We start from the raw sequence: 72,089 nt of genomic DNA on the forward strand, positions 1-72,089 counted from the left end.
TACGCCTGAATAACATACTTTGACAAAAATGGATTAATACTTGTCATATGGCTGTTTTACTAATGATCTATTTAAATTTAAGTGAGGCCTTGAACCGATATGTGTATGTAGTAATGGATGCTGAACAAAGGTGGAATATTGTCTGCATGCAAAAAAGGGAATGCTCGTGCAAACGATTTCAAGTGGATGAGATTCCTTGTCCACATGTTATGGCATTATTGGACTAAACACACATGGAAGCACCCAATTATTATTCTGCCTATTACACCAAGGAATACTTCAAGAAGACATATGAAATGCCAGTTAATCCACTTCCAGATGAAACTACATGGGATCTTCCAACAGAGGTGTTAGATAATGTGGTCCTACCACCGATAGTGAAGGGCAAACCAGGAAGACCGACGAAGTCGTGACACAAAGGACTTTATGAATATCTATATACTGAAACAGTTACCAGTGGACTGTGTGGAAAACAAGTACACAGCAGAAGAACATGCAGGAATCTCAAGACAACTAGTAGATATTGCTACAGTGATTTAGTATCTTGTAACATTTTTCCTTGTGAATGTTACAATTAGATTATTGGAAAAATAATGAGATTTGCAATCAGATTCTCTCTGATGTATGAATAAAGATGTTACTTTTTGTCGTAATGAAAGTATTGGTAGAAGTTTTATTCCAAATACTATTATGGATGTCACTATACAAAAAAATATATACAAAAGAGACTGTCACTATGCAAAAAATATACAAAAATAGACAGTCACTATATAATTTATATATAATATTTTGTTCCTATACAAAAAAAATACAAAATAAACTATCGCTATACAAAAAATATACAAAATAGATGTCCCTATACAAAAAATATACAAAAAAAGTCTGTCACTATATAAAAATATACAAAATAGAATTTATATATTTATAAAAAAAAAATAGACAGTCACTATTGTATATACAATTTACATACAATAGATTGTGACTATACCAAAATATACAGAACAGATATCACTATACAATATAAATTGTCGATATACAAAACATATACAAAATAAATGTCACTATACAAAATATATACAAAAGGACTGTTACTATACAAAAATTATACAAAATAGACTGTCGCTATACAGTTTAGTTGCCCCTAAAACTTCCTATAACAACTTATCAACACCAGCTAAATTTGCAAAACCTATCGAAACAGATTAAAACTGTATAAATTAAAATTAAAATTGTAGAAAAGTCACAACTACACAAAATCTGAAACTTTCATAATTTCACTATTAACTGAAAACAAACAAGAAGTAATTAAAAGTAATATTCAACAATAGCATTTCAAACATATTGTTCAAAAACATCCCAAACAAAAAGCATAAAACGTGATATAAGTATGCAACTGTATCCAATCATACGACAATATCAGAACCAAACTACTTCATCTTGCCCTTTAACTTGCCCTTTTTCTTGATATCCTTCAAAGTCTCGTCATTACCAACAACATGCAACTTGATCTTTTTCTTGATATCCTTCAAAGTCTTGTCATCACAAACGGCATGCGTCTTGCTCTTTTTCTTGTTATCCTTCAAATCCTTGTCATCAACAACCGAATGCGACTTGCTCTTTTTTTTTGTTATCTTTTTTTGTCTGATCCTTCAATCCACTAGTAGACTCGTCATCACTAGTTGCATGTCCTCTTTGTTTATTCACTCCATAATCCCATAGCAATATAACATATCGTTTTTGTATCCCATCGATATCAATAGCTTTAGGAATATTGTTGCCTTGAATGATGTACTTAGCAAATGTAGCAATATAACACCACAGTCACTGCATACAAGGTCGCACATAAACATTGAATAAGTTAGTATAATATCCAAATAGGAATTCATGTACAAAAATGAATAAGAATCAGAAATATTCAATAATAATTTACGTGTTATCTTATGTTGGCAACCCATCAACGACATGAATCTCAAAAGGATCAATGGCGGAGATTTTCATAGGATTCTCCTTTGTGTCCCAAAAACCAATACGATGAAGAAAATATGGGAAAAACACTGAGTATAGCTCATTGATCTCCGAACTGCACTATTCTGCCGCGCGACAATCTCGCCAATATCCAGTGCCACTTATTAGATAGATTTATAGGGAAAATGACTTCATCAAAAGTAGACCAAGGAACATTACATCTTAAAAAATAGCTAAGTATATACTCAGCAATTGCATCTGTTTCAGTAATCAAATTCATGTCTCTGTTTTTCTCCAAAAACTCCTTGTACAAATTCGAAATCAAGCAGTTAAACCAACAGTCGGTAGTTGTGAATCTTACTGGAATATCAACACCGTACTTTCCTTTCTTTCTCAAATAGTAAAAAATAACATCAATATGCTAAAATATAAAGAATAAACACACATAGTTAGAAAATTACAATATGAGAAAACTAAAATGTATATCACTTGTTTATATTTTACAGTTAAAGCGTTGACTAACTGAATCACACAAGGGTAGGCAGAGATATGCAAATGTGAAGAACCATTTTTTTCTCCAATATCATCAACTCCAAATTCAAAGATTTTATTTAGCTTATTGCTAATCTCTGTATAAATACCGTCCCTGATGAATCACGATAAAAAGATATGGTTCATAACACGAAACATGAAAAATAAACAAGAAAAAAAGAAAAAGAAAGAACTGAAACATAAAACTTACGGTGCATTAGTCCTTAAGCCTCTATTGATGAAAGTGTTCCAATTACACAATATTATGAAATCAACAGGATTGTCAACATTTCCCTGAAAAGGATACTTTATAGTCAAGATGGGCTTCTTTGACTTAGTTGGCTTATTTTGAACAACTTGGATAGTGCCACCAAAGTCAAATGTGTTCACGAATGGTGACTTCATGACCCCTTCTGGTTTCCTTTTTCTAGGGATAATTTCATGTGTGTCATGATCAACAACAACTATACGATCTTCCTGCATAGTAGCAATATTTTTCTCCATTCCTAAACAATCACTATGTATAATATTTTGCTTGAAATACTTTTGGGTGATTGCAGTTATTTAAGCCTCAACATCACTACTCCAGCTATTGTCCTCACCAACTTCCTCTTCCTCACAACTATTTTTACCAAACACTTGTACAGAATCCTCCACCAAACTCCCCATATTAGCAGTATTTTTGTCACAAAACTTCTGGGTGATTGCAGTGATTTCGGGCTCGGCATCCTCAATCCAGGCTTTGTCATCACCTACTCCTTCACTACTTTTATCAGCTTTTATAAAATCATTCACCACACCCTCCATAACATCAACAGTTTGCTATAGACTTACCTGAGTGTCAACATTTTTCTTTACAACTTCCTCACTGCTAATATTTTTCTCCATAACTTCCTCACTAACAAAATTATTCTCTACAACTTTCTTATCGCTAAAATAATCTTTATGAATATCACCAGTATCATGATGGCCATGACTATTATAATGGTCATCATCTTTTCTATTACCATGTTCAGAAAAAATATACAAAAAGTTGTAAAATTATAGTAACAGGTAAAAATAACAAATAAGCATAGTCAAGAGAATACCTTTGAAGCGTCGTGTTCACCTATAGCTTTAAAAACCTTTTCAAATGAGGAAATCATTAACTGCTCCAAAGATGAAACCTTGTCGTTACCTATAAAAGAAAAAATGAAACCGAATATCAATTAAATTTTCAGAACTGCTCAAAGCCAAAATAGAAATGTATCGTGTTGATTTCACTTCTCAGAAGTTTCAGCTCTTTCTCGCTTGAACTCAAGTTATTGGGATGTGGACCCGGATTCTCATTGTTGATAGGTTGTGATTCCAGCTTATTCTTGGAGTGCTTCTTAGCATTTTTTTAGGTCGAGTGTTGAAATCATCAACATCATCTCTTTGATTAACTTCATCCACGACTCCAGATTCGATATGCATCTCATTTTTATCTTCATACACCAGGATAAAATCATGCAATTCAAGCCTTCTTTATTCAACATTTGTTGGGGCAATGTTACCAAACACCAACTACAAATAAATAAATAAAACTTAGCAATCATGAAATTTAAAAAAAATAAAAGACAATCAATATATTACTTGTAGAAACTACACATCATACAATTAATTGATATAATGTATCAGAAATGTATAATTTATGTATCAGAAGTAGATTCATATGTATTTCTACAAAATATCGTAAACTAAACAAAAATATTTTTTACCTGCTCCTGACTTAAAAGAAAAAATTCTTTCCTCAACCTCTTGAAGGTCACCTTCTTCTTTATAGTCCAATTTAGTATGCGTGGCATAAGATCTCCAATCCGGTAAGCGAGGTTTTTGCGAGTATAGGGGCAACATTCATAAAACCAACACTTGAATGTCAAAGGCAAACCACCATATCGGTACATCTCTCTCCTGCTACGAACCTTATCCTTCATTGACTCCAACTTAGCATTAAATATTACTTTTCCCTAAGGAAAAGTCAATTCAACCAATAGAAAATCATTCTTTGTTATCAAATCATCATTCGTAATAGAAAATAGGAAACTGTGAATGAAATACAACACTAGAATCTTTAATACGTCCTCATCAGATTTCTACATCTTGTTTAAGAAATAGTCATTTAACAATTTCTTGGACACTTTCGACATGCTTGGAAAGTACAATTCCATCAACCGACTCGACTGGACAGATTCATAATCCTTATTGGGATCACCATTACACTTTAAACCTGTGATAATACAAAACTTTGCAAGCAAAAGCTGTAACGACCCGACCGGTCTGGATGTGCAGACCCGTTAATTATTTTGGAAGATGGTGGGAGCTTGTCCTACAAGAATATTGTATAAGTGTGACATGTAGTCACTTGATTAATTAGAAATTTAAACCAAGTATGAGGATTTTGGTAATATCATCCATTTGAGAATTTATGCCTGGAGGGCACTCTGTTTATTGGGTTATGGACCTGTGAAAGATTATTGGCCTAGCTTGGCACGATCAGGATCGACTTGAGGTCGGTTGATAGGTTTAAATGTGGAAGTGAGCCTTACGTCAGGCCAGTTGTGTTTATTTCAGCAATGCGCTCTTTATGGAAGGATAGTCGCGGTCTTATTTCGTGGTCAGTTAATTCATGTAAAGATATATTGCACCATATGAGTTGTGAGACGGCTTGGTAAATTCCTTATGTGTTGAGGTTCCGCTCAACGGTGATGTTATATGAGCAGGATGAGACTTAGATCATGTATCGCACCTCAGTTGTGCTTGAGTTTGTAGCCTATAGCGCTATATGTTTCCTTGGGAATGATATTATGCACCTTAGTGTGTTTATGACCGATATTCGGTATTTTGATGTGATGAGCTATTCAGCTCGACGTATATCTCCTATGTGAGTTCTATATGTGGATCGGGTGACACACCGCCATGGGTATATTGTTTGGATCGGGATGCACGCCGCAACAGTGTGATGTTCAGTTCAGTGCCCATATTTTCTTTTGTGTGTTCTGTTTCCCTGTTTTCTGAGGAAGTCTATGTTAGTGTGCGAGTTGAGTAGTTCCTTCTAGAGTTCGCCTTCCTTTTGTATCGCGTTCGAATTGATAGCATACTGGCACATTGTGGCGTCTTGTGGGATTTTTGATTATGTCTGAGGTGGCTTATTGCCTGAGCAGTTCGTACTGGGTGAGACGAGGTTACTAGATTTGGGGTCAGTGCAAACTGATTATATGAAGTATATTATAGAGCAAAGATCATTCTTTGGTTTGGGACAAGGTAATGGAACTTGTCAGGAGTGTAGATCCAATGAATTGTTGATTCAGCAGTTGGTTGTGAATTTCGGCACATCTCTTCAGTCGTATCGGTGTTAAAAAAAATATAAAAAAAAAGAAGAAAAACTAGAGCAAGACCTGTGTAGATCATGAGATGCAATGGGAGCATCAGATTCGTGGAATTTCGACCATTATGTTTAAAGAATGTTATTGTGGTTCTATGAGTAAGTGATGCAAAGTGTGAATTCAGCAAAGTTATGCAGTCATGTTTGGGTACAACGTGTGGAGATTGATATGGTGGTCGTATGATGGAAACAGGCTTGGCAGGGAAATTCAGGATGTTGGAATTGGGCCTAATGGCTTATTTGCTTGAATAAATAAGTATATCTACAGAATTATCGAGCTAATGTGCTCAACGGAGTAGTGGTAGCATGGGAAGGTGCATGATGTGTTAAACAAGTGATTTTGGACTACTTCAGTGTAGTTCTCAGCACGTTCGAGGACGAACGTATGTTTAAGTGGGGGAGATTGTAACGACCCGACCGGTCGTTTTGAGCTCCGACGCGTCATTCAGCAGTTTGAGGCCATGAGCGGCTTCATCTCAGGTATATTGACTTGTGTGTACGGTCAGAATTAAAATTCAGGAAGTTTGGAGTCAAATCTAAATGGAAATTCTCATTTTGAAAGCTTAAAATTGAAGAAATGAACTAGGATTAGAATTTTGAGTAAACGACCTCGGAATTGAGATCTGAAAGTTCCAGCATGTTCGTATGATGATTTCGGACTTGGGCGTGTGTCCGGATTTGGTTTTGGATAACCCGTGAGCATTTCGGCGTATATTGTGGAAGTTAGTATTTTAGAAGAATTTCATAAATTTGGGTTGGAAGGCATTTCAGAGTTATAGATGTGTGTTTGGGATTCCGAGTCTGGGAATAGCTCCGTATGGTGATTCTGGAGTTGGGAGCGCGATCGGAAGTGAATTCGGATGTCCGGAGGTCATTTTGAAGTCATTTGGCTAAATATAGAAATTTGAAGGTTTTTGAGAAAATTCGACCGGAAGTGGAAATTTTGATATCGGGGTCGGAATGCGATTCCGAAAGTTGGTGCAAGTCCGTAATGTCGAATATAACTTGTGTGCAAAATTTGAAGTCATTCGGACTAGTTTTGGTAAGGTTTGAGACACTTAGTCTCTTTTAAGGAAGCTTAAGTTGGAAAAGTCAACCGGATATTGACTTATGTGTTAGAGGGCTCGAAATGTAAATTTTATGGTTCGGATAGCTTCGTTAGGTGATTTGGGACTTAGGAGTGTGTACGGAATATTTTTGTGATGACCGGTGTAGAATTAAGCTTGAATTGGCGAAGTTAGTATTTTGGCGAATTCCGGTTGATAGGTGAGATTTTGATCCGGGAGTCGGAATGGAATTCCGAGAATTGCTGTAGCTTTTTTATGTCATTTGTGATGTGTGTGCAAAATTTCAGGTCATTCGGACATCGTTTGGTCGGGTTTTTGATCAAAAGTGTATTTTCGAAAGTTTTTGGAAACTTAGGCTTGAATTCGATGATGATTTGATGTTTTGATGTTATTTTGGGTGTTTCGAAGGTTGGGACAAGTTTGATTGATATTGTGGGACATGTTTATATAATTGGTTAAGGTCCCGAGGGCCTCGGGTGGATTTCGGAAGGTTAACGGAATGAAATTCGGACCAAAAAGAAAAGAAAAAGCTGCAGAAATTTCTGCTGCAATTTTCTGATTCGGGGAGCCTACTTTAGAAGCTCATATCTCGGGATATATAAAGAGTTATATGGTGTACAACCTATCAAATTAAATATCTTCGAGTCTAGTTTCTAAATCTTCAATCCGTTTGTCATTTGGATACATTTAAAAGACGTTATGGGTGTTTAAACAGAAGGTGTCCGACAAGGAAATTTTTTAATAGGATGTACAACTTGTATAGCACAAGTGCAAGGTACAACTCGACGAAGCACGGGCAGATTCTTTTAAACACGGATTTGGCTTATTTCTTTCATTTCTTTCATTTGGCTTGGATTATTTTGGAGAGAATTTCAAGGGGGATTTCATCAAGCATCAAAGGTGAGTTGTTTCTACTTATTTCCAAGTTAAATACATGGATTAGAGCTGAAAACTCAAGTAAATTATGGACAAAAATGGTGGTTTAGGGCTTGAAACTTAAGAGAATTAAATGGTGATTTGAGGGGTCAAATGAACTCCGATTTTTGTGAATTTGGTATGTATAGACTCGTGGAGAGATAAGGGTCGTATTGATGTAAAAATTTCTGAATTTTGAGACGTGGGCCCGGGGCTCGGGTTTTGCTAATTTCGGGATTTTCGACATTTTTTGAGTCTTTACGATTGGGTTATATTCCCTTAGCCTATTGTAACGTATTTGTTGTGGTTTTGACTAGATTTGACGCGCGAAGAGGTCGATTCAAGAGGAAAGGGCATTGCGGACTAGTCTACGGCCGGTTAGAGGTGAGTAATAGATGTAAATGTTGTTCTGAGGGTTTGAAACCCCGGACTTTCACATCGTAACGCTATATTGAGGCGTGACACGCACTCCATGGCGAGTGCGGGGTCGGATACTATTGGGGATTGTGACTTGGTCCATCCCGTGTGATGTTTATACTATACTGGTGATTGATACACATACTTCATTGATATTACTGGGCTTGATGCCATGTTTGGGGCCTTGTGCCGATTTGTAAAATCCTTCGAGGATTGATATTACTGCTTAGCATGATTTGCATATCATTTAATTTCAGTCCAAGGTTTTAAATGTTGTTTTGCAAACTCAGCCATAATTCTAAGTGTTGAAAACTTAAATGATATTTTTAAATGTATTCCGGGCTGGGAACTTCTGTTTTGTAAATGCCCAAGGGGCTTATTATATTATTTTCTGGACTGATTATAAAGTGACTTGAAACAGTGGTAACAATGACACTGTGTGATATACTTGAAACAGTGGTAACAATGACACTGTGTGATATACTTGAAACAGTGGTAACAATGACACTGTGTGATATACTTGAAATAGTGGTAACAATGACACTGGATGATATACTTGAACAGTGGTAACAATGGCACTGTATGATATAAATTGGTCAGGTAACAATGGCTGACCGGTCAGGTAACAATGACTGACCAAGATATTGCGCTTGGGCTGTAGGAGCCCCTCCGGAGTCTGTACACACCCCCAGTGAGCGCCGTCGACGATAAATAAATATGGATGGCTCGGGCTGCACGCCGCAGTGGGTACTGGAATGTACCATCATATGCATTGCATTGCATTCATGCATTTGTTCATTATTTGTCGTTGTGATATTTCTGGAGATATTTATCTGCTTTTGCTGGTGCTATCTGATCCTTGAGTGTTGGGGCCCGAGTGGCTGACCAGGAACGAAGATATTGCCCGAGGGGCGGGTTTCTGTGCATAGTGACACCGATGGCTGGAATTATTTTGCAACTGTTAAAAGATTATTTTCAAAAGAGGTTTAAAACTTAGTCAGATATTTTATAAAGGATTTTCATGGAATTACTGTTTTCAAAAAGGGTTGTACCGTCTTAGATAGCATGATGAAGTGTTCTTACGTGATTTCTTATCGCTCAGTTATTATTTACTCTTATTACCACTGAGTTGGAAGTACTCACTTTACTCCCTGCACCTCGCGTGCAGTTGCAGGTACTGTTCACCCGGTAGCGGGTTATTAGCGGACTGAAGGTATACTATTGTAGCTGAGCAAGGTGACCGTCAGCGTTCACGACACCGTATTTCTTCATTGATTCTAAATTCCATTCTGTATATTGCTGGTCTTGTATTAGTATTTAGATCTTTAGATGCTCGTGGCTTGTGACACCCCGATTTCGGGCTGAGTCGGGATGGTTTCCATTATTCTATCATGTTTACTTCGCACTTGTGATTATATTATCTGCGAATTAGACTTATTCCTGCTAAGTAATTATAAAGAGATGTATTGTTTTGTTGTTGGCTGGCCTTGTCCCCACGAGAGGCGCCATCACGACCGGGTTGGGATTTTGGGTCGTGACAAAAGCGCAACTTGGTGCTATTCACTTTAATCCATAACTCATTATCTTTAGTGACACTACTTCCCTAAGCAATAGTGAATGGATAAGTTGGTTCTGTATAAAAAATTTGGGCAAATCCACAAAATAACCAAAACATGTTCTTCTAAACATCTCAATCTGCTGATCATCCAAACTATCTTTCAAATATTTTACTATACTGCAGTTTGTATGCACACTGATATGAGTACTATAATGATCACCCAAAGGAACATTGTAATCCCAAAGCCGCAGACAACACAAAAATATAAATATATATAAGCTTCATAACAATCACAAATACGCACTTTAAACTTTACTTGTATACTATGTGAATAGATGATGCACTTTATATACAAATTGCACATTGCTTATTGACTTGATACAAATTATATACAATATGAAAAAGAATGATATATTTTATATACAAATCTTGAACATAACTGCTATATTGGATAAATTTTATACATACTAAAATAAACTAAGCGTACACAAGTCAGAGTTATATCATTAGAAAATACCTTCAAATAAGATGAGCTAGAACATTTTTTATCAACATAAACTTTTTTTTTTATGGAACATCATCCCCATCCCTTTTAGTCTTCCTTTCAGAACCTTTACCCTTATCCTTCACAACATCCTTTCCCACCATTTTGATCTTTCTTTTTGAACTTGTGCCTTTTTCAACAACTATACGTTGAGCAGTTTGTGACCTCGTTACTCTATCGCTGGGAGTGCCAATATGTCAACGAGTCCTTCTATTAACAAGGGTACTTTGCATTCCTTCAATAGGGGTATTTTGCATTGCTTCAACAGATTTAGGGGTTGCATGCCCCAAACCGCACCCAAATTCTGGTAAATCTTCAAAATCGTCATCATCATTCCTAATGAAACTAGGGTTATATTTCACTAATTTACCCGCTAATTTCATAGAATTTGGAGATGCCCTCAACTTCTTATTTTTCTTGAAAGTCTTCTTTTCCTCCATTATAGAGTCGACTATGAATAAAATAGGAAAACCTACTGAAATTTTGACTTATATCGTGAGCAAGAGTAAAAATGGAGAAGCTGTGTTTGAGAAGAAAGGTGTTTTGAGAGAGCTGAGTGCAATAGGAAAAAATTGAGTGAGTTAAAAGGCGTGGGTGGGTTATGGATTATGGGATACTAGATGTAATACAGTTAGGCCAGAGGGACATTTCGGGTCCATGGGGGAAAACATGGGCTATTAAAGTTTTGAAGGTCTATACAGTATACAGGGTAGTTTTCTCTTACCTTTTCCTATCCGAAGCAGGACAAATAATCTGAGAAAATTGCGCAGGAGCGCCGGGCCATGCGTCGTCCCATGCGGGGCGCTAGTGGGAAAGTTCAGAGAGCAAGTTCTGATGGGCAGCAGCAATTTGCACTACCGCACCTCCCCATGCAGTGCGACAGTGAAGATTTTATAGAGCAATTTGTTTCCTTCGCATATTGACATCCAGACTTGCCTCCCGACCCCCGAACGCAATCCCGGTTTAATCCCTTGGGCTTTTACTTAGACTTCAAAGCTCTAACTTGTTCAATTTAGCTCCTGAATATCTTTTTAACTCGAAATCTCTTCCTACAAGGCATAAAAACACATAATAAGTACAATACATCAATATTTAAGCTCAAACACAAGTAAAATACAGTAATGAGAGTGCAAACTATGACTAAAACACGAGATTCTAGCCTATCATCACTTACCATTATTGAGAACGAAACATTTGCAACAAAATGTTCTCAGGTAAGTCAGCTTGAGTTTCCTCCTATGTGATGACCCAAAAGGTCATCACTTGTTTTTAAAATGAATTCTGTGTTGCGAGGCTTTAAAAACCTCTTTTAGCATTGCCTCGATATACGTGCATAGTTCGATCACGAAGCCGGAAAGCCTAAATGTAAAAATCTATGAAAAATGATAAATTTTGACTATAAAATGAATTAATTTGACTTCGGTCAACGTTTTAGGTAAACGGACCCGGACCCATAATTTGACGATCCCAGAGGGTCCGTAGGAAAATATGGGACTTGGGTGTATGTCCGGAATCTAATCCCGAGGTCCCAAGCCCGAGAAATGATTTGAAAGAAATTATTTTCTGAAATTGTTTATAAGGTTTGGAAATGAATTTTGATTAGAACATGTTGGTATCGGGCCCGTATTTTTGTTCTGACGCCCGATTCAGGTCTTATATATGATTTAAGATAATTCTGTGAAGTTTGGTAAGAAACGGAATCCATTTGACGTGATTCAGACCTTAAATGCAAATTTGATGTTTAAAGAAGTTTTGAGAAATGTCATTGATCTTGAGGTTTAATTCGATGTTCATGATGTTATTTTGGTGATTTGAGTACACGAATAAGTCTGTATAATGTTTTAAGGTTGTGTGTATATTTTGTTTGGAGCCCCGAGGGCTCGGGTGAGTTTTGGATAGGCCACGTGGTGAAATTTTGGACTTAAGGAATTGCAGGCCTGCAGGCTTCGCAATTCCCAAACCCATGTTCGCAATTCCCAAGCTTCACATTTCCCAGCCCATGTTTGCAATTCCCAAGCCAGCAGAGGTCGGGGTTCATAATTCTCATATCAAAGACCTGCAACTTTTATACTTAGACGATTTTAAACCCATTTTTTCATATTCTCTCAAAACATAAACACACTTAGGCAATTTTTCAAGGATTTCTTCTTCTCCAAATCAATTGTAAGTCGTTTTTAACTAACTTCCTTCAATTCTTAACATCTTTTAACATGATTTCAACTTCAAATCAATGATTTTCGTGGGGGAAATTGGGTGTTTTAGGTAGAACCTAGTTTTTTGAAAATTGGGGATTTGAACCTCGATTTGAGGTACGATTTCAAAATAAATTATATATTTGGGTTCGTGGAGGAATGGGTAATCGGGTTTTGGTTCGAACCTCGGGTTTTGACCATGTGGGCCCGGGGGAAATTTTTGACTTTTTGGGAAAAACTTTGGGAAATTTATTTTCATGCATTCAAATTGATTCATTTAGCATTTATTGACGTAAGTAAGTAACTTGTGACTAGATACGAGCGAACTGGCGGTGGAATCAATGGGTAAAGCTGTAATTGAATCTTGAGTTGTGTTCGTAGCATCGATGTAAGTGTTTGATCTAACCTTAGCTTGAGGGATTAGGAGTTGTGTCCTATTTGCTATTTGCATCTTGTTGAGTACGACGTATAGGCATGGTGACGAGTATCTATACGTTGGTGTCAAGCATGACCGTGAGTCTTATATTGTGATTTCCAAGACTTCGTTGTATTATTCATGCCTTGGTGAAGATTTCTATTTGTTGTGTAAAGTTGTGGAAAGAATTGTGACTTATGAACATTGAGGAGTGTTGGCTCCAGTTGTATAACGAATTGTGAAAGTATAAGTGATAATTGAAACTCTAAAGCATTGGTTCGAGTTGTGTAGTAAAAGTGAGAAAGAGAAGAGATCATTATGTTGCCCCCTTGCCGGGCTATTGTTGAGTTGTGGTTCCCTTGCATTGTGTTCTTAATTGATATTACGGATGCTTAGGTTGATGATTCTTTGTGTTAGATGTTGTAACAAGTTTAGTTATAGCTGAGGTAGTTAGGTGTTGTAACAAGTTTGGTTATAGCTGAGGTAGTTAGATGTTGTAACAAGTTTAGTTATAGTTGAGGTAGTTAGGTATCATAACAAGTTTGGTTATAGCTGGGTAGTTAGGTGTAGTAACAAGTTTAGTTATAGCTGAGGTAGTTATATTTTGTAACAAATTTGGTTATCGTTGTTTCTCCCTTGCCGGGATATTGTTGAAATATCATTGTTTCCTTGTTGGGATGTTTGTTGATATTATTGTTCCCTTGCCGGGATTCCTTGTGATTGTTGTTGGCTTGTACGTGGGAACAGGTGGTACGCCTACCACAAGATATAATAAAATGGGAGCGGGTGGTACACCTACCACAAGATATAATGAAATAGGAGCGGGTGGTATGCCTACCACGAGATATAATAAAATGGGAGTGGGTGGTATGCCTACCACAAGATACACTAAAATGGGAGAGGGTGGTACGCCTACCACAAGATACACTGAAATAGGAGCGGGTGGTACGCCTACCACGAGATATAATGAAATGGGAGCGGGTGGTACGCCTACCACGAGATATAATAAAATGGGAGCGGGTGACACGCCTGCTACAAGATACATAAAATTGGATCAGGTTGCATGCCTGCAACAAGATGTGAAAAGAAAGTGTGATCTGCCTTTGTTTTCCTTATTCTTGCTAGTGGTTGGATTTTGATTCCTTTATAGTTCTCTTGATATTCTGTTTTTACCTGATATTCCCATAAGCATGTTTCCCCCTCCCATCTTTACTTGTTTATTCCTGCTTTACTTTCCGATGTATATTATATAACTGCACAAGTTTATTTGGTGGTCTGATCCTAGCCTCGTCACTACTTCGCCGAGGTTAGGCTAGACACTTACCAGCACATAGGGTCGGTTGTGCTGATCCTACACTCTACACTCTTTTGTGCAGACCCCAGTGTTGTGGACTTCGGACCGTAGTGGGATTGTTGATTCTTGATCATTAGGCGACCCGAGGTAGTCCTGCAGGTGTCCGCAGGCCTTCCCATCTCCTTCTATCTACTATTCATGTTTCTTTCACGCATTTCTAGAGACAATGTTGTATTTATTTCTTCAGACCCTTTATTTGTAGTATTCTTAGATTGTCTGTGAAACTGTGACACCAGTTCTAGGTAGTTGAGACTCAAACAGTTGTACTAGATATTTATGTTCAGATAGTTTGTTGTTTTTCTTCCGATTATGTCAATTCCGTTGTTCAAGTGCTATTACTTCGAAATTGTTAATGAATATAAAATGGATAAAAAGGTAAATTGTGCAATTAATTGGCTTGCCTAGCTCGTATTAGTAGGCACCATCACGACTCCCGAGGGTAGAAAATTCGGGTTGTGATATCCTATTTAGCAATTCATATAGGGTCTTGTTTAAGAGAGACCTAATCATGCACCTGTTTATCAAATAGCAGGCAATGTTCACCGCCTCAGCCCAAAAGCTCTTTGGTACACCACTGTCAATTAGCATCGTCCTTGCCATGTCTTCAAGAGTCCTATTTTTCCTCTTCATAATGCCATTTTATTGGGATGTTCTGGGAGCCGAAAAATTATAACTTATATCATTTTCAGCATAGAATTCATCAAGTTTTGCATTATCGAATTCTGTACCATGATCAGATCTTATGCTTACAACATTGTGGCTCATTTTTTCTTGAATATGCTTTACAAAAGCAGTAAAGACTGGAAACGTTTCATCCTTGGTTATGAGAAACAAGGTCCATGTGAATTTGGAGTAGTCATCTATAATGACAAAAATGTATTTCTTTTCTCCTCTGCTGGGCACCCTCACAGGTCCACGCAAATCCATATGGAGAAGATCTAGTGGCCTTGAGGTGCTTACTTCCTTTTTTGGCTTGAAGGAGGACCTGGCTTGCTTTCCTTTCATATATGCATCACACACTTTGTGATCCTTGAATCTTGACTTTGTTAGCCCACGGAACGGGTCCTTCTTAACTAGCTTGTTCAGCAAGGAGAAACTTGCATGTCCCAATCTTTTGTGCCATAGTTCAGCATCATCATCAACAATACTCAAACATGTAAGGTCCCTACTATTTAAGGACTCAAAGTCAGTTACGTAGATGTTTTTGAATCTTTTTGCCATCAAAACTACTTCACCAGTCACAAGATTGGTGTTAGTGCATGACTTTGATAAGAACTCCACTTTATTTCCTTTGTCGCAGATTTGAGAGACACTCAACATGCTATTTTTGAGGCCATTCACATAATACACATTCTCAATTGAGTGAGTGAGTGTCTTCCCAACTCTTCCAACTTCCAGAATGTATCCTTTTTTTCTATTGCCAAAGGACACATTCCCACCTTGTAGGGCTTTGAGTGAAAGGAAATCATTAGTACTTCTAGTCATATGTTTAGAGCAGCCACTATCCATATACCATCTTTGGGTGCTTCCTTTCACTACTCTCTACACAAGGGAATCACAGATTAGACTAAGGGACCCAAACTAGTAAGGAAAAAGGCGAATTAAACTCCTTCTTGTCCAAACAGTCCTCATACATTTTTTATTGTAGGGACCAAGTTCCTTAGCAGTAGGTACTTTTTCAACAAAAACTTTATCTTTCTGTTGGGACTGAATCTAGCTTTACAGGAGTTTTTTAAAATGGCATGTGTTACCATGGTGGGTTCAAAGCCAATTATCAGGGACAATAACATATTTGCTATGCGGGTTGTAAGAATCCTTTTCTTTTTGGAACCTAATTCCCTGCATGTTCCCCCGTTACTTTTATATATGAAGGTGATTATATCATAGGACCAGATCCACTTTAGGAATTTATCTAGGTCATTTTAACCCTGCTTAGATCCTCCTGAAGTTGTCTCTTTCTTTCAAGTTCAGCAGATAAACTAAATTTTACCATTTTCAGCTCATTTTCAGGTTTAAGGTGTGCCTTACTCGCCGCTTCCTTACCTTTTTAACCGTTTCTAGAACTGTTTTTCCTTTTTAATTCCTCTATCGTTTCCTTTAGATCCAAAACTACTACCAACAAGTCATCTCTCTCATGCTCTACCTTTTAAATTTTCTCAGTTAGAACATTCTTTTCATTCTTTAAATCCTCAATGGTTTCTTTTAAATCAACAACTACTACTAGTAAATCATCTCTCTGTTCTACCTCTCTTAATTTCACAATTAAAATATTTTTATCATTGATAAGGTTATGATAAACATCAATCAGAATATTTTCTAAGGATACAAGTTTCTTTAAAGAGTAATACTTCAAATTTCTTTGAATGTCTAGAAAGTTTACCTCATCATCATCATCATCATCATCATCATCATCATCATCATCATCATCATCTTCATCCTCATCAGATTTTGCCATCAGGGAAAAGATAGGGTCATATTCAGCTGCTTTGCTTTCAACGAGACCATCATAGAGGTGTCGCCTTATTCATCATATCCCTCAGATTAATTAGAGGAATCTCCCCATGCAGTAGGAGCTTGTTTCACAATATTGGCAGCGACATCTTTTCTCTTAAATTTCATGTTAGGAACCTAGTTCCTCTTGGCCGTCTTGTATGTGTTGTGCTTGTACTGATCTTGCTTGTAGAGAGGACAATATTTTATGAAATGTTATGGCTTCGCGCATTTGTGACAACAATCATAGCCCTTTGGTTTGCTAGAACTGTCCTTTTTCGGAATAGCCCCATTTCTGCGAACCATTTTCTGAAACTTTCTTGTCAAATAGGCCATAGCAGCATCATCACCACTTGTCACTGTTGTCTGCCTTGAGAACCAGGTTCTTCTCCTTTTTGGGTTCTCTTCTTTCATGGTGCTTCTTCTTCTTCATTTCGTAGGTCTTCAGATTTCTAATGAGTTCGTCAATCGTCAGCTTTTTCAGATCTTTTGCCTCCGTGATAACAATGACTTTACTCTCCCAAGAATCAGGTAATATACTGAGTATTTTCCTAACTAATTTGTTCCTTGGAATGATCTCTCCTAGAGAATGGAGCTCATTGATGATGGAAGTGAATCGAGTATGCATGTCTTGAATGGACTCATGATTCTTCCTCTTGAAGAGTTCATCTCAGTAGTGAGCATGTCGATCTTTGATTGCTTGACTTGGGTTGTTCCTTCATGTGCAGTTTGGAGAGCTTCCTAAATCTCTTAGGCAGATTGACAAACTGATATTCTATTATACTCATCTAGTCCAATACCACAGACAAGGATCTTCTTTGCTCGAAAGTTTTTCTCTATAGCTTTGCGGTCTGCATCATTGTATCTCCTTCCTTGTCTTTGGGACTGTCACTGCTATATTGCCAATGGTCTTCATAGGGATGAAGGGTCCATCACAAATGACATCCTAAAGTTCTGAATCTTCAACCATGATAAAATCATGCATTCTTGTCTTCTACTAGCCGTAGTATTGTCCATTGAATCTTGATGGTCTATAGGTTGATTGACCTTTTTCAAAATTTGGTGGAGCAGCCATGCGGATCCTTTCTAGGTGTTAGGCTTATAGAATGAACCTGCTCTGACACCAATTGATGTAAACTAAGAGATCCACCAAACTGAATAAATAATCGAGTTCTCTATCAATTCCCACGGAACACACACACATATCAGTAAGTAAATGACACAACAATATTTTACGTGGAAAACTCCCAGCTCACGGTATTAAAAACCACGACCTACACTCGTAGGATTTTAGCTTCACTAACCGAGCAACTTTAGATTTCAACCTATTGTAACCTAAGAATTAAACTCTTAATCCCTCGCCTACTTGCAATAACTCTATTGAAAATCTCTTTTTAACAACTCTGTTACAAAGCCACCATTTTGACTAACTCTAGCCAAACACAAACACATAGTTTATGATTTACAAATGATATCCTACAAGATGCTTCTAACTAAGCTGAGTAGGAACTACAAGTGAATAACAATAACAAAGATACAACAATGCTAAGGTCGCACGATGAACTCGGTATTGGGATCTGGTCCTTTTCTTTGAAGTTACTTTGTTCTTCTAGCCTTGGAGTCAATGAAGGCGACAACACACTTGAAGAGACTTAATGATTTAGGTTTTGCAAGTGTGTGCTTTCCCTTGACTCATGTTGGTAATATATAAGTGAGGTCATTGGGGTGATGTAAGCAAGTATTTGGTACACAACATGCTACATTGTTGCGTTTGCAGGCAACAACTAGAAACTTTAATAGCTGTAAGGAGTTAACTTGTACTGTGATCGGAGGAACTGATAGCCATCTGTTCTTTCTGCCGTTTTTTTGACCGATATGATTGGAACTTATGCCAGATATATGACTTGTTGTACTGAGCACTTTAAGGTTATGTATCAGGTTTCCTATCTGGTTCTCATTGAAGTTTGTTAAATTATCAAAATACAAAGGCACATAACTTATCAGTTCTCTTTTTATGGAGTGTGGTTTATTAATTAGAAAGTCCCTATTTCAAAGAAGTTGTAAAACAGAATTTGTCCATAAAAGGTAATATATTTCTATTATTATGTGTAAATTGAGTTTATGGGCTAACAATCATAATTAATTTTTCCAATTTGGCTACGTATGAGAATTCCTCCTTATTTCAAAAAAAGATGGGCAAACTAATGTAGCAATGTTAAGCTAGACACAATCGATTATGTTTGATCTTGGTGTTTAACCAAAAAGTAGAATTTCGGTCAAAGCTTTATTTTAGAAGAACTCGGGTTACTGATAATCAATATATAAAATGAATAAAAGAAATTGGCTTCGATAATAATAAGATGAACAGAAATAAACAAAGTAATTCAGTACTTTTCAGTGATCTTTTATTATGTGTTTACAAATGATCAGTCTTCTCCTTTTTATAGTTATTTCTAAGATATACATTTTGCCTTTGTCATAATAACAATTAAAGCCATTTAATGCTACGTTACAATGGTAATCATTGTAATTCAATACAGATTCTCTAACGTTTTCAGTATTTAATGCTTATTAAATACTGTATCTGTACTCTATTGTGCTGTCGGAATCATTCTCCTTAATTTTTGGATTTAAATAGGTACGAGCATCGAGTCTTTTGAATATCTGCTCGTACCTCTGCTTGTGCCTCTGCTCGTATCTGTTGCGACTCGTGCCTCTTTGCTAATCATCATTCTTTGACCAGCCTTCGTGTCATGACACATCATCTTTCAATCACTTCAATATATATAAACTCAATTTTTCCAATATAGATAGTCCCCCCACTTGCCATTTATTCATCAATTGAATATTTGGGAAGTGGATTTTAAAGCGGGAATATTTGTCGCCATTAATGCTATTTTAGAATCGACGCTTCAATTGTCACTTCCATTTAATGCTTATTATACATGACATCTTTTTATTGGTTCTGCGACTTTGCAGCACTTTTACAGCTTCACCAATTACGAAGCGACAATTCTCATTATGTCCTTTCCATCATTGCACCTTTTCCTTTGACGGTTGCTTCTTATTATAAATATAATTTTCACCTTTGTCTTTCTCACATAAAGTTCTCTGAATATTCAATTCTTAAATTCTTGTTTGCTTCTTCCTCGTACTATCATGTCTTCATCAAACCCTAACCCTAGAAGAGACCCTATAGTTGATAACTTTCCCCTTTCCCCTAGTAGGAGCAGAAGAGGAGGTAGACTACGTAATTTAGGGTCTTCATCCATACGTGGTTCTTCTCTTCCTTCATCTAGTTCCAGTCCTTCTTCTAGAACCAGAGGTTCTTTTTCTCAAAGGTCTTCTTCTAGAGGTAATGAACCCTCTGAACCTCTTCGTGAACCTTCAGTAGAGGAAATAGTTCCTGCGAAACTATTTTTCTACAATGATAGAGAATCCCTTAGAAACCAAGTGTCCTCTTTGGATCGTGCTGATATTTATACAACTTAGATCACTAAAGGTTTGATTTCTTTAGTTCGTAAAGACTGCCATTGGAGTCATGACTTACCTATTATAATTCCCAATGTGAATCAAAGGATCACCTCCTATTTAATTGGGTTTTCTTTTGTTTATATATACCCTTTCACATTAGGTTTCAAACCTGCTATTGACCCTGTTATCCTTGAATTCTGTCGTTTTTTCAACGTCTGTTTAGGTCAAATTGGCCCCATAGTGTGGAGGGCTGTTGCCTATTTGAGGCATTTGACTAAAATGGTCGGTGTGCCTTTCACTTTTGCCCATTTTATTCACCTTTACTCTCCCAGACTCTTTCGCCAAAGTGTTTTTACTTTAGTAGCAAGGAGCAAAAGAGTTCTGGTCAGTCCAAAAGATGACAGAGACCGTGGCTGGTACGCCAGGTTTGTTGCTGCCCCCACTGTTGGTTTAGTGGGTGATGAAAATATTCCCTTCCCTGAGAAGTGGAATTTTGAACGTGATCTTTCTTTTTAATAACTTTCTCGTACTTTTTTTCTTCAATTTTGATGATCATTATCCTAATTTTCCTTTTCTTTTCCAGCAACCATGGGAATTGTTGATGAAATTCCCAATTTCTGTGGTTGGGTAGGAAAATTGTTGAATACAGCCCCAATGGAGGGTAGATCTTGGAAAGCTCTCTCCCAACGGTTTGGTTGGAAAGTGAAAACTCATGGTAAGAGTTTTTATTTATTTATTGCTTCCTCCAGAACTTATTTTAATCCTTCTTTTTATCAGGATTTGACGTTCGAGGTACTAGTGCTAAGGCGGTCGTAGCTTCTCGAGTTTCTTTAGAAAGGGCCCAAGAGATAATTTTGGGCTCTTTATCGAAAAGAAAATCTGTTGTTGGCCAAGATTCTGAGGAAGAAGAAGATGGGGGTTCCTTGGTAAAAAGGCCACGAGCTCGTAGACGAATCATTTCTGATGATGAAGCCTTTCCCCTCGTTCTATTCCTCTTACCAAGTATGTTGAAGCCCCGGTGATGATTCTTAATGATGTTGTTCCCGCTGATGCTCATGATTCAGTTGAGCAATTTTTTAACCGCGGGTTTGGAAGTGTAAACTTAGATCCGATTTCTGATGAAGCATCCCTTGCTTCTTTTTCTACTCCCGTTCCTGTGATACCTCATTTGCCAATCGTGGCTGTTGTTGTTCCTCCCCAGGCTGTTTTGACTGCTTCTACAGTTCCTCCTTCGACTACTCATCCTTCAACTGTTCATTACACTGAGGTTGGTTCCTCAAGTAGAAGTGAAGCCATGAGGCAAGTTACTATTGAAGTTCCTGCTTAGGTCAACCTTTTGAGGAAATCAGGTCGAGCTGACGTGCGGTTGAAGCCATTGATTGGTCCAGTTGAAAGAGCTAAACTTGATGGCCACAGTTCCCTGACTTTGATGAACGATATAGTGCATGCTTCCTTAAAGGTATCCTTTTTTTCAAACTTTACTTTACCTTTTTTCTATTTTCAGTGTTCTCATCTTCCCCCCCCTTATTTTTTAGGTCATTCTAATTGGCACAGAGATGATGAAGAGGGTTTCCCTCTCAGAGCAATAAGTGCGTGACTACCAAATGGAGGCGGATAATTGGAAGGAACAGTTTGAAAGTCTTCAAATCGACATGGAAATATTAGAAGAAAGTAAATGTACCTTAGAGCAGTAGGTAAGGGCTTTGACTTCAGAGTTGGCGGTTGAAAAGGCTTCATCAAATCAAGCAGGTAAAGAAAAGAATCGTCTCGAAACCTCTTTTTCTGAGCAACTCTCCAAGGCAAGTAAAGAGATCAGAGAGTTGAAGGATCTCTTAGATAAGAAGGAAGCATATGCTGGTGAACTCGTGCAGACTTTGACTTAAACTCAAGAAGACCTCTGGGTATCTTTTGATAAAGTTTGCTCCTTAGAAAATTCCCACGCTTCTCTTCAAACTTCTTATGAATCTGCCTTGGCTGAAAATGAGAAGCTAAGAAATGAAATTGCTGACTGGGAAAGATATTATGAGATTCTTAACGATAAAACTGCCATTGAAGTGAGTTGGGCATTTTTAAATTCTTGCCATGATATTCTTGTTGAAGTTAGCCAGGAGAATTTCAACTTGGAATTTGAGTTAGCTAAGATCAAAAAGACTATTGAGAAGACTCAGCAGAACCAAGATTTTTCTTCTCCCGTCGCTGAAGCTTCTGGAAATGTTGAAGATGATACGGGTATCCCCACTCCTTCAAGTCAAGTTGAGCATGCTGCTGCTGATGACCCTGCTTCAGTTCCTTCAACTTCTTAGTGAAAAGTTTATGATGTTTGACTTCCTTTGTTGTTTTTTTTTTGTGGTATGTGGTTGTAACCCTTAGTCTTTTTTTAAGGGTTTGTTAAAAATGTTAAGTCCCCAGACCTTTCATGGGGTGCTTTGTATAAACAACTTTTGGTTCATGACTAAGTTCATACTGAGTCTATACTTTTTAATATTAAGAAGTTTCCGTTGTTGTTCGAACTTCTGTTTTGTTTATTCTTGCCTTTATTTTTAAGGACTTACTGAATAACTTGCATTTTATTTTTCAAAAATGCTTTTTTTTAACTTCATGAATACTTGAATTAATCATGAATTTTATAAAAGAGAGCTCTTTTATATTCAACGCTTAATGAAGAAGACGTCTCAACTTCATAATGGTGTTAATACACGATAAAAGAAATAGGAATACACATGTTTTTTTTTGGAATAACTTCGACATGTTTTTATTTGAACTTTGTCAAGTTTTAAATAACACTTTACATGTATTTAAATTACTTCTATAACTTTCTCGTAACTGTTTTCCTTATAATAGATTTCAAAAAAGAAAATGAACACAAGGTTTTTACTTATAACCCGTTTCAGTACATTGCCTTTACCCTAACTATGATAAGGTTTTTCTTTGGCCTTAGCTCATGACTTTGCTCTGCACTTGACTCATTCAATGAGTAAACTTCTCAGGCTTGAACTTTGATTATTTTCCAATCTTCTTTGCTTTCTTTATACACATGTCTATGTATATTAATAGTCCCCCAAGTGTTTGAGCTTTGAAGTATGAAGTCTCGAGAACTTGATTGTTCCTCTCATTTGGTCCTTTCCTTGAAAAGGAAAAACACACAGGACTCGGATGTGCGATTATAGATAAAGACTGCTTAACCTGTCTGAATTTCTATCAGAATAGTTGTAACCCTAGACCGGGATTTTTAATTTATCCCATGTGCCTTGCAGGCCGTGATTCATCATTTAGTATGGGCTAGCTTTTGCCTATCATCTAAAATCATTAGTAAAATTTTAACAATTCAAAAATAAAATTTTAAAATATGGATACCTAACCGTGGGTATTCCTTAAAAATAATATCTCTTTAGGTGAACGGCATTCCAATGTGAAGGTAGTATCTTGTCATCCATCGTTTCCATACGATACCATGAATCCTGTAGAGTCCTTCCCTGGTTGACTTAATTTTCCCGTATTGGCCGCCTTCGTAGATTGAAAAACTTTTTTGAGCACAAAGTCCCCAATCTTGAAGTATCTTAGGCGCGCTTTTCGATTGTAGTATCGTTCCATGACCTGCTTTTGTGCTGCCATTCTTATTAATGCAACTTCCCTTTTTCCTTCAAGTAGATCAAGGTTTATGCGCATTTCTTCATCACTGGATTCTTCTGACGCTTGTGTAAACCTCATGCTTGGCTCTCCTATCTCAACTGAAATTAAGGCTTCAACTCCATACACCAATGAGAATGGTATTTCTCCGTACTTGTTTTTGTTGTCGTGCGGTATGCCCATAAAATACCAGGTAGCAATTCTAGCCAATTACCTTTGGATTCCTCCAAACACTTCTTTAAATTGTTGATAATGACTTTATTTGTTGACTCAGCTTGTTCGTTACCCACCGGATGATAAGGTGTGGATGTAACCCTTTTGATCTGCTAACTTTGAAAAAACTCTGTGATTTGTGCGCCAATAAATTGAGGGCCATTATCACACACGATTTCCGTTGGCACACCGAATCGACATATGATATTTCGTCAAATGAAATCTCTGACTTCTTTTTCTCATACCTGTTTAAATGCTCCCGCTTCTACCCATTTAGTAAAGTAGTCAGTGAGAACGAGCAAGAATTTTACCTGTCCTTTTGCTTGTGGTAGCGGACCCACGATATCCATCCTCCATTTCATAAAAGGCCATGGTGCAATGACCGGAGCAACTCCGCAGGTCTATGCATGTTATTACCGTACCTTTGTCATTTATCACATTTAGCCACGAAATTTTCCACTTCTTCTTCAATTTTAGGCCAAAAATAACCTGCCCTAATCATGGTTCTTACTAGTGATCTTCCTTCAGCGTGATTCCCACAATGCCCCTCGTGTATTTCTCTCATTACATATTCCGTCTGAGAAGGCCCGACGCATCTTGCTAAGGGACCACCGAACATTTTTCGATAAAGATTGCCTTGCTTTAAACAATATCGAGCAACCTTTTTTCGAAGCGCGTGAGCTTTTTTCTTGTCTTCAGGGATGGTACCATACTGCAAAAAAGCAACAATCTCGTTCCTCCAATCCCAGATTAATTTATTAAAATTTACCTCATTTTTGTCTGGATCGAGGACTGAATGAAACAACTGAATTACAGAAGCATTTTCATTGCTTGCCACGTTTGCCGCAGATGCGAGATTGGCTAGGGCATCTGCCTCGACATTTTCATCTCTTGGTATCTGCATGACCTTCCAGGTTTGAAATTGCCTAATCAAATCCCGTACCTTCTCTAAATACTGTTACATTCGTGCTTCCCTGGCAGTATAAGTCCCCAACACTTGGTTAACTATGAGCTGCGAATCGCTTTTGATTACAATCTGATTAATGCCGAGTTCCCGTGCCAGTTCTAAACCTGCAATCACATCTTCATACTCTACTTTATTGTTAGTTATAGAATGACATTTAATGGCTTGTCGAATGGTTTCACCAGTAGGTGGTACCAAAATAATTCCTAAGTCTGCTCCCTTCACATTAGATGAACCATCAGTAAATAAGGTCCAAATTCCTGGATTAGATCCGTTGAACACCTGTAATTCTTTTTCTGCTTCTAATTGCATTCCTTGGCTAAAATCAGCTACAAAATCTGCTAATACCTGAGATTTTATTGTGTTTCTAGGCTGGTATGTGATGTCACATTCACTTAATTCTATAGACCATTTGGCTAACCTACCTGACAACTCATGCTTGTGTAATATATTACTAATGGATAAGCAGTTACTACAGCAATAGGGTGACATTGAAAATAAGGCCTTAGTTTTCTAGATGCCATGATTAGTGCAAGTGCAAGCTTTTCCAATTGAGGATACCACATCTCCGCATCTAATAATGATTTGCTGACATAATAAATTATAGATTGTTTACCTTGGTCTTCACAAACTAACACAACACTTACCGCTACTTCGAAGACGGCAAGATAGATGAGCAATCTTTCCCCAACCTTGGGTTTTGCGAGCAACGGCGGATTTGATAGGTATGTCTTCAAATTTTTGAGTGCCTGTTGACATTCCTCAGTCCATTCGAATTGATCTTGCTTTTTAAGAGTTGAAAAGAATTTAAAGCACTTTTCTGATGATTTGGAAATAAATCTCCCCAAGGCTGCAATTCTTCCTGTCAACCTCTGCACTTCTTTTTTACTTATAAGCATGTTAGGGATTTCTTCAATGGCTTTAATCTGTGCGGGATTTACTTCAATACCACGGTTAGAAATAAGAAAATCCAAAAACTTACTTGATGCAACACCGAATGCACATTTCTCAGTATTTAATTTCATATTGAATTTTCGCAAGACCTAAAACGTATCAGACAAGTGTGATATATGATCCCCTGAATGTTGAGTTTTAACGAGCATATTGTCTATATAGACCTCTATAGTTTTTCCCAAATGTTCTTGAAACATTTTGGTCACTAGTCTTTGATATGTTGCACCAGCATTTTTGAGACCAAAAGGCATTATTTTATAACAGTAAGTCCCCCTGTCTATTACAAGTGAAGCTTTTTCTTCATCTATAAGATCTATTTTGATCTGGTTGTATCCTGAATACGCATCTAAAAAGCTTAACAACTCATGACCTGTAGTAGCATCAATTAGTTGATCTATATGTGGTAATGGAAAAGAATCTTTAGGACAAGCTTTGTTAAGGTATGTGTAATCTACACAAACTCGACATTTACCATTCTTTTTCGGTACCACAACAATATTGGCTAACTTATTAGGATACTTTACCTCGCGGATAAACCCAATTTTAAGTAATTTTTGGACCTCATATTGAATCACCTGATTTTTGAAAGTTCCTTGCTTTCTCTTCTTTTGTTTGATAGGTGGATATGATGGGTCTTCATTTAATTTGTGAGTCATTACCTCTGGTGGTATTCCTGTCATATCAGAATGGAACCAAGCAAAACAATCCATGTTAGTTTTCAAAAATTCAATCAACTTACCTTTCATGTCTTGGCTTAGATTGGCCCCTACGTAGACTTTCCTTTTAGGCCATTGTGTAAATTAATCTACAGCCTCCAGTTCTTCAATCGTTGTTTTGATATTTTCGTTTTCCTCTGGTTCCTGAATGGAATCAGGCCTTGAGTCCACATCTGTTCACCCTTATTCAGTTGAGACTTGTGTTGTGATATCCTAAATTGGATTCTGTAACTGCTATTTTTCTTCGTTTCTTGTACTTGAATCTGCTACGGAGTTGATGCTCCTGGATGTCTGTTGATCCCCACGGATTTGACATATTCCCCATGGTGATGGAAGTTTAATAACTTGATGTAAGGTAGATGGAACAACATCCATCTCGTGGATCCATGGTCTCCCAAGAATCATATTGTAAGCCATCTCCATCTCTACAACCTGAAACTTTGTATCTTTGACAACTCCTTATGCGAATGTAGTAAGTATTATCTCCCCTTTCGTTACAACGCTGGAATTGTCGAATCCAGACAAAGTATGCGCCTTTGGTACTAATTTATCTGCAGCTTGCATCTCGTGTAGTACTCTTAGTAGAATAATGTTCACGGAACTACCTGGATTAATCAAAACTCGTTTCACATTAGTATCATGTACAAGTAGAGATATTACCAGTGCATCGTTATGTGGAGTTAATACGCCATCCGCATCTGCATCATCAAATGTAATACTTTCTTCCTCTAAGACATGTCGAACCCGTTTGCCATGGGTAATTGTGACCTTTGAAACTTTATTGGCTGCTGTGTTCGTCACACCATTGATTTCTTCACCTCCGCTTATAATATTAACGGTTCTTTTGGGAGAAGGTGGTTTAGGGGGATCCTGCCTATTCTTCATGTATGCTTGCTTACCTTTCTCACTGAATAATTCGGTGAGATACCCTTGCTTTAATAGATGATCAACTTCACCTTGTAGCAACCTACAGTCTGCCTTTTTATGACCATGATCGTTGTGAAATTCGCACTAGTGATCAGGATTGTGCCTGTTTGGATTCGATCTCATTTTTTTGGCCACCACACCTTCTCACCCATGCTTCTTAAAACAACTACGAGCTCGGAAGTGCTTACATTAAAATTATAACCGCCAAATCTTGCCTTCAAGTTTCTATCATCATCCCGCGACTCTCGCGTGTTTCGATCATTCCAAAATCTTGATGATGAGCCCGACTCTCTATTCCTCGATCTATGATCGTACCTTGAATTGTCCTATTTTGATCGTGAATCTTTTCTCACTGGGCCCATATATGGTTCGTATCTGTTTTACCGGATCTTTTTTCGGTTTTCGCCCGTCTCGAACTCACCTTTTCCTCTTTTTGAGACCGTGAGATAATATCTTATTCTATCCTTAGCTTCGTGCTATACCTGTTGTAAACGTCATTCCACGTTGTTGTTGGGAATTCACGAAGACTTTCCTTGAGTCACCTCGTGGCTTCTGAGCCTTTTTCATTCAATTTACTAGTGAAGGCTATAGGTGCCCAATTGTCTGGTACACGCGGTAACGTCATTCTTTCACGCTGCAACCTATCCACGAACTCTCTAAGAAACTCTGAGTCCCCTTGCTTGATTTTGAAAATATCTTCCATTTTTTTTTTCGACTTTTTGAGCTCCCGAATGTGCTTTGATAAATGAATCTACAAGCTCAGCAAAAGAATTTATGAAATTTTGGGGTAAAAGAGAATACCATATTAATGCTTCCTTAGTGAGTGTTTCACCGAATTTTTTGACCAATACTGATTCAGTTTCTTGTTTGGTCAAGTCGTTGCCTTTTACGCCTGTTGTGAATGCAGTCACGTGGTCTCGTGGATCAGTTGTTCCATCGTATTTTGGAATATCGGGCATTTTGAATTTCTTTGGAATTGGGAGGGAGCAGCACTTGGCTTCCAAGGTTGTTGTGAATATTTATCCATATCTATCCCTTTGATTACGGGCGGTACTCCAGATATTTGCTCTATGCGGTCACTTTGCTCCTTGAGCTATTTCTGCAATGTTAACACTAAATTTTATAAATCAGAATTGACTAAGTTACCTGATTCTCCATCTCGTGACTCGCTAGGGATTCCACCACTACCTGAATTAGCAAGTCCAGAACGAAGGTTCTCCAAAGTGTTGTTATTTGGAGTTGATGTTGGTGGTGCAACAGGTAACTGGCTGACAAAGGCCTCAAGAGCTTTATTGACCTGTTGAGCGATTAGCTTTTGCAAAGCTTCATTGACAGCTTCATCGTTTTCAAATTGAGCATTTGTATTTGAATAAGATCCATCAGGAGTGCCTTCTCAAGACCGCCGAGGGGAGCTCTGTGGAGAAGGGATCGGGGTGCGATCATCTTGTGGATTTCCCTGGAGTTGATGGTTTCCCTGGTTTCCTTGAGTGTTGTCATTAATGTTTGACATGGTTGATACAACAAAAAAGGTTAGGCTAAGAAAGAATAGATTATCAGATTCCCGGTAACAGAACCAATTTGTTTAACCAAAAAGTGAAATTTCGGTCAAAGCTTTATTTTCAAAGAACTCGGGTTACTGATAATCAATATATAAAATGAATAAAAGAAATTGGCTTCGATAATAATAAGATGAACAGAACAAACAATGTAATTCAGTACTTTTCAGTGATTTTTTTTGTGTTTACAAATGATCAGTCTTCTCTTTTTATAGTTATTTCTAAGATATACGTTTTGCCTTTGTCATAATAACAATTAAAGGCATTTAATGCTACGTTACAATGGTAATCATTGTAATTCAATATAGATTCTCTAACGTTTTCAGTATTTAATGCTTATTAAATACCGTATCTGTACTCTCTTGTGCTGTCCGATTCATTCTCCTTAATTTTTGGATTTAAATAGGTACGAGCGTCGAGTCTTTTGAATATTTGCTCGTGCCTCTGCTTGTGCCTCTGCTCGTATCTGTTGTGACTCGTGCCTCTTTGCTAATCATCATTCTTTGACCAGCCTTCGTGTCATGGATAAAAATAAGTTTGAATCACTAAGGGATCGTTTGATTGGGAAATAAATTATCCAGTATTAATTATCCGAAAATTAGTTATTTCGGAATTATTATTTCACCCTCCCATATGGATAAAAATAACATTATAATCTCGAGATTTTATCCGAACTATATATAAAATAAATTAATTTCAAATTTAATTCCGAAATTAATTATCCATTTTCCCCGTACCAAATGAGTCACAAGAGTTTTGATAGGTGGGCAAACACTAGCACTTTAGAACAAATTATACATAAGTATATAGCACCGAGGCTATTTTTATGTATACAAAAGTTAAATATGATGCCTTAAAAAGGACACCCGGCGGAAATTCTTGGATACAATAGCAAGATGCATCAAACAGGGTATAAGCCTCCTCGAGTTAAAACTTAAAACTAGAAGGAATATTAGGTCGGAAATCCAACTCTTTCTATTTTCAACGAGGGGTTTTAGGTGGGTTTTTGCAGAAACTATACCACTGAACCGACCCCATCGCATCTTCAATGGTGGGCTTCCTCAGCCTCCGACTTGCCCAACGGCTCACCCGTTGCTCTCTTTCCTCCCTTCTAATCCATGATTCTTCCTCTGTAAGTTGCTCTGCGAGTTATTTTGCAATAAATCAAAAGATTTTTTTACTAACATATATATGCATAAATTTAATGCGTGAATTTGAAGAATTTCTGTTGTAATTACAGACTTGTGAGGCATTTCTGAAAGTGGGTTGTAGGAGTTATTGCACAGCGGCCTGGAATCCAATTAGGAATTTGTTTCCTTTGAATTCTATCAGGGGTACGTTTTGCAAACCTCATTTGTTTTTTGTTAACTTAAGTAAAATTATGGCCTTTTTCATTTTCAGTTTCGGTTTTATTACTATGAAACCTCTTGGTTTAAGCTAGCAAATCTAATCTAAGATACACTGGCTAAGTAGGGGTGGATCTGGGATTTGGACTCTATGGGTTCGAGTTCGGGATTTTATCACAACTCATTTAATTTTTTGGGTTCGAAAAACAATTATTTGTACTTATTAGTAAAAAGTTTAACACATATTTTACCGGGTTTGAGCCAAAGCTCTAATGGATTCAGATGAAGAGACATAAGTTACACTCTATATTCGCCCTGTAGCTAAGAATTTGTAAAATATTTCCCTAAGGTTATTTAATTGGCTAGTTTAAGGATTGTCCTCAGCGGAATTTTTAATTTAGGAAAGCTTACAAACCATCGTAAGGATAGCCTGAGCATGCATCACTCAAGTTATGAATAAAAGAGAGGAAGAGGAAGATCTCTTGTAAGTCGAAACCAGACCTTGGGCTTCCTAATACTCTTCAATCCATCTGATTCTTGCAAAACAAAGCCTAACTTATTGGTTTAGGTCATCGGTAGAAAGGAGTTCATGCAATAAAGTTGGGTTTTGGTGAGAAAAGGGGAGTGCTAGGTTTTATGCTATTGGGAGCTTCAATGACGGAAATGAAGAAATGAAGGTAAATTGGGAGAAAATGGGGTCTTAAACGTGAAAGACGGGAAGGGTAGCGTGAAAAAGTGTCCTCTTAGATCCAACATTTCAGAATTGGTTAAATAAATGATCGAATGGTTCAAATTAATGATTTTATTTGCATAAAAAACCTCCTTGTCTTGGAGAATGTAGAGGATAGTCCTTGAGGTCCCAAATAATGTAATAGTCGCTCTCTAAGATGATTTCAAAGTTTATTATTGGGTCATTAATTTATCTCTATAGCTCACTAAGTGCCCGCCACCCGATATTTCCTAGTAGGATCAAACGTTCCTCAATTCAATTTGCATTCTAATATTGCTAAAGAATCTAATGAACTTTGTAACTAGTAGGCAAGGATATAGAGATTTATTCTCTATTAGTGGAAGAGTTTTCCATAAATGTTTTTTTTATTTTATTTCAAGTGCAAAATTTACCCATGGTTCACACATTGTTTTTCGTAAGAATGCTAATTAAGATGCATGTGACAATGTATGGAAATTTGAGTGTTATATCTCTATCACCTCGAGAGAAATTTTGTCCCGAAATTTTACCCGATACTAGTCATGAAACCAGTGGTGGTACTATAGTCGCATTCCATCTTCATGCTCCGAGGTAGCTTTCTTGCCTTACCATCATTCATCCCCAAAATGCATATAAAAAATATAACTTTGATTTATTACATATGGATCTAGCATCTAGCCTTCAAATAAGAAGAGCACTTGCCACTTGGTCACCTTCCAGAGTACGATGGCTAAGACCCAAATCGATTATCTACTCCTCAGGAAGTGTGTTAGAGGTCTATGTACGGATTGCAAGGTTATCCGAAGCGAGAACCTCACAATGCAACATAGACTATTGGTTATGGACTTAGAGATCCCGAGGAAAAAGAAAAGGAGGGCTGTGTAAGGGCAACCTAGAATTAGGTGGGGTGCCTTGACTGCAGACAAAGCTCAAGAATTGGAAGAGAAGTTGCTGACTATGGGGGCATGGAGGAGCAGCGGGGATGCCGGTTGCATGTGGATCATGACTGCGAACTGTATTAGAGAAGTTGCGAGAGAGGTGTTAGAGGTCTTGAAGGGTTTCTTTGGCGGCCACAAAAGGGACTGGTGGTGGAGTAAAGAGGTCCAAGGAAAGGTGGAAGCCAAGAAAATGGCGTATTTGAAGATAGTGGAGAACATAGAAGAGGAGCAGAAGAGAACGAACAGGGAGTGATATAGGAAGGCCAAGAAGGAGGCGAAGTTAGCGGTCATCAACAGCTAAGTCTTCGGCATTTAAACGTTTGTTTATGGAACTTGGTGTTAAAGGCGGGGACCCTTCGGGGTAGGGGTAAGGTCTGCGTACATATTACCCTCCCCAGACCCCACTTGTGGGATTATACTGGGTCGTCGTTGTTGTTGTTGTTTGGTGTTAAAGGCGGGGACAAGAAGTTGTATAGGCTAGCCAATGTGAGAGAAAAAAGGCCCGTGACCTGGATCAAGTGAAGTGCATCAAGGATGAGGAGGGCAGAGTTTTGATGGAAGATGCGCATATTAGGCGAAGATGACAGTCGTATTTCTAGAAACTCTTGAATGAAGAAAGGAATAAGAGCATTGTGCTAGGTGATTTGGAGCACTCAGTGAGTTCATTTTGACTTTGGATTTTGTAGGCGCATTAGAGTTGTGGAGGTCGAGGGGGCTATGCATAGGATATGTAGGGGTAGAGTGACTGGACCAGATGAAATCTCTGTGGAATTCTGGAAGAATGTGGCTAGGGAAGGCTTGAAGTGGCCCACTAGGTTGTTTAACATTATTTTTAGGACGAAGAAGATGCCGAAGAATGGAGGTGGAGTACAATGGTTCCATTATACAAGAACAAGGATGATATCCAAAATTGCAACAACTATAGGGGTATTAAGCTGTTAAGTCATACGCTGAAGATTTGGGAGAGAGTGATAGAAGTAAGGGTGAGGAGATGTGTTTATTTTCGAGAACCAATTCGATTTTATATAGGGTCGTTCGACTATGGAAGCCATTCTCCTTGCAAGGAGATTGGTGGAGCAATATAAGATTATGAAGAAAAACTTGCATATGGTGTTCCTTGACCTAGAGAAAGCATACGACAAAGTCCCGAGAGACTCCATAGAGATGTTTGGAGGCTAAAGGTGTGCCTGTAGCATACATTAGAGTGATTAGGGACATGTATGATGGGGCTAAGACCCGGATTAGGACAGTAAGAGGAGACTCAGAATAATTCCTGGTTGTAATGGGGTTGCACTAGGGATCAACCCTTAGTCCATTTTTGTTTTCCTTAGGGATGGACGCACTGACGTGTCACATTCAAGGAGAGGTGCCATAGTGTATGTTATTTGCAGATGATATAGTTCTGATTGACAAGACGTGAGGTAATGTTAATGAGAGGCTGGAAGTTTGACGATAGATCCTTGAGTCTAAAGGTTTTAGGTAGAGCAGGACCAAGACAAAATACTTGGAGTTTAAGTTCAGCGATGTAACCCAGGTAGCGAATGGATATGAGGTTGTATGCGCATGTCATCCCCAAGAGAGATAGTTTCAAGTACCTTGACTCTATAATACAGGAAAATTGGGAGATTGATGAGGATGTCACACATCGTATGGGAGCAGGGTGGATGAAATGGAGGCTTTCTTCTGGTGTCTTATGTGATAAGAATGTGCCACTAAAACTTAAAGGTAAATTCTATAAAGTGGTGGTTAGATCGACATTGTTGTATGAGGTGGAGTGTTGGCCAGACAAGAACTCTCGTGTTCATAAGATAAAAGTAGCTAAAATAAGGATGTTGAGATGGATATGCAAACATTACCAAGTTAGATAAGATTAAGAATGAAGTTATTCGAGAAAAGGTGGGAGTGGCCGTCGTGGAGGATAAAATGTGGGAGGCGTGACTGAGATGGTTCGGGCATGTGAAGAGGAGAAGCACATATGCCCAAATTAGGAGGTGTGAGAGGTTGACCTTGCTGGGCATGAGGAGGGGTAGAGGTAAGCCAAAGAAGTATTAGAGAGAGGTGATTAGGCAGGACATGGCGCAATTGGAACTTACCGAGAACATGACCTTTGATAGGAGGGTGTGGAGATCGAGAATTAGAGTGGACGGTTAGTAGGCAGCTGCATGTGTCTGTTTCCTTTCTCAGATTGGTAGCAGTAGTGTTAGCATGGTATCTCTTTATTCTTGGATTGATGGTACTATCTACTGTTTGATTGCACTCTTTTGCTTTAGTTTTCTTAATACCTTGTTATTACTACTTGTTGCCACTGATTCTTTTTATCTTGTCTTTAGCCGAGGGTCGTTTCTAACCTTTCTGCCCACTTGTGGGAACTCACTGGGTTAGTTGTTGTTGTTGTTGGATCTAGTATCTATCATATGCTAGTTTTATGGACCCTGTCTCTCAAGGGCAATATTGGTATGAAAAGCAACTGGTCTCCTCACTATTGAAATCCATATTGACCCCAATAACGGAGAACTATGTTTACCTCTTTCGGTTCATATGGGTCAAAGAAAGAGGAGATGATTCCATAACAATGATTTTGATGCAAAAATAAAAAAGTTCATTTTTATCTTATACTTTGATGCGCAGAAACTCTTTCGCACAGAGAATTGGCTAACATGATAGGTGAAGGTGGATGACTCACACACCCAATTGCTATATAGTTTTATTGGTGTGCCATTATAGACTTTTCACCCTGTTTGGTTTGCCATCAGTAAAATACTTCTGACTTATCAAAATATTAATTATACAATGCAGTAGTTAAAGAAATTACCTTAAAAATGTATTTCTTGGGAATAAAGTCAATGATTATGTTACCATAGGTATAGATCAGCGTACTGCTGTGTTAAAGTTGAAGAGAGTTATTTTCATGTAATGTTCTGAGTTACTTTTTATTTGTTGATGAATTGCAGTCCCATTAGCTTGTATCGCGAGGACATCGTACACACACTTGTCGCAATATCCTTTTACACAGGTCCTGGTCAGTGGCTTTGCTAGATTAATGTATTTTTTAGGAGTTGTTGATTAATTGCTTATTTTCTATGACACTTTCTAGTACCACATCTTGTTGGTATTTGTTTCTTTTTTTGCTTTTCTCTTTTGAGTTTGAGAGAATGATTTTGCTTGTGACATCATCTTTTCACCTCTGGTTGATGAACTGAATTTTTTTTGTGCTTCAGAGGCGTGAACAATTTTGTACTACTGCAGGAAATGAGGAAAATAAAAAGTAAGTTGTTCATGAATAATTGTTTATGCTATTCTCTTCTCTTTTTCTCTTGTTTTTCTCTTTAATGAGGGTACTTGGGTTTTCCTTAAACTCGAGATAAGATTATGTTGCTAGTTACTAATGTCTTCTATGAAAAGGCGAATGAACTACTTGGTTAAGGGGAAATGTTGAATAGAATTTGAGTTTCAAAAGTCTGTTAAGTTCTTTTTGGAAAATTCCTAATTTAGAGTAAAGCAGATTAGAGTAGATTAGCTTCGGTCTTTCTAACTTCTTTCTCTTTCTTTTTTCTTCCGAATTGATCCAGATCTGGTTGGTCCAGATCTTATTCGAGTACACTTTGATATGCTACTCTTTTAGATGAGTTTCACTGAAGTAGTATCGTTTAAATTAGCCAAACTAGCAGTAAGAATTGCTGTATACATGGACAGGAAGAAAAGTTTATTTGTATATGCATAAAGTAATGCCTTTTCTAAATCAACTCTAATCAAGATTGAGATTGCTTTAGGTATGTGTTGGTGAAAGCTCCAATTTGGATTTAAGCTGCAACTTGATCAAAGCTGATCCAATAAAAATTTAGATTTGTCCTTTTCCAAACTAGGATTACTAAACATAATCACATTTACTCCAACTAATCTATATCTGTGAGCTCCCAAAAACTACCTAAAATTTGGGCAAATATCTCATTTTGTTTCAGCACCCAATAACATGATGTAACTGGGGGAATTTACTTAACAAGTGACCCTGCATTTCCTCCTCAACTTTATTATTTGACATCTACCACACTATTTCCCCTAGATTTCTTATCAGAGATTTAATAGCCTTTCTATAAGATGGTAAGTTTGAACTTCTTTGCTCTCTCCTTGATCACATTCCAACTTCATCTTGTCTTGATGGTATGTCACAAGATTATGCCACGCTAATTTAGTTACCACAAACTTAATTTTCCACTGTCTCTTTTTGTGATTCGCAGAATATCTGTAACCTTTGTCGACAAGGATGGAGAAGAGCAGCATATCAAGGTCCCTGTTGGAATGTCTATGTTAGAAGCTGCACATGAAAATGACATTGAACTTGAAGGTCAGCTTTGTTAAGGCATCTTGACTCATATATCTTAAATGAATCTTATCATCCTCAACTACTCAAGTTAGCTAATATTCTAAAGATGATTAAGGCGACCTAGTGAATTTAGGTACTACTTTCAGTCAGCTGGGCTGCATTTATTGGATGTTTTAGTATTGTAAAAATCTAACTTCATTTTGCAATAATACCAATTAAGAAGCTCAAAGTAAAAGAAATTAAAAAAAAAGAGAGTAGCATCATATTATGCATGTTGAGCACAATGTGCTAAAGTTCCTGAAGCAGTGTTGTGAAGAGCGTGAAGCGACAACCCCCATTTCGCTTAAAGCGAGAAGCGAAGCGGAATTTAAAAAAAAAATATTAAAATAAGAGGAAGGGCAGTATACCATTCTGTTAAAAACTGGGCAGCATAAAAACAGTGAAAGAAGAACTGAGCAGCATTTCAACGAAGAGGAGAAGACTGAGAAAGAAGAACCAAAGGGAAAAAAAATTCGCCAGCATTTCGCTGCTATTTGGATGCTGAAACAGTGAAAGAAAAAAGCAAAAAAAAAGAAGAAGAAGAAGAAGGAAGAAATCATCACATACCTGTTGCTGCTGGTCGTATGTTGAAGTTGAAAAGGGAACCCTAGTCGCCTCTTTAGAATCTCTGTTGCTGCTGGTCGTGTGTTTTAATAAAAGAACACTGAACACCTTTCTTTTTTTAATTAAATAGGTTGGCAGGTGTTTAAAACAGAGAAGCGCTTGCTTCGGTCGCCTCGCTTAGCTTCGTCGCTTCTCGCTTTTTAGTGGGAAGCGCACACTTTTGTCTACCGGAGTCGCTTCATATAGCAGAAGCGGTAATGGGGTCGCCTCGCTTCGCTTCTCGCTTTAAGCGAGGAAGCAACTGCTTTTCACAACCCTGTCCTGAACTTGTCTAAAAGTTAGTGATATGTTTGGGCTCAAAAAATTCCGAGAGGAGTACCGGTAACATTGGAGCTCACCATCTTCAAATTGGAGACACTAATAAAGTGGCGATGGTGATGCGAAGAGTAGAAGTTTTTAGTGCATCTGTAAAGAATTCTATTGTGCTTATCAACTTAAACAACGGTTTTTATGTTGTTCTTAATACTAGGGTCCAATTTCAGCACTTGAAAATCCCATGAGCAGCAGATGCATACTTCTAGGGCAAAATTGAATGACTGACTCATGCATGTCTTCTTATTGTGGTTTAGGATTCCATCAGACAAACAAAACGCCATTAACATAAACACTTTTTGATAAACTCTTTTTGATATTCTTGTGGTACTAACATTTCTAGGCACAACAAATGCGTTGCTGTTAGCTTAACCAAATAGTATGTGCTTTGATGCAGGAGCATGTGAAGCGTCGCTTGCCTGTTCCACGTGTCATGTCATTGTTATGGTATGTATTTATGATCAGGATAATGTCATTGGCTTTTGCTTCCTGCTTGGCTTGGTGCTACTCAATACCCTCTAGGCTGTTCTAATCTTATAAATATGCTGTATTTTTTTTTGATAATCTTGAAATCCTCGATGCCGAATTAGTGCACAGTTCCTAACTTGGTGAATAATGGATTCGCATTGTTACCCAAATAGCCGATCAGATTCAATATTTACTTTTTCCAGCCGGTATATACATAGATTGAACATAGATTATACACAATTATACGTGAATTATACATATATTATACATTCGCCGGCTATTTTTAGTTGAAGAGATTAGGGGAGCGGCTATTTGGGTTAATCCCCTTTACTCGTCTCCATTTAAACATCAAGCTTTTTGCTGCGGCATGGCTCAAACTCGTGACATGCAGCTAGCCCACACATCACGTGCTGCATTCTTACCCCTGAACCGAAACCTCTAGGGGCATAAAGATGCTGCATTTCTTATCTACACTTTGATGTTTGACAGGATGTGGAGTACTATAACAAGCTAGAAGATCCAACAGACGAAGAAAATGACATGTTGGATCTTGCGTTTGGCCTCAGCGACACGTATGCTTCTTTGCTATATATTCTTTAGCATTTTCCATGATCTTTGAAGCTTCTCATGTCTGCTATATTCATTGTCTTCAGGTCACGACTAGGTTGTCAAGTAATTGCAAAACCTGAACTTGATGGAATTCGGTTAGCCCTCCCTGTTGCCACAAGAAACTTTGCTGTCGATGGCTATAAGCCGAAACCACATTAGAATTTCTACCATAGATGAAGGATTGATAGTCCATGTCTAACAAACATAAGAACCAACAAATTTTGTGGGATGACAATACTCATAGGGATCATTTGATTACTTATTTACTTGTATCACTGGAAATAATCCTTCCTGCATTAATTGTGGATGTTTTTTTTTCATAGCAGCAATACCATACATTAGTTCTGCAATAACTTCTGTATTCTTTTATATTGAATTCAATGTAAAATAATTATACATGTATTAGCACTCATATAAATGACATGAAGTTCATATTATAACTTGTTAAGTTAACCATCTTTTATTTGTTTATTTCTTTTATTCTCCAATCTTGTTATCTCCTATTTGTTCCTTTGTAATATTTGCAGTTTAAGTTAATTATAATAAAAATCAGTAGGATAACAAAGATCATATTGCAGAAAATGAAGGCAACAAGAGAACTAGAGTTGGACTGATTGAGCAACTCAATCAAACATTACAGGCATAGAGGAAAATTACCAGAATTTACACGCACAAAAAAAAAAAAAAAAAAAAGGTAGCCTTGCTGGTGGTTTGGTGTATATCGATGCAGGTAAAATTCTATCAGCACTAAGTGGGGTAAAATCTTACCCGTCACACTCGGTGTTTACATTAAATTCATTAACTTATCATGGTTAAATGATAAATTGAGATGAGAATGTGTATTAATTGACTATGATATATTAATCTAAGGAAATGCTTGCTCGTGCTTCTTGTTTTTACCAAACTGTATTAGTTTGTCATGGTTGGATATAAAATGACGCAAAAATGTATGTTAATTAACTATTAGCAAGTAATAAGTAACAATTTATGTTGCATGTTTGTTGGGTTAGTACACAGAGTATAGATAAGTTTTTTTTCGATAACAATATATATAAAAATATATGTCATGGATTTATTAAGTTGGTGTAAATATTGGACGTGGGGGAAAATTTTCACACAGCGTCTGTCCTGACCCAAAATGGATCGTGACATTATTGAGGATTTTGATGGTTAGTTACAGTGTGAAAGCTAAGATTATTGCTTTCTTTTATTGGATTATTTTATTCATAATGTACAAATAAACAATGACTTTGAGATGCTTCCTTTTCAATTAAAGCAGTCTATTTTCTGCCTCTTAACAGCCGTAGGTCCAGAAATGCTTGATAATATCTGTTGTGCCCTCTAATTTCATCACTGATATGATATCATAACAAGTATCTTGGGTTCACGTATGATCTGAAAAATGGATGTACTTCAAGGGATGTGATGTAGATAGTCTATCTTGATGCAGGCATAAGTGACTGATTCATCACTAATATCATGACATTCAGAGGCGGAGCTAGGATTTGAATTTTATGGGTTCAGGATTATTATCCTTTTAAATTACTGGGTTCTAAATTAATAATTTGTACATATTCATTGAATTTCTTTATACAATTACAGGGTTTGAACAAAAGTTATTGGGTTCGACCGACCCGCAACCAACACCGTGGCTCCGCCCCGAAGACATCATAAAAAGCATGTATCTTGGCTAATACAATTTTTTTCTTCAAGTTCCAAAAGAAAAGAAAAAAAATGAATTTTCCTCATAGAAAATTGTCATTTGGTTATTTAAAACCTAATTTTTTAAAAATTATAGTACAACATTCTCTTTTACATTGTCTATTATTAGTCCACAAACTCACAAGATCAATGACTTTGATAAAATGTTCTCAACTTCTCTGCTCTCCAACACTTATTCATCTTCTCAATGAAATCTTCAGTTCTTCTCCTCAATTCATCCTCTTCTTTATCATTAGTTTTCTCAAAATTGTTGGAATTTGTTTCCTTTCTCATTTTTGCTAAATGCATTGCACTGTCAGTTGAGCCATTTTCAGCAACTGTCACTTTTTGTTATATCACGCCCCTGGGGTGCGGCCCTTTTCTGGACCCTGTGTGAACGTGAGATGCCTTGTCCACTGGACAGTCCTTTTGCTACTTTTGTTGTATCATGACATGAAGAGTCCCCTTCTACAATTTCACTCTGGAAATTTATGTTTTGATGAGATTTTTCAATCATAGGAGATGAATTATACACTTGAAATTTACACAATTCTTGTGATGATGAGACAAATGTGGTGTCCATTTTTTTAACTCCACAATTAAGATTCATATTTTTGCAACATTTAGGCTTAGAAGTGCCTAGTGATTCTCTTCTCTTGAACATGTGAGAATCAAGATTGGTGTTCTTCTCTTCTGAACTTGGTTTGGAGCTTCCAAGTAGTAAAATGGCTATGATTAAATTGCAAAAACAAAATAGAATGTGTGAATTAGAAGAAGCCATAAAGATCAACTCAAATGTGGAACTCAACATGGTTGAAAAATCTGGGAAACAAAGGACTCAGTGGCAGATTTAGAAGGTTTCTGCAGGTTCGATAAAACCACACGATTTTTTCCTCAGAACTCGTATATATTAGTGAAAAATAAGTAAAAATAGAGTTACATATATATATTTCAGAATGCACGCACTCTCAACTCCGAACCACGTGAGCTTAAATGTCACTGAATAAATTTGAGAAATTTGTTAATGTTGAGAAGATGTTGGGTGTTTTGGGATGAAGTCAGGCTATTAAAAGGTATTGTTTTGATTCTTAAATTGTGCACAAGAAGCTTTTAGTCCAAAAGTTTAGTGTAGGGAAAGCTAATGTGGGTTGACTTGATCGTTGAGACTTGAGTCTTGGTCAGAGTGAACATGTGAAACTTCCTTAGAAATAGTAAAGTGTCGGACATTCTTAATAAATAATAATTTGTGTTTACATTATAACTACTTACTTCAAGTCTAAAAGATTAACGCACTATTCTTCTCTTCATGGAGTAGTGACTACCATGTTGTATACGTTTTCCGTGAACTTAGTAGTTTTGGTCGAAATTTATTTTAAAAATTTATTATATATCTATAAATATTTGATTATAAATTTTATTATTATTGTAAAAAAAAAAAACAGCTTGATGCACTAAACTCTCGCTATGCGCAAGGATCCGATTGACAATAGGTCTATCACTTACTTTTCTTCTCTCCCCCTCTCTCTTTATATCACAAACGATGATGACGCTGTATATTTTTTTCTTTGTGGGGTTTATGGGGTTACAGAGGTGGGCTCTTTATTTATTTATTTATTTATTTATTTAATGGATGCACTTTTGTTATTAATAATGTTCAATCTGTACTAGTAAAGTAGAGGAAGAGAAGAGTTGTACAAGGTATCCTAGAGAGAAGAGGAGCTTGGATGCAAGTATGCGACTAGTTCCACTAGCTAACTCAAACAAAAAAGGAGAGTAGATGTACAATTTCTATTTTATAATATCCAGCTAAAAGAATAATTAGGTTGTAATTAACGACCCGACCGGTCATTTTGAGCATTTGTACTTCTCTCGCCAGTTCTCGGGCATGACTAGCCCCGTATGATGTATTATGACCTATGTAAATCGCCGATTTTGGTTTTCAAGATAATCGGAATAGATTTGGAAGAACAGTTCTCGGCTTGAAGCTTTAAATTTGAAAGGTTTGACCAAGTTTTGACTTTTTAGTATTGGATCTCAGATTTTAATTTCTATGATTTGGTTAGCTCTGTTAGGTGATTTTGGACTTGAGAGCGCGTACGGAATGTATTTTGGAGGTCCGTGGTAGATTTAGGTTCGAATTGGCGAAATTGAAAATTTGGCGTTTTCCGGTCGGCAGTGGAAATTTTGATATCGGGGTCGGAATAGAATTCCGGAAATTGGAGTAGGTCCGTTGTATCATTTGTGACGTGTGTGCAAAATTTCAGGTCATTAGGACGAGGTTTGATAGACTTTTTTATCGAATTCGAAATTCAGAAGCTTTGGAATTCTTAGGCTTGAAACCGAGGGTGATTCGATATTTTGATATTGTTTTGAGCGTTCCGAAGGATGAAAAAAGTTTGAGTGATGTTATGGGTATGCTGACATGTTTGGTCGGGGTCCTATGAGGCTCAGATAAGTTTTGGAAGAGTTTTTGGAAGATTTTGCCGTTTTGAGCATAATCATGTAATGATCCAACAGGTCCATTTTTAGTTCTAGAGATCGGAATTTGATTTCGAGACTTCCAGAATTTTGATAATGAATTATAGGAGTGATCTGGAAAGTTTGGTCTAATTCATCAAGTCACGATTAGGTTTTTGACGCGAAACATGAGTTAATTATTTAACGAGCGAAATGGGTGCCGCACTAAGCAGATGAGCTCCGAATTGAGTTTCGATTAAATGGCTATGTTCGTATTATTATTTGTGACTCATAGGAACAAGAATCATCGAATTTCGAGTTCGTATGGTGGAGTTGGAGCCTTTTTAGTGAAAATAAATATTGCTGGTGCAACAGGATCTGGTGTGCACCTTTAACGACCAGATTTGGCACTTTTAGCAACGGGAATGGGGCTTTTAGCGACCAGAATCGTGTTTTATTGAGCTGTTTTTTTAGCTCATTCCCACATTTTTGGACGAAAAGAATGCAGCGGGGCGATTTTTGAGCGAGAAGTCATGGGAAATCTTGAGGTAAGTCACTTGTGATCATTTCTCCCCCATAATATTGAATTATCATTGAATAATCTGACTAGATTACATGTTTTTAAGGTGTAAATTGGGAATTTGGACCTAGGAATTTGAAAATAAGATTTGAATATTTGGAGGCCGAATTGTTATCGGAATTTAGTAATTTTGGTATGGTTAAATGGTTGTCGGATTTTGTGATTTTTATTGGATTTCGAGACGTGGGCCCGGTGCTCGAGTTTGGCCAATTTCGGGATTTTTGATGTAATTTGATAATTTTCGCTTGTGATTTGTTCCTTTAGCGTATGTTGATGATAATATACTGATTTTGATTAGATTTGGAGCATTTGGAGGCCGATTCGAGAGGCAAAGACATCGTGGGCTAGAGTTTGGACTGGATTGAGGTAAGTAATGATTGTAAATGTTTGTCGTGAGGGTATAACACCCCGGATTTCACATTGTTGTGCTACTTTGAGGTGACACACACGCTAGATGACGAGCATGAGGTCGTGCACCGTTGGGGATTGTGACTTAGTCCGTCTCGTATGACTGTTAAAACGCATATTTGATTGAAAACTATTTGATATCATTGTGTTTTGGAAAGTATTATCATGTTTTGGGCTGAATGCCATATGGGCCTCGTGCCAACTGTTTTGGACCCTTAGGGGATTTTTACTACTGTTCCTCACTATTTTGACTTCATATTTATACTCAGTCATGCTGTATTCTACTGTTTTCATAACTCAACCATGTTTACTCCGTTTTGACATTTTTTAATGATATTGTGGGCTGAGTATCATGTTTTACTATGCCCGAGTGGCTTTTAGAGATTTTTGACTGAGTGAGGCCGAGGGCCTGTGTTGTGAGATTATTATGGGATCGGGATGCGCGCCGCAACGGTATTGTATTGATTCATGACTATGAGGCCGAGGGCCTGATTTGTTACGCCACGAGGTGACTTGATATGAGGCCAAGAGCCTGTTTGATTATGCCACGAGGTGGCTTGTTATTGCGCTTGGGACGTAAGGGGCCCCTCTCGGAATATGTATACCCCCAGTGAGCGCGGGTACCTAGTGGGAGTGATGTGATGTAGCCTAAGGGGTTGTTATTGTTTCATATTGTAGCCCGATGGGCTGTTCTTAATCCATGTGTTGCCCGAGGGGCGGTTCTTGGTCCATGTGTTGCCCGAGGGGCTGATTACGAGTGATTGTGAGGTAGGTCGAGGGGCTGGTTATGTTGATATTATGCCCGAGGGGCGGTTTATGGTACATATTTTGCCCGGTGGGTTGTTTACATTTCTATCCTTTTCCTACTGTTTTCATCACTCGTTTGAAACTATTGAAAGATGTTTTAAATGAAAAGGTTTTACTGAAACTGAGTTGTTTTACGAGGAAAATGGTTCCTGTACTATTTTGAGCAATGTACTACAATTGTTGTAGTGTTATGACGTGGAATTATATGTTTTCTTACTGCTCAACTTTCATTTACTTTTATTACTTACTGAGTCGCGTGCTCACATTACTCCCTGCACCTTGTGTGCAGATTCATGTATTTCTAAACTCGGTAGTGGGTGTTGATTGTTTAGTGGCAGAGTCATTGGAGTTAGCAAGGTAGCTGCCTGACGTTCGCAGCCCTGCTCTTCTCCCTCTTGTCTTTCTTAGACTGTTTTTAGTATATTTTCAGACTCTTCGTTGTATTCAGACCTTAGTAGATGCTCGTGACTTGTGACACCCCGAGGTCGGGCTTGTGTTTTTATTTTGTACTGTTCATTTAGACTTAAATTATGAGATTATTGATTAATTAATGGCTTAAAAATGACTTTTATTGAATAATGGTTGGTTCAAAAATTGTATCGGTTGGCCTAGTTTCACGATAGGTTCCATCACGATCAGGTCGGTTTTAGGGTCGTGACAAGTTGGTATTAGAGCCTAGGTTATATAGGTTTCAAGAGTCATTAGCAGGTTAAGTAGAGTCTCGCAGATCTGTGCGGAGATGTCTGTACTTATCGTCGGGAGGCTGCAGAACCTTTAGGAAATCCCACATTCATGAATTCTTATCGTGCGTTATTGATTCATCTTGAAATGTAACTCTTGAAATTCCTTCCACGCATTCGTATGGGCGCATGAACGCTCGGTATCAGCTGTACATCGACGGCGTGGGATTTCCTGAACAAGAGGCGAGATGTTATCTCTATGTGTTGATGTGGGCCATTCTGGAGAACCTGAGGCCTGGTTTTATCTATGGCTCGAGTGCCGAGATTTTGATTGTGTGAGCCCGTGCATTTGGGACTTATATGTCCGTTTATGTCCTTATTGGTGGGTTTTTGTGACTGGATGACTATGTGGTGAGTATGATGTGACTGTGAGATGTGTTCATATGATTTGGTTGTGACGAGGAGGGTCTGCTTGAGGGTAGAAAGAACTATTTGGTGCTTGATTTCCATCTTAATTTGATGTATAGCCCCGAGTTATGGGTGTGTTGAAGGATCTTTTAATGTTGTTTAGTTGGGGAATGAAGTAGATTTCATGTCGTGATATGAGTTCAGACTCAGGAAGATTAAGTGACTGCATGATGTTTATGACGGTGGAAGGGTATAAAGAGATGTTAGTTTGAGACGAAGCATGCGGTTTATCTCCTGCGGAGTGTCCTGAGGGCGTGTGATCCCTATGCTATTTTGTAGCGAGTCCTCCTTTACCAGTGAATTATATGTGCTGCAGATTGAGTTTGGATCGCGTATGAGAGTTGTCTTGACTGTTACGAGGGTGAATGCAAGATTTGCAGATGATTTGAGGTACTAGATAGTTTGTGTTGCACGAGATTATGAAGGATTTATTTCAATCTCACTATGGTATTATGGCAGTAATAAAGTATGGGCATTATGAGTTTTTGTGTGTTTTGGCCTATGGCTTTGAGCTAAGTGGGGGAGTCCGCTGTTGATAAGTTGATTGCGCGACTAAGTATCGTATCTGTTTCAGTTAGAGGTATACTATCAAATCAGTTGTGGCTTACAGGGGTTGAGCTCGAGGATGGTTCAAGCAAAGGAAATTTTAATAAAGGTTATGTTATGCTTCATGGGTGTATGAGAATCACAGAATAATTTAAGTTGTGATTGGTAGAGGATGTACGGTACATACAACGGGAATTTATTTGGTTGCGTTAAGGTGGGGTTACTTCCATAGGCGTTGTGGTTATAATGAGGCACATGTCGTTCGGTTCATTTGATCAGTCTAATTGAGGTTTGAGCAGAATGGATAACTCCCGAGAATGGTTCTAATGGATTCAAGATGTATATGTAACAATTGGGGGATCTTCAGGATGTGTATTTGGCTAGAAACCGAGGTTTACATTGGAGGGTGTCAAGACTTGTGGCATTTCTATATCATTATGGATTCTACATATCAATATCATGAAGGTGAAGGTAATGGCTTTAGATTCGCAAGAAGTCTCTTCAGGGTAAGTATTTTGAAAGTGGTGCTTGTTGGGATATTTGAGAGAGTATTCAGCGACTTATGAGCCTTAGATGGTGTGGTTTTATATTGGGGTCTCATGTGGTGAGTCTAGGTTGAGGGTTGCGGTATTATGGCAAGGAGAAGTACTAATTCAAAGGTAATTCAGAAGGAACTAGGATAAATAGGACAACTTGGTAGTAGGTCAGATCGACATGGTAAGGGACACGATTAGTTCTTTGGGTGTTTATGAGATAATGAGTTTCTACAGGTGCTTCGTGGCAATGCTCTTAGGTTTTGATGGCTTGCGTAGCTTGGTTGAGTTAGAAGGAGTCAGTCCTGTTGGTTTGGTTTTGTGCAAAGGGGATTCGGAGGGTTCTTGATGATTTTTACTACGGTTGGAGGTGTACATTTCTACTGGCATGGGGAGCATGGGATGTATAGTGATTTTCTCCTAGACGAGATCAAATGGAAAAGTTCTTGGCCAGTTGAGTATGTAGTTGCTTGTAGCTCGGAGTGGATTATGAAGTTCTCATATTTATCATAGGATGATATGGTATATGTGGTATGTTGTGTAGGGTTGAGATTTGCATGTGTGAGGTCACGGTTCAGTTCTAGAAGGAAGGTCATAAATTCTTAGGCAGCATGGACAGTTTCAGATGACTAGGTAAATGATATCACTAATTTGTGCGGCTTGATGAGGGCATACATTTCAGAAAGGGCAATGTGATTGAGTTAATAATACATCATTGGTATCGCAGATCTCTCTTGTTGGATCGACTGCTGATATTCGAGTTTGCTTGGTGGACAGAAGAATTTTTAGATTATCTCTCGTAGAATGATTAGGTATTAGAGGTGTGTTATGCATTCGGACGGCGAAATTAGGATCAGATATGGTGATTCATGTGCTATATGGATTTGGAGACTGGGAGTTCTCATAAATAGGTTACGTTGTGGTTGTGGATCGCGTGTATCGGCTTGTGTGGTGACTATCGGGGTTTGGAGACCCGAGTGGATCCTTTGTGGCTTGGTATGTTAGATTTTCATGTGATATTGGGTATAGACTGGTTGTCTCCGTGTCGTGTTATTCTGGATTGTTGCGCTAAGACGACGACGTTGGCTATGCCGGGGATACCACGGATAGAGTGGCGAGGTTCGATGGGTTATGTTCTCAATAGGGTGATTTCATTGTTAAAGACCCAGCTGATGATTGGGAAGAGTTGTCTTTCTTATTTGGCCTTCGTAAGGGATGTCGGTGTAGAGACTCTTACCATTGATTTGGTGCTGGTGATAAGGGACTTTTCGGGGGGTGTTTTTTATTGCCGGGTATGCCTCTGGATAGGGTTATTGATTTCGGTATTGATTGGTGCCGGGCACTGTATCGTGTGGCACCGACGGACTTAAAGAAGTTGAAGGGGCAACTTTAGGAACTCCTTGATAAGGGTTTCATTGGTAGACCTATATGGATGTGTGTTCTGCATCGAGACGGCTTTGTTGACTCCGAATTGCTATTGTTGAGGGATGTGCCATTCGATTGTCATTGAGCTTATTTGTGTTCTGGAGTGATCTATGAGTTACCCTTCTGTGTTGCGAGGAGTTATTGGTTACATGCACATATGGTGCTTTTTCTCTTTGGGCTTTATACCGAAATTTGAGTGAGACAGGTATTTGGGTGTTGCATGATTGATTGCGCATTGGATATGTTCTTTCGGGATGGCATGGCATTGCGTCATTTACTTCTCCATGGTTTTGGTGATTTACTTTTGGTAGTAGACATCAAATTGCGCGTGGTTGATGATTTTGAGCATGGTGACTTGAGGTATCTCATATGGACTAGTGTTTGGATAGGGTCGCGCATTGCAGCGAAGTTATGTAGAGGTATGATCCTTCGGGTTAGATTCATGTGTTCTGGTTCTACGAAGAGTGATGGGTTCTCAGCATTGTGTTGTGGTGGTACTGGTGAGCTTGTGGTACAACTCTTTCATTTGAGTCATTTTTCCATGATTTTAGTACATTTGGACTGTTGCTTATTGGTGCACGAGTCGCACAGGTTATGGATTTAGATTGTATCGATGTGTCATGTCACTAGAGTAGTTGTGTTGGATGAGATGAGGTCATTGAGATCTAGAATGAATATTATCGAATTCGATTTCAGCATGTTGGAAGGATAATATCGGGATTTGGCTTAAAAATTTACTATAGTCCTTGACGAAGGAGAGAGAGCTCTATGACTGGTTGATCTGAGGAATGGTTATGACTTTCTGCGTGTTTCATTCATCATTGGTAGTATACAAAAGTGTTGGAATGAGGCTTTGGTTTGATAAGAGGTTTATTACCGGAATTGGGTTGTTTGAGCAGCTGTTGTGATTAGAAGTTATCGCTATGAGTGTTTGAGTTTTGCGGTATATCATGTGATTTTCATCTTGGATTGCAGTTATGGCTTGATACAATGTGTTCAGACTTATTCAGTTTGTAGATGTGAGATTCAGATTTTATAGACAATTTCGGAAGTGGAAAATTGGTTCTAAGGTTATGGGCTATGGTGAATTGTGAAATTTCAGTTATGTTGTGTTACCGAACCTATATGGGATAGGGTGACTTGGGATCACCCCCAGATATGTGCATGGTAAGGTTACCTAGCGATTTGATGGTTTTCGGAACAACTTTGGGCACGTTCTAGGACGAACGTATGTTTAAGTGAGGGAGGATGTAACGACCAGACCGTTCGTTTTGAGCATTTGTCCTTCGATCGCTAGTTCTTGGGCATGACTAGACCCGTATGATGTATTATGACCTATGTAAATCATTGGTTTTGGTTTTCAGGATAATCAGAATAGATTTGGAAGAACAATTCTCAGCTTGAAGATTTAAATTTGAAAGGTTTACCCAAGTTTTGACTTTTTAGTATTCGATCTCAGATTTAGATTTCTATGATTTGGTTAGCTCCGTTAGGTGATTTTGGACTTGGGAGCACATCCATAATGTATTTTGGAGGTCCATGGTAGATTTAGGCTCGAATTGGCGAAACTGAATATTTGGCATTTTCTGGTCGGTAGTGAAAATTTTGATATCGGGGTCGAAATAGAATTCCAGAAATTGGAGTAGGTCTGTTGTGCCATTTGTGTCGTGTGTGCAAAATTTCAGGTCATTCGGACGAGGTTTAATAGACTTTTTGATAGAATTCGGAATTCGGAAGTTTTAGAATTCTTAAGCTTGAAACCGAGGGTGATTTGATATTTTGATATTGTTTTGAGCATTTCGAAGGTTGGAACAAGTTTGAATGATGTTATGGGGTGTGTTGGCATGTTTGATCGGGGTCCTATGAGGCTCGGATAAGTTTTAAAAGAGTTTTTGGAAGATTTTGCCGTTTTGAGCATAAGCATGTAATGATCCAAAGGTCCATTTTTAGTTCTAGAGATCAAAATTTGATTTCGAGACTTTCGGAATTTTGATAATGAATTATAGGAGTAATCTGGAAAGTTTGGTCTAATTTCATCAAGTCGCGATTAGGTTTTTGACGCGAAACATGAGTTAATTGTTTAACGAGCAAAATGGGTATCACACTGAGCAAATGAGCTCCGAATTGAGTTTCGATTGAAGGGATATGTTTGTATTATTATTTGTGACTCATAGGAACAAGAATCATCGAATTCAGAGTTCGTATGGTGGAGTTAGAGCCTTTTTATTGAAAATAAATATTGCTGGTGCAACAGGATCTGGTGTGCACCTTTAGGGACCAGATTTGGCACTTTTAGCAACGGGAATGGGGCTTTTAGCGACCAGAATCGTGTTTTATTGAGCTGTCTTTTTTTTAGCCCATTCCCACATTTTTGGATGAAAAGAACGCGGCTTGGGGTGATTTTTGAGCGAGAAGTTATGGGAAATCTTGAGGTAAGTCACTTGTGATCATTTCTACTCCATAGTATTGAATTATCATCGAATAATCTTACTAGATTACATGTTTTTGAGGTGTAAATTGGGGATTTGGACCTAGGGATTTGAAAATATAATTTGAAGATTTGGAAGCCGAATTTTTATCGGAATTTAGTAATTTTGGTATGGTTGGACTCGTGGTTGAATGGGTTGTCGGATTTTGTGATTTTATCGGATTTTGTGATTTTATCGGATTTTGTGATTTTTATCGGATTTCGAGGCGTGGGCCCGGGGCTTGGGTTTGGCCAATTTCTAGATTTTTGATGTAATTTGATAATATTTGCTTGGGATTTGTTCCTTTAGCATTAGTTGATGATAATATACTGATTTTGGTTAGATTTGGAGCATTTGGAGGCCTATTCGAGAGGCAAAGGCATCGTAGGTTAGAGTTTGGACCGGTTTGAGGTAAGTAATGATTGTAAATGTTTGTCCTAAGGGTATGAAACCTCAGATTTCACATCGTGTTGCTACTTTGAGGTGACGCATACGCTAGATGATGAGTGTGGGGTCGTGCACCATTGAGGATTGTGACTTAGTCTGTCCCATATGACTGCTAAACCGCGTATTTAATTGAAAACTATTTGATATCATTGTGTTTTGGAAAGTATTATCATGTTTTGGGCTGAATTCCATATTTGGGCCTCGTGCCAACTGTTTTGGACTCTTAGGGAATTTTTACTACTATTCCTCACTGTTTTGACTTTATATTTGTACTCAGTCTTGCTGTATTCTACTATTTTCATAACTCAGCCTTGTTTACTCTGTTTTGACATTTTTAAATGATATTGTGGGTTGAGTATCATGTTTTACTATGCCCGAGTGGATTTTAGAGATTTCTGACTGAGTGAGGCCGAGGCCTGTGTTGTGAGGTTATTATGGGATCGGGTTGCGCGCCGCAGCGATATTGTACTGATTCATGACTATGAGGCCGATTACCTGATTTGTTACGCCATGAGGTGGCTTGATATGAGGCTGAGGGCCTGTTTGATTTTGTGACGAGGTGACTTGTTATTGCGCATGGGCCGTAAGGGGCCCCTCCTGGAGTTTGTACACCCCTAGTGAGCGCGGGTACCCAGTGTGAGTGATGTGATATAGCCCGAGGGGCTGTTGTTGTTTTTTATTGTAGTTCAAGGATTGTTCTTGATCCATGTGTTGCCCGAGGGACGGTTCTTGGTCCATGTGTTGCCCGAGGGGCTGATTACGAGTGATTGTGAGGTAGCCCGATGGGCTGGTTTTGTTGATATTATGCCCGAGGGGCGGTTTATGGTACATATTTTTCCCGATGGGCTGTTTACGTTTCTATCCTTTTTCTCGCTGTTTTTATCACTCGTTTGAAACTATTGAAAGATGTTTTACATGAAAAGGTTTTATTGAAACTGAGTTGTTTTACGAGGAAAATGGTTTCGGTATTGTTTTGAGCATGTACTTTAATTGTTGTGGTGTTATGACGTGGAATTATGTGTTTTCTTACTGCTCAGCTTTCATTTACTTTTATTACTTACTAAGTTGGCATACTCACATTACTCCCTGAACCTTGTGTGCAGATTCAGGTATTTATGAACCCGGTAGTGGATGTTGATTGCTCAGTGGCAGAGTCATTGAAGTTAGCAAGGTAGCTGTCCGACGTTCGCAGCCATGCTTTTCTCCCTCTGGTCTTCCTTAGACTGTTTTTAGTATATTTTCACACTCTTTGTTGTATTCAAACCTTAGTAGATACTCGTGACTTATGACACCCCGATGTAGGGCTTGTATTTTTATTCCCCACTTTTCATTTAGACTTACATTATGAGATTATTGATTAATTACTGGATTAAAAATGACTTTCATTGAATAATGGTTGATTCGGAAAATGTGTCGGCTAGCCTAGTTTCACGATAGGCTCCATCACGACCGGGTCGGTTTTAGGGTCGTGACACAAACTCCCTAACTAAGTTATTTTTTTAGTTTTCAACCCGACAGTCAATATCAGTTATGGGAGTTCAAAGCCAAAGTAACATGAAAAAACACGAGTAATATGCAATGGAAAAAATAATACTATATATAGCGCATGGTAGGCTATACAAATCCGGGCTAATGTTATTCGGTTTAAAATATATGTATTTATATGCATGTCGTCACCCATTTTACTCAAATCTTGTTGTAATGACCAGATCAGTCATATTGAGTATTTTAGTCCTACTTTTCCTGTTTAATATTTTATATATGCGTATTTGATATCAATTATGGGAGTTCAAAGTCAAAGTAACACGAAAAATAAGAGTAATATGCAATGAAAAAATAATACTATACATAGCGCATGGTAGGCTATACAAATCTGGGAGAATGATATTCGGTTTAAAATATATGTACTTATATGCATGTCGTCACCCATTTTACTCAAATCTTATTGTAATGACTAGATCGGTCATATTGAGTATTTTAGTCCTACTTTTCCAGTTTGATATTTTATATATGTGTATTTGTGATTATGTGTCTTGCTGATGGTTAGTCAAATATATATATATTTAACAATTGTTGCCTCATATTCTAGTACTTTTAATCATCTTTTGAGTATTAATTATATTACTTTATGCTTAATATTATGTTTTAATTGTGTAGGAATAAAGCGATATGAAGATTAAGAGATTTGTAGAAAAATTGTATAAAATGTGAAAGAAAAAAAATTAAATTAAAAGAAGAAAAAATAAGGAGACAAAGGGGGTAAACCCTTTGATATTTATTCCCCCAAGTGGAAGACAAAAGAAAGAAGAGATACATTCAAAGCAAAAAATGGAAAGAGGATGCGTGAACGCTACAGGATTCAGCGCCAGGGCAAGCATGACGCGCTTGGCGTGGACGCTGGGCATGACGAGATTTTTTCTCACTTCGTTCGGGACAAGATTTTTCGGCCCAACACTGTCCTAGCTCGTATAAAAGGGGTCCTATCTAATTTGGAAGGGATCTAACATATTTTTGAGAGGAGAACATGCCAATTTAGAGGGGAGAACGTAAACCACGCTTGGAGGAGGCGTCCAACTAATTTTTCTTCTCTTCTCTTCCTTTAATCTCATAGTTTATTAATTCTAGAATTATTGGTGCTACATGAACGTTGTAGTTTGAAGCTTGAATTGTTCTTGTTATTTTATCATATTAGTTTATTTATTCAATCTTGCTCTTAATTATTTGATTGCTTGATCACCAATTGAATATTATCTACGAATCTAGAATTGAACTCGGGAGAAAAAAATTCTAGATTCCATATAAGATTGATCTGTAGAGCGAGATCTTGAACTTGAATTACGAGGAACGGATTTGCGGTTAGGATAGTGATATACCTAATTGCATTGCTTGGTTACTATACAAAAATTATTAATGTGTTCTTATTAATCCTAATTCCATAGGAATCTAGGTGTTAGGTTAACTAGAATAGACAAGTAGTGCTTCGGGAGAATACTATGAGTAATATTAACCCTATCAACTAATAAACTAGATAATTTATGTGAAAGACTCAACATGATTGTTTGCTAACCCATAGCTCTGGAATATTTTTCCCATTGCATTCATCTCTAATATTGCCGACTTATTTTCTATAATCGCTTAGTTTGCTACTCCAGATTAGTTTTAGTTAAATATTCATACTTTAGAAAATCACTTTAATAGAATAATCGTCTTAGTTTAATTTAGTAAATAGTTAATCACATGTCCCTGTGGGTACGATATCTGGACTTACAATCCTATATTAGTACGGCTACATATACTAGCATATGCATTTCGGAGCAACACTTGCGGCGGGGATAATTAATTTGATTTCGGAGGGGTTTTGGATTGAGTTGGGACACCTAGTCTCTCGTTTGGAGGCTTAAGTTGTAAGAGTTGATCGGAGTTTGACTTTTCTGTGGACGATCCCGAAAGGGTGTTTGGATGGTTCCATTAGGCTTGTATGGTAATTTTGAACTTGGACGTATGTCCGAATTTGGATTTGGAGATTCCTAAGTTAATTTGGTTATATTTGGCAAAAGTTGGTAAGTTGAAGGTTTGAAAGGTTGATAGGTTTAACCGAGAGTTAAATTTGACGACACGGTTCAAATTATGGTTTCGGGAGTTGGAATAGGTCTATTATGTCGTTTAGGATTTGCATGCAAAATTTGAAGTCATTCTGAGTTGTTTAGGCATGCTCAGCGCAAGTTTTGAAATTGAAAATTTGGGTTAGTTCCTTAGACTTGAATTGAGGTGAGATCCATGATTTTGATATTGTTTTGTATGATTTGAGACCTCGAGTATGTCTGTGTTACATTTTGTATTTGGTTTGTGTGATTGAATGAGGTTCTGGGGGCCTCGAGTGTGTTTCAGATTGATTTCGGATCATTTTAAGCTATGTTGGCATTGCTGAAGACTGTCGAGTCTAGTGTTTCGAATTTGCGAAATTGTAGTTGTAGATGCTAGTCCGCAGATGTGGGCTTGGAACCTAGAAACGGACTGGGATGGAGGCTAGGGGAAGATCGCAAATGTAGAAGTTGGATCGCAGAAGCGGTCTCGCAGATGTAGATTAGGGACCGTTGATGCGGGAGGTCAGGAGGATTAGTGAAATGCATAGATGCGTGTTTTATTCGCAGAAGCATATCCACATGTATGGTGAAGTGTCTGAAAATGTAGAAATGGTGGAAAAATTATTTATTTCAAAAGGTTTGGTCATTTTTCATTATTTGGAGTTGCGGAGTTAGATTGGGGGCGAATTTTGGAGGGTTTTTCACCATAATTGAAGGGGTAAGTGCATTTTACTTGATTTTGATCATAGATATTGATTACCCATAAATTACTACACTTAGTTTATATGAAGTAAAGGTAGAATTTGGGGGGCTTTTGACTATGGTTTTGGAGGGTAAAAATTGGTGATTTGAGGGTCGGTTTGAGGGTTGATTTGGATGAAACACATATATTTGGATTCATATTGGAATAGGTGTTCGGAATTTATGAGTTTTGTCGGATGTTAGGGTGCATGGCCGAGATTGACTTTTTAAGTTGACTTTTCACAATTGGTTCAAGATATTAGTTTTAATATAATTAAGTTGTTTTGGCTAGATTCGAGTTGTTCGGAGGTTAATTCTCGCTAGAAGGGCTTTCTAGAGTACTGATTTAGCTTGTTTGAGGTAAGTATCTTACCTAAACTTGGTCCAGGCACTAGTTCCTGAGTTATTTGTGATAGCTACGTGCTATAGGTGGCGCACATATGTGGGATTGAGCCCATGTGCGTGCAAGGTAGGGGTGAGCATCGGTTAGTTCGGTTCGGTTATGAATATTATCGGTTTAGCATATCGGATATCGTTTTATAAATTTGATAAACTGATAACCGAACTGATAAGAAATCGATTATCGGTTAATCGGTTATCGATCATTATCGGTTCGAATATCGGTTTACCCGGTAAGATAACTCAATCATAGAGTTAAGCAAAAAAGAAAAGACAATTCAATGAAGTTAAGCAAAAAAGAAAAGACAATTCACTGGAGTTAAGCAAAAGAGATAAGAACTGAAATCTACAACAGAACCGAAATAATTTCAGACCCCAAAAAAGAAAGGAAAGGATCAGCTCTTGGAATTTATTTTTCTTAGAAATCAAACCTTCCCCTAATAAAAAATCTACTGAACTTAATGAAACCCCATAAGGACGTTAAGTTCTTGAATTTACCTTATTTGCTAGTCAACCCTAAAAGATTTTTAAAATATTGAATTCATCAAATCATATAAGAAAAGTCACAAACAATTGATCTCAACATTATTACGTTCAAGATTACAACTTTTTACAACTAAAAACACAATCAGACACATAAATAGGAAAGAATGAAGTGATGCCCTAACATATGAATATACTTAAGGATAAAGTAGTAATTTCATTCATTCTTATTGGGTTATCGGTTAACCCATTAACAAAACTGGCAAATCGAGGCCCGAACCAATAACCCAATGGTGAAAAAATTCTAAACTGTTACCGAACCGTTAACCCAATAACCTAATAAATAATCAACGGTTCGGATTATCGGTTTTACCCGATATATGCCCAACCCTAGTGCACGGGAATATTATTCATGCTCAGGGTAGTGTTTAGGTTATGACACGCCTTGAATTGTGTGCTATAGTTCACGCCATGATGTTTTTTTATATTTTTACCCCTCTGTGAGCTATTTGAACCATATTTGAGGTTACATAGATGTTAATCTCCTGATTGGACCTGATAATTGCTACTTTCGTGATGTAATTACCTGGTTTGAGCTATGGTAGCACACTTCGCACATGCGTGCACCTTAGTACTTTTAATCATCTTTTGAGTATTAATTATATTACTTTATGCTTAATATTATGTTTTAATTATGTATGAATAAAGCAATGTGAAGATTAAGAGATTTGTAGCAAAATTGAATAAAATGTGAAAGAAAAAAAAATTAAATTAAAAGAAGAAAAAATAAGGAGACAAAGAGGGTAAACTTATCCCCCAAGTGGAAGACAAGAAAGAATAGATACATTCAAAGCAAAAAATGGAAAGAGGATGCGTGAACGCTGCTGGATTCAGTGCCAGGGCCAGCACGACGCGCTTCCGTGGACACTGGGTGATGGAATTTTTCCTCACTTCGTTCGGGACAAGATTTTTCAGCCTAACACTGTCCTAGCTCGTATAAAAGTGGTCCTACCTAAATTGGAGGGGATCTAACATATTTTTGAGAGGAGAACATACCACTTTGGAGGGGAGAACGCAAACCACGCTTGGAGGAGACGTCCAACTAGTTTTTCTTCTCTTCTCTTCTCTTCCTTTAATCTCATAGTTTATTAGTTCTAGAGTTGTGGGTGCTACATGAATGTTGTATTTTAAAGCTTGAATTGTTCTTGTTATTTTATCATATTAGTTTATTTATTCAATATTTAATTATTTGATTGATTGATCACCAATTGAATATTATCTACGAATTTAGAATTAAACTCGGGAGATGAAATTCTAGATTGCGAATAGACAAGTAGTACTTGGGAAGAATACTATGAGTAATATTAACCCTATCAACTAATGAACTAGATAATTTAAATGAAAAACTCAACATGATTGTTTGCTAACCTATAGCTCTGGAATATTTTTCATATTGCATTCATCTCTACGATTGCCGTCTTGTTTTCTATAATCGCTTAGCTTGCTACTCCATATTAGTTTTAGTTAAATATTTATATTTAGAAAATCTCTTGGATAGAATAATCGTCTTAGTTTAATTTAATAAATAATTAATCACATATCCCTGTGGGTACGATATCTGGACCTATAATTCTATATTACTTGTACGACCACATATACTAGCATATGCGTTTGGGAGCAACATTTGCGAGGATAATTGGTTTGATTTCGGGGGAGTTCTGGATTGAGTTGGGACACTCAGTCCCTCGACTGAAGACTTAAGTGGTAAGAATTGATCGGAGTTTGACTTTTCTGTGGACGATCCCAAAAGGGTGTTTGGATGGTTCCATTAGGCCCGTATGGTAGTTTTGAACTTGGGCGTATGCCCGAATTTGGATTTGGAGGTTCCTAAGTTAATTTGGTTATTTTGGCAAAAGTTGGTAAGTTGAAGGTTTGGAAGGTTGATAAGTTTGACGAAGAGTTAAATTTTATGATATCGAGTTCAAATTATGGTTTCGGGACTTGGAATAGGTCTATTGTGCCATTTTAGGATTTGCATGTAAAATTTGAGGTCATTCCGAGTTGTTTCGGCATGTTTGGCGCAAGTTTTAAAATTGAAAAATTTGGATTAGTTTCTTAGGCTTGAATTGAGGTGTGATATGTGATTTTGATATTGTTTTGTATGATTTGATACCTCGAGTATGTCTGTGTTTCATTTTGTGTTTGGTTGGTGTGATTGGACGGGGTCTTGGGGGATTCAAGTGTATTTTAGATTGATTTCGGATCATTTTGAGTTATGTTAGCATTGCTGAAGACTGCCGAGTCTAGTGTTTCGAATTTGTGAAATTGTAGTTGTAGATGCGAGTCCGCAGATGTGGTCTTGGAGACTAGAAGCGGACTGGGATGGAGGCTAGGGGAAGATCGCAAATATGGAAGTTGCATCGCAGAAGCGGTCCCGCAGATGCAGATTAGGGACAACTAATGCGGGAGGTCGGGAGGATTAGTGAAATGCGTAGATGCGGTTTTATTCGCAGAAGTGGATCCGCATGTACGGTGAAGTGTCCGCAAATACAAAAATGCTGGAAATATTATTTATTTCGAAGAGTTTGGTCATCTTTTATTATTTGGAGTTCTGGAGTTAGGTTGGAGGCGAATTTTGGAGGGTTTTCACCATAATTGAAGGGGTAAGTGCATTTTACTTGATTTTGATAATAGATATTGATTACCTATAGATTACTACACCTAGTTTATATGAAGTAAAGGTAGAATTTGGGGATTTTTGACTATGATTTAGGAGGGTAAAAATTGGTAATTTTAGGGTCGATTTGGATGAAACACATATATTTGAACTCATATCGGAATGGGTGTTCGGAATTTATAAGTTTTGACGGATTTTGGGGTGCGTGTACGAGTTTGATTTTTTAGGTTGACTTTACACAATTGATTCAGGATCTTAGTTTTATTATTTGGGATTATTTTCTATATATTTTATTAATATAATTAAGTTATTTTGGCTAGATTCGAGTTGTCCGGAGATTAATTCTCACTAGAAAGGCTTTCTAGAGTACTGATTTAGCTTACTTGAGGTAAGTATCTTACCTAAACTTGGTTGAGGCACTAGTGCCTTATTTATTTGTGATATCTACGTGCTATAGGTGGCGCACATATGTGAGGTTAAGCCCATGTGCGTGCACCAGGGTATTATTCATGCTCGGGGTAGTGCTTAGGCTATGATACGCCTTGAATTGATTGCTATAGTTTATGCAGTGATGTTTCTTATAGTTGTACCCCTTTATGAGCTATTTGAACCATGTTTGAGGTTACATAGAGGTTAATCTCCTGATTGAACCTGATAATTGTCACTTTCGTGATGTAATTACCTGGTTTGAGCTATGGTAGCACACTTCCCACATGCATGCACCTTAGCATGTCACTTACACCGGTCCATGAGTATAAAATTTGATATCCATTATTCATGTAAATGTATTCTTGTATATCTGCTTTCTGTATGATATGAATTGGACTTGTAGCACATGAATTGACTGTGCATTTGAAATTATTGTCACGTGAATTTACTATGCGATTGTGACTATTATCACATGAATATGTGTGCAGTTGTGATTATTAGCACGTGAATACTCCGTGCGGTTGATATTTATGGTACGTGAGTTGTCCGTACAGTGTGTGGATAAGGATATATCCCCCTAGGGTCACCCTCTCATGTTTCTCTCTTAATGGAGTAGACGTGATATAGGGAAAACTGGCCAATGTTTGATTCGGTTATTGCATTTCTTTTTTATTTGCAATTTCCTTGGTTGTTAACTTATTTTATTTGCATATCTTCTTTATATGTTGGATTGTTGACTGAGCAAGTAGTTAAGTTATTGTGTGCACCAAGATGGTTTTATCTGTGGTTCATGACTTGATCACATTATCGTTCTCTACTTGTTAGATTTATGGATTGTACACATGATTAATGATTATCATTAATAATTCTTACTTCTATTACCTCACTGAGGTTAATTATGATCCTTGCTGAGTACATGAGGTTGGTTGTACTCATGCTATACTCTACACTTAATTGTGTAGATTCAGGTGTTGGACCGAGCCATCAGTAGCTAAGACTTGTTGCCGAGTTTATCTTTCATGAGATGAGGTAGAGCTGCATCTCAACCGCAGTCTTGGCATCTTATTTTAGTACTATTATTTTAATTTAGACAATTGCTATTTGTATTCCAAATTTTACTTATGTTTGGAGCTCATGATACTGTACTTACTAGTTTTGGAGAATTATTGTATTTTGACGCAGTTATTTTATGTTACTGGTGTTAGGCTTCTATTATTCATGTTATTTCTATAATTATGCTTCACTTTTATTATGTTGGCTTTCCTAGGAGGTAATTAGGCGTTATCACGGCTGGTTGGTGGTTTTGGGTCCTAACAAATTAGTATTAGAGTCCTAGATTCACATGTTCTACGAGTCATGAGCAAGTTTAATAGAGTCTTGTGGATTAGTATAAAGATGTCTGTACTTATCTTCAAAAGGCTACATAACTATCTGGAAAACTTCACTTTCTTGCATTCTTGTCGTGAATATTGATTAATTACGATGTTTGAATCTTTACTCTTCTATTCTCTCACAGATAGTAATGATATCGGGCGAACAGGCACCAGCGCCACCAGTTAGGACTACGAGAGGCCGGGGCCCAGATAGAGGCCAATGTGGGACTCACATTGAAGAGAGAGCAACACCTATGGAGCCACTAGTTGCTCTAGGGGGAGCATGTTCCAGAGACTATTGAGCCGGTGGGACCATCTTAGACACTAGCAGTACCTATTGATATACCTGGTCTTTAGGAGGCCTTGGCTAAAATTTTGAGTGTGTATGCGAGCTTGGATCACGCGGATATGATACCAGTTGCACCAGATACCTCACAGGATGAGGGAGGAGCCAAGACTCCCACCGCCCGTACACCGGAGAAGCTAGCTCAAGGTTATTAGACACTGGGGTTGTTGCCAGTTCCGCTAGCTATTGCTTCTTGGCCTAAGGTTGGACCATCTATGACTGATGACGAGCATAAGAGGTTGGAGCGATTTCAGAGACTTTGTCCTCCCGAGTTTAATGTAGGAGAGGCAGAGGTTGCTCAGAGTTTTCTTGATCAATGTCATCAGATTCTTCGCACAACAAGTCTTTTGGACTCTAGTGGAGTTGAATTCACTACTTTTCAACTGATCGACATAGCCAGCCTACAGGTGGTGGTAGACCTATGAGTTAGGTAAACCGGCTGATGCAGTAGAACTTACATTGCATCTGTTCTTTGTTCACTTCTTAGAGAAGTTTATTCCACAGACTCGCGGATAGGAGTTGCGTGGGGAGTTTGAGCATCTACGCTAGGAGGGTATGATTATGACCTAGTACAAGATGAGATTCGCAAAGTTGACACGTCATATAGTATGGTTGGTGTGAGCACGTGATTTTTGCTTCACGAAAACTACTCCAAAAGAAATCAAAAATAAAACAAAATTTTCTTGGTGTACAATTTTTAGGATTTGCGTGGCATTTTTGGATAATTATTTGTGTTTTTGTATGTGAATGTTTATTTTTTTTTAATATATATATATATATATATATATATATATATATTAATTAAAATACAAAAAATATATATGTTGCATGCATATTTAGGATTTGATTGTGCATTTAGGAACTAATCGAACCATAATTTGGTTTTAAAAGAAGAAAATCACAAAAATATGCATTTAAAGTGTGCCATCGTGTGATTTTATTTTAATTAAACGTTTTAATTTGTATGCTAATTGTTGTTAAGAGTTAATTAATATTTTGTAGTTTAATTTTGGTTTTACATTTTATTTTTAGAATTTTGTTAAATTGTTAATTAAAAGAAGAAAATGAAAAGAGTTGAAAATATAAGAAAACCGGACTGGGCCAATTCTGGACCATTTCAGGCCCAAAATCACACCCCATGTCCAGGTCCAATCCAACCCGTCTCCAGCCTCTATCAAACGACGCCGTTCAGGCGTCTCAATCTGGACTGTTGATCTCAGATGATCAAACGGTCCCAAAGCTGTGACTAAACCCGACCCCTAACCCATTACCCGGTTAAGCCCGACCCCCTGTGTAAACCAAACGATGCCGTGTAGTTTAACCCCTTTGATCCTGGCCGTTGATCTTAATTGATCTAACGACCAAGATCGAAACAACCCCTCCGTATATAAGGCCAATTCTTTACCCCACACCCCAAAGACATACCCCCCCTTTCCACCTTCGTATTTGATCTTCAGAGATCAGACATGTCCGCCACCTTCAACTACCGTCCTCCGCCCACCGAAAATAGCCTCACGGCAATTCCGGTGGTCCAAACACACCCAAAATTACACCATAGCCTCCCTATGACATCCTCTTTCCAGATCTGGTATCAGCTTCCCTCGAATCCATACCCAACGTCTCGAATCTTCAATCAAAGAGTCCACCTGAAACATCACCTCTTCCGATGACTACCAAATTAACACCCCTGAGCCATCTGACCACCCTCGTTGCAAATCCAGTAACCATCTGGCTCGAATCTTCCTGAAACTCCTCGAATCTTCATTTGAAGATTCTAGACAAACATGAACCTACCCCAATCCACTCCAAATTCATACCAGGCAACCCCCAGACCTTCCTCATACCATAAATGACTTTGGTTCCGTTCAAATCTGCCTAGAAACGTTCGAACCCTAAATCGAAAACCAAGAACCCGAGAAATTCCAAATCATGGAATCCGTCCAAATTAAGTGAGTATTTGGGGTCTAATCGACCTTAATCGAAGTGTTCTTAGTTGAGAACACTTCGACTAAGGTCTGTTCGACCTCAAAGTATCTGAGTCCAAAGTTCGAGCCTGGGTCCGTATAGTTCTGATATTCTGAGGTATTTTTCTTTTTCCCTTGTTTTGTGTTCATGTTTTTTTTGTTTATCTATGTATCTGTTTAGTTTAGTTTGGTTGATTTTTTCCATTCTTTATCAATTCATCTTCTCATCCCCAGTGACCTCTTTATTTGATTGATGTTTTTGATTGTTGATTAATTGTACTTGTTATAAGTTACACATTCGATTTGATTTGTCGTCGAATAATTAGTTTCATAAGTCCCCTGTTTTGTCCAAAGCCATGAATCACCCTGTTCTTATGTTTGATTCTGTTTGTTGTTACCAATTATGTACGTACAATCGATTAATAAGTTGCGTCGATTAATTAGTTTCCTGTTAATTCTTGTTTCTGTCAATACCACTGAAATTACCCGAATTGCCTGTTTCTCTGTTTCTGATTGTTTAAGTGTCAATTGTAATATGTAGTCGATTAATTAAGCTTCGTTGATTAGATCGTTCATATAGTTTGAATCATTTGGCATTCTGTTGTTTATAGTTTTTCAATTGTTAGTTGTCTGATTAATTAAGATTCTGTTTGATTATAAGCATTGTTCTGAATCACTGAAACTCGTGTATTTGATGTATTTTCTGTCTTAAAGTACTAGCTGGAATTGGTTATAGATGTTAATCAAATTAGTTTAGTTAATTGATAGTTGAGCAGATTTTAAAATCAAAAGTTTTAATATATTTGAATAGTTGTATTAGGGAGCAGTAATATTAAGGGGTTTTTAGGGGTAATTTGGGAATGAAACAGTAGAATAATATGTTAATATTAGTGTTTTGTCAGTGGGATGTTAGTGTCTTTAAATTAATGTGGTAATGGGGAACAAAAGGGAAAGGGGGTGGGGGTGGGCTGAAAATAAGGAAAAGTTTTCCTTAGTGGAATTTAAGTGGAAAATTTCAGATTTAGTGGAAAAGGGGGGTCGGGCAGTAGGTTTGAGAGAGGACAGACTTGTATAAGAGGGTGTTGAGGCTGGAAAAAGGGGGAAGAGAAAAAAAAGTTGGAGAGTTGGTTTTCTTTCACTTCTGAAAATCGGAATCAGTTTTGTTAGTGTTTAATAAAAAGTTCAAAGTGTTTCTTTCTTGGAGAGTTTAAAAAATAGAAATCAAAGTTTGTTGTTCGATTGTACTTCTGGTTCTACTGTTCTGTTTGTGATTGCTAGTTTGTTTCTGGGATTTCATTGAGGTTTCAAGTGGTTTTCTGAGTTTGTTATTTCTGGTCTGCACTGGTTATTTGTTGCTGTTTCTGGTATATCTGTGTTGCTACCTTGTATTTCTGAAATTGCAACTGGATTTCTGAGTTTATTGCTGGGTTTTAAATCTCCTGGTTGCTGGTTGTTGTTGTTGTTGTTGCTGCACTATTATTGCCCTGCTGATCTCTCATCTTCCTTTTCTTTTATTTCAATACCAGGTACACTTTCGAATCAATACTGATGCGGCTGTGAGATATAAAAGTGAAATGAAATGCTAGGGTGTTTGATGAATTAGTGTTGTATATATAGTTTAATAAGATATGTGACAAGTATTTATATAGTTTAGTTTTATAACTCAACTGGAATGCATGACATAGTCTTGTATTTAACTGGAACTGTTTGGTTTTTAAACTATAGTTTGTAGTTGTCAATTACAGATTCCATGTAGTTAAATGTGTGATTTGTAGAATGAACAAATAAGTTAAGGGATTAGTTGCCATATTTCATCTCTAGCTTTCTTTTGTATTTGAGGCAGATTTTAAATAGGCAGTGTTTGATTCCGTTAGGAAGCATATAGGCCAATATTCGAATCCGTGTTGATAACATTTCCTAGCCGTTAATTCCAATAGTTTAAATCCATTTTAGGAATGTTAGTTTAAATCAATTTGGAGAATAGTCAGTTTGTTTTGAATATCTTGACAATTTTGTATGCATTTTGTAATTTCAGCTTTAGTAGTTCACTTATAGAATAAAGGCACGAAACATTTCTCCATTTTTACGAGTTCGAGTGTAAATTACCGTTATCATTTACTGTAATCCAATAACTACTTATCAAGCATGTAATTAATTAACACTTTTCTCGTTTCTTTTAGAGACAAACTTAATAGAAATGTAGTCACTTTAGGATTGCCCTTTAAAAAATAAATGAGACGAGCCTCGCCAAATAAAATGCGAGTTGCGGGGCCCTCAATAAAAGGTTAATAATTAATTAGACTTCGGATGGGCCGTTTTAGCAAGACTTCACGGCCTTTTCAAAAATAATAATGCGCTAGTCGCTTTAGGCGCGCCTTTAATAATTTACTTTCTTAAACGCGGGTGTACATTGATGTGACCCAAATCTAAATATCAACGGAGTCGAAACGTGTCTATGACCACGGGTACATTGATTGTGACGAGGTCCGAGATACGTTTTCACGACGTTGCAATTCTTTGCTAAAAATAACAATAATAATAATAAAAGCGGCAAGAAAAAAAAAATCATAATTCGCACCGAGTATATAATTGTTAAAATCAGATAAATAAGCCGAATATAACAGTTGAGCGACCGTGCTAGAACCACGGAACTCGGGAATGCCTAACACCTTCTCCCGGGTTAACAGAATTTCTTATCCGGATTTCTGGTGCGTAGACTGTTAAACAGAGTCATTCTTTTCCTCGATTCGGGATTCAACCGGTGACTTAGGAGACCACAAATCTCCCAAGTGGAGACTCTGAAATAAATAAATAAATCCCGTTTCGATTGTCCCTTAATTGAAAAAACTCCCTTCCGCGCCCCTTTGCGGCGGCGCAGGCGAAAAAGGAGGTGTGACAACTGGTTCCCACTGAGAAGGAGAAGATCAGGAGGTTCATTGATGACCTCAACTATATCCTACGATAACTTGGTGAATAATTGGTTCATGCATCTACTCATATCCATTTAAACATCAAGCTTTTGCGGCGGCTTGGGTACTTTATCACTCATTAACCTTAACTTAATATAGGTATAATTCTATAGAAAACTTAAGAAAATAATATAAAGGGCCAGAAAGCACGAAATAGAAACAGTGATGGGTACTGTGGTCAGGGAATGGCGCTGGAAATTTAATGCTGGTTAAGGGCGGAAGTTCGAAACACAATCCCAGCACAATAATTTTAACCAAGCAAATTATTTCTTTTTCTTATATTCTAGGCTACTTTCTTTCTTCATCTTTTTATTTGTTCTTAAATATTTCCTCAATTAGGTCTTCTTTTTTATTTTTCAAGCACAATTTCTTAACCCAATACTACTTTTTCTTTTGCTAACATTTGTATTTAACTTTATGTTTTTTTTTAATTTAGAGTAAATACCTTAAAACCTGCCTAAACTATCACCTTTTTGTCAGTTTCCTACCTAAACTATCACCTGTCCCCGAAACTCCCATGAACTATATCCTCCTTCATATTAAAATACCCCCATCCTATTTTAATGGTGTGTATGATACACTCTCAAAAATTTATAAGAAATGTGCCATGTGGCACTCCACATGGATATTAATTAGACTAATGAAAAATAACTTAATTACTTATTTTAAATATTAATCCCAATTTATTAAAATTATTCGCCCGATTAAAACATATAAGAGGTCTAGGGCAAAAACATTTAAGTACTAAAATCCCCTTCTCTCTCCAATTTTCCGATAATGGCTTCTCTTTCTCTCACTAGCAATTTTCTCCATTAAGCTTTGTTCTGACTTTCACTTTTCTAATAACCCTAGATTTGAGTTATTGGGTTACTTTTGTTAAGACAATGATTGTCTTCTTTATGCAAAGTAATCAATTTGGGTTGTTTAGTATAAAATCGGGCAACTATTGTTTGCTACTTGATGATAGGCTATAATTACGTATTTTAGTCGATTATTACACTCTAATTTACTACACTTTAGCTGAGTTTGCGCTTTAATCGCTAGTGTTTTGCACTAACGATGTGTTTTATGCCTTGTAGGAGTGATTCCGAGCTATATAGATATTATTAAATGAATTAGAGTGATTTTGAGCTTTGAAGTCTGAGTAAAAGCCCAAGAAATTAAGCCGGAATCGTATTCGGGGATCAACGGATGATAAAACAACAAAACGAAAACTCGAGTAGGCATATTGTACATAGTCTAGCAAAATGCACATAACATTTTTCTCAGAACTCTATTTAGGCTCCACAATATATGGTTGGAAATCTAACTCAAAGGGCTACAATTTTTATGTTTTACATTTTTTCAAATTCCAAACAAAACAGGGTGAAAAGCATGGTCGAAACCGCGAGCGCAAAGCTGAGGCGGGCTGAGGCAGTATACCTGCCATATACCGCGGTTGACCGCGGCCGCGACAGTCCAGACATGAAATATTTTCCTTTTTCGCGTAGGAAAATGTATAATCGTTTGGGCCCGACCCTACTTGGTATATATACATGGAAAAACGGTATTTTTAAGGGTTGGACACACTTTTGACATAAAAATTAGACCTAAGGAGGCTAAGGAGACCGACGATTCGACCTAAGGAGTCAAGAATACAATAGGAGCAATGCGGGAAGTTCGTCAACGAGTTTTTCCTTCCTCTTCCTATTTTTCATTGTTGGTTATGATTGTTAGTATTGTAGTTTTACATACTATTATGAATAGCTAAATTGTTATCTAGGGTTTTGATAGAACCTTTTGTAGGATAAATTCTTGTTATGTTTTTATATAATTGAGCCGTTGGATTTCTCTACTTGTTCAACTACGTGTTTATTGTTGTTGATTGAATGACCATCGATTGACTGTGCCTATTTATTATGTGTTGCTTGAGAAAGGATACATATTTAGGTGATTTTTGAACAACGTCACTCCTAACGTATGTGAGAAATCAATACAGCGAGTTTAAAGGTAAGTTTAGAAATAACAAAGCCTTGACGTGGTCATAATGAGCGGTTAGATAAAGCCAACTAGCGTAGTTCGAGAGAATATGTCTAGTAAATTATTGTAGTTGCTCGAGAGAGAATTACGGCACCTAAAGTGCTCGCGATCAGTAGATAATACATTGGCAAAATTGTCGGGAATATAGCTAGAAGGATTTCGACAATTGGGAAAATCATAACTCTAGACCTCTTTAATTTAGTCTCTAACCCTTTGTCTCGTTAGTTGATAATTTTATCGTTTTCTAGTATTTGCTAGTTAATTAGTTAGAAATATAAATCTCAATTTTTATAATTTAGAAAATTGTTCAAACTTTTCTTTTTAGTGATGTTAAACAGATATAACTAAGCTTTAGTTCTCTGTGGGATTCGACTCCGGACTTTTAGATCAGATTATATTTGCAGAGACAGCTTATCCTTTTTAGGACTAGAGTTGGGCGTAATCAAAGTTTGGCGCCATTGCCGGGGAACTAACGGTGTAGTTGTAACTGTATATATTGCTAGGTTTCGAGTTTGAACTTTTATTTTGTTTTTTTTGTATTTTTTTTGTATTTTTTATAGCTATTGATTTGAGAAACATAACATCTTGGAATTATGGGAATTTAGGTGTAGATAATTCTACTATTAATCTCCATACATATTGTGAAGGAAACCACCCGTGGCAAAATTTTCAAAACGTTCCTGAGAGCGAGTTATGTGCACCAACTCAATCTTATTTGTGGAATGTGTGTGATGTGTGTGGTGGTAAAAATGGTCATTTTTATGGTTGTGCTTATATTTCTTATCTTCCCCCAATCCCTTACTATGATGGTTCTACCTTTTCTTGTGAAGTTAACAGGAACAAAGAACCTGGGGATGTTGGCCTGAAGGAGATCAAAAATATGTTAAAGTGCCTTCTGGAACAAAATAATGAGAAACAACTGCAGATAGAGAGGCAAGAGGCAACTATTCACAACTTGGAGGCTCAATTGAGTCAAGTTGTTGGAGCTGTTAATGCTCAACAAGCCAATATTGGGGATAGTAGCCAAGAAGAGCATGAATTTGAGATTTTAATTAAGGAGGTCAGAGTAGAACATCAACAACCTAGCCAACTACAATTTGAGGATGTCGATGTTGAAGAAGTGAGACTAGAGTCAGCCAAGGACTTTGATGATACAAATTTTGTTGACTCTAGTATCATTGATGTTGAGGATGTTGTAAGTCCTGACGTTCATGTGTTTGAGCGCATTGGTCCTCACTCCAAACATTTTTCCACATTGGGCTTGGATGATGATATGGAAATAGAGTCATCCGAGCCGATTGAGGAGTCAAGGAATGAGGAACAAGGTACCTACAGTCTGGAATTTTTCTTGCCAGAAAGACAGGACTATATACCTCATCTAAAAGCCAAGAAGTGTAGAATAATACAATGATTGCTTGGGCCAATTAGATTTTTTCCTCCACTCCTAGATCATAGCCAAAAACTTTGGGGGTTCAATTTATAAGCTCAAGGTGGAGGCCGCGTCGTTAAATCAAGCGCTTGTTGGGAGGCAACCCAACTTTATTGCTTTATTTTATTATTTTTTTATTTTTTTCATTGAATTATTTTTGTAGTGTCAATTTTTTTATTTTCTAGGAACATGGAAAGCAAAGGTATTGGAAAGATGCAACAACAAACCAAATGGTTGGAACTAAGTGTGAGGCACCCGCACGAAGGACCAAGCTTGGGAGAAGTTTGAGTACCCCATGAGCTGTTAGTGCTTCGGCCTTTGGCCTACCAGGGAGTCTCTTTTATCCTTTTATTAGTTATGGTGTGCATTGGGGACAATGCACAATTTTAAGTGTGGGGTGAGGAGATTGTCTAGGTGACTTTCTATGCTATTTTAGTTGTGTTAGTTTAATTGAATAATTTTTTTTAAATAGAAAAGATTGGACTTTTCCCGACGATGGATCTATTATACAATTTTCTTGAGGGATTTAAGTCTAAACAAAAAAAAATCTTTTGTTAGGTAGTATAGCAATTACCCCTTGGTTTTTCTTTAAACCACGGTTCTTTTCCAAGGGTTTTGTTTGAACCGGGTGTAGTTATTTTTTTTGGAGTAGGAGCCATTGTGTTGTGTTTTGAATTGAAGCAATATTTCCTGACTTTGTTATGCCTTGAGAACAGTGAGTACTTTGGTTGTGACGCTTAGGCTCAGTTTTTGACTCTTGTATAAGTACCTTAAATTGTATGATCTTAACTTTGCTTAATTGCTTTGACTAGAGTGTTTATGAATCCAATACTGAGTGAGTTATGTGCCATGTGTGTGTAAGGTTTTGTGTCATTCTGTGCATTGCATTTGATGCCTAGAACTTGCCCTGTGTGTTTGCAAAGCGAAATAGTAGTTTTGTTCAGTCTTGGAAGTGATATAGGCGTTTCTTTGTTAAGCCAGATATGTATATTTTACCTACCTAATTGTTATATATCGTAGTTAACTCCTTTGATCCTGTAATCTTGTTTCTTTGGCAACCACATTACAAGCCTTACCCATTTATTTGAATTAATCATCTATTTGAACCTTTTAACCTCTCATGAGCACTTGAATTATTATGAACTGTGTAAAAGTTAAAGTGTGGGGTGGTTAGTTTGGCTTTTGAGTGGAACTAATGAAATAAGGAGAAAGGTGCACTGTTTTGAAAAAAGTAAGAGCCATTTGAATTGAAAAAAAAATAGTTGGATTGTTGTGAAAAAAATAATTCCCTGATAAGTGGTTGCTCTTTATGTAAGTGTGCTTAAAGAAGAATGGGGTAATATACATTGATGTGAAGGTGGAGTTTTGGTTTGACATAAGTATGAGGTTTGAATGTTAAAGCGTATGTATTAAAGTGCTTAGGGAGGTGTAGTCACTCTTATATCTAAATGTATCCTACCTGTCCCGTAGCCTACATTATAACCAAATAAAGTCCTAATTGATCCTAGATTGAATGAGCTTTATTAGTGGAGTAATACACTACGGGCAAGCTTATGGTGCATCTTTTGTGGCATATGAATATTATTTCTGAGAGTGAGTAAATTTTTTCTATCTTGAGTTCCTAAGTGTTCTTAAATTTTATTGTGTGGAACTACTCTCTTTTGTTGTGTGAGGGCACTTGATTCATGAAGGAAAGGTAATGTTAGCGACCTCTATGTTAGAGTAAGTAGGTGAGTTGTGAATAATGCGTGGTACTTATGAGTCAAATCTTGAGGTGAAGATGTTATGCTTTTGTACTTAGTCTATTTTAAATATTCTTGGTATGATGAGTTAGGAAAATTGTTTAAAAAGGTTGTATCTATATAAAGTGTAGTTTGATTACTCGAGGACGAGCAATAGTTAAAGTGTGGGGTGTTGATGATAGGCTATAATTACGTATTTTAGTCGATTATTACACTCTAATTAATCGCTAGTGTTTTGCACTAACGGTGTGTTTTATGCCTTGTAGGAGTGATTCCGAGCTATATAGATGTTATGGAATGAATTCAAGTGATTTGGAGCTTTGAAGTCTGAGTAAAAGCCCAAGGAATTAAGCCAGGATCGTATTCAGGGATCAACGGATGATAAAGCAACAAAACGTCGAGTAGGCATATTATGCATGGTCTAGTAAAATGCACATAACCTTTTTATTAGAACTCCATTTGGGCTCCACAATATATGGTTGGAACGCTAACTCAAAGGGATACAACTTTCATGTTTTACATTTTTTTTAAACTCCAAACGGGAAAGGGTGAAAAGCGTGGTTGAAATCGCGACTGCGGAGCTGAGGCGGGCTGAGGTAGTATACCTGCCATATACCGCGGTTGACCGTGGTTGACCGTGACCGCGGCAGTCCAGACATGAAATATTGTCCTTTTTCGCGTAGGAGAAGGTATAATTGTTTGGGCCCGACCCTAATTGGTATATATACATGGAAAAACGGTATTTTTAAGGGTTGGACACACTTTT

At 37.5% G+C, this 72,089-nt stretch overlaps 2 protein-coding genes across 3 annotated transcripts; one reads left to right on the plus strand and one right to left on the minus strand.

Moving 5' to 3' along the window:
* Positions 1 to 27,258: 27,258 nt before the first annotated feature.
* Positions 27,259 to 29,662, minus strand: LOC138877246 (uncharacterized). The gene is made up of 3 exons (XM_070156839.1): positions 29,630 to 29,662; positions 28,873 to 29,023; positions 27,259 to 27,773 (listed from the first exon to the last, which is right to left on the minus strand). Exons 1-3 carry the CDS (start codon positions 29,660 to 29,662, stop codon positions 27,259 to 27,261), a joined length of 699 nt encoding a protein of 232 aa, XP_070012940.1.
* Positions 29,663 to 30,112: 450 nt separating this feature from the next.
* LOC104217143 (uncharacterized) lies at positions 30,113 to 39,104 on the plus strand. Of its 2 annotated transcripts, none has more exons than XM_009767299.2 (8): positions 30,113 to 30,414; positions 30,523 to 30,616; positions 35,227 to 35,294; positions 35,494 to 35,540; positions 36,511 to 36,617; positions 37,969 to 38,018; positions 38,529 to 38,611; positions 38,693 to 39,104. In XM_009767299.2, exons 1-8 carry the CDS (start codon positions 30,331 to 30,333, stop codon positions 38,805 to 38,807), a joined length of 648 nt encoding a protein of 215 aa, XP_009765601.1. In that variant the 5' UTR covers positions 30,113 to 30,330; the 3' UTR covers positions 38,808 to 39,104. The 2 variants fall into 2 exon arrangements, with proteins under 2 accessions (XP_009765601.1, XP_009765602.1); XM_009767300.2 differs by having other exon boundaries at positions 35,227 to 35,288.
* Positions 39,105 to 72,089: the final 32,985 nt, after the last annotated feature.

This window comes from Nicotiana sylvestris, chromosome 9 (genome assembly GCF_000393655.2).
Source record: "Nicotiana sylvestris chromosome 9, ASM39365v2, whole genome shotgun sequence".
NCBI classification, from domain to species: domain Eukaryota; kingdom Viridiplantae; phylum Streptophyta; class Magnoliopsida; order Solanales; family Solanaceae; genus Nicotiana; species Nicotiana sylvestris.

Excerpts from the sequence above, each read along its gene's own strand:
- LOC138877246 (XM_070156839.1), bottom strand. The coding sequence starts at position 29,662 with ATGAATCGGACAGCACAAGAGAGTACAGATACG. Across the intron at positions 29,024-29,629 it reads CACAAGAGAGTACAGATACG|GTCAATAAAGCTCTTGAGGC; the intron begins GTATTTAATAAG and ends ATCGCTCAACAG. Across the intron at positions 27,774-28,872 it reads GTCACGAGATGGAGAATCAG|ACTGTAGGTTGCTACAAGGT; the intron begins GTAACTTAGTCA and ends ATAAAAAGGCAG.
- LOC104217143 (XM_009767299.2), top strand. The coding sequence starts at position 30,331 with ATGGTGGGCTTCCTCAGCCTCCGACTTGCCCAACGGCTCACCCGTTGC. Across the intron at positions 30,415-30,522 it reads TAATCCATGATTCTTCCTCT|ACTTGTGAGGCATTTCTGAA; the intron begins GTAAGTTGCTCT and ends TTGTAATTACAG. Across the intron at positions 35,295-35,493 it reads ATCCTTTTACACAGGTCCTG|AGGCGTGAACAATTTTGTAC; the intron begins GTCAGTGGCTTT and ends TTTGTGCTTCAG.